General features: G+C 41.8%; 1 protein-coding gene across 1 annotated transcript; it reads left to right on the plus strand.

Annotated features, from left to right (window-relative positions):
* Positions 1 to 26,406: 26,406 nt before the first annotated feature.
* Positions 26,407 to 57,930, plus strand: LOC117519532 (probable serine/threonine-protein kinase PLK). The gene is made up of 18 exons (XM_034180836.1): positions 26,407 to 26,651; positions 37,862 to 37,935; positions 38,027 to 38,155; positions 38,432 to 38,578; positions 38,669 to 38,717; positions 38,882 to 38,996; positions 49,204 to 49,305; positions 50,971 to 51,072; positions 52,649 to 52,747; positions 53,853 to 53,954; positions 54,358 to 54,456; positions 54,856 to 54,957; positions 56,191 to 56,267; positions 56,366 to 56,413; positions 56,500 to 56,715; positions 56,956 to 57,130; positions 57,217 to 57,387; positions 57,680 to 57,930. Exons 3-18 carry the CDS (start codon positions 38,073 to 38,075, stop codon positions 57,760 to 57,762), a joined length of 1,770 nt encoding a protein of 589 aa, XP_034036727.1. The 5' UTR covers positions 26,407 to 26,651; positions 37,862 to 37,935; positions 38,027 to 38,072; the 3' UTR covers positions 57,763 to 57,930.
* Positions 57,931 to 72,089: the final 14,159 nt, after the last annotated feature.

The raw sequence follows: 72,089 nt of genomic DNA on the forward strand, positions 1-72,089 counted from the left end.
GTTTATTCTTTCTTTCTTTCGCTTAATTTTCCCCCGCTAAAACCCTAAAGAGCATACTTCTGTGAGTATTATTTACCTTTTCTATGTTAAACCGACCTCTTATGGTCTTCTGAAACAGTTGATAGATGTATTTTATAACTTAAAAACAGGAGTGACGCTAACGCGTTAACATGTCTATGGCATTTTCAATGTTAAAAGTTAGCATGAAGCAGTTCCAGCTGTCTTCACGTTTGGGTGCATTTGTTTTGTAATATTTCTTAAATTTATTTTTGTTTATATATTAATAATCTAATGATTATTATATACAATTTCAGAGAAAGAGACAAAAAGAATCTGAATAGAAACACAACAGAAAATAAAATATAAAAGCAACTAATAATGAACATACATAAATAAATACATACATACATACATACAGAAATAAATAAGTGTTTCCTGTGAACACCTAGTGATTCTTACACCTCCATTTCGTCCCTGTTTTATTTGTTTAATGACAGTTTGTTTCGGTCAAACCATATTTTCAGTTTGTTAATTTCTTCAGTGATTTCCTCCAGAACTATCTGCCAAACTAGAAAACTGCTGCATCCTAGTAAGAGCAGAATACTACTGGAATTAATTTGAATAAGGAAAGTTGTTTTTTTTTTTTCTCACTAAATGGATGCTGCACTCACTCCAGTTTATCATCTGGAATAGTCCCAGATTGCATCTCACAGCTTCTAGAATTGAAACATTTTCATGCAGGTGGTGTTGGGGGGTAATTTTGGGTTTTGGGTCTTGGGCCACATGTAGAACGAATCAGTTTTTAAATTAAGCTTTCAGTTCATATAGTGGCATCTACCTTCTTTTTTTTTAAAGGTTACTTTATACTTTTATACTTTAAGTAGGTTTTGGAGCACATACTTTTTCACTTTTACTTGAGTAAAGAGGTCAAGTTGATACTTCAACTTTTACCAGAGTGTTTTTAAACTGCAGTATCTATACTTCTACTTAAGTAACAAATGTGTGTACTTTTGACACCACTGTCCACAGGTGCTGCACATGATGTTGATGAGGGTGAAGGACTCTTCAGCCAGCACCTTCTCCACAGACAAATCAGTTTTCATACCACCTGGAGAGCAAAGAAAAGAAAAGAACACCAAAATGTCCAGCCACACCCCCCCAACACACAACAGTACCCCCCCCTTTAACGGGAAGCCTCCTGGCGACCGAACAGACCAGGCCCGAGAACAGCACCTCCCTCCGGGGTCCTCGCCAGGAAGCAGACAGCACAACGCTCCCAAGGTCCACCACAGACAGCGGGATAGGGCACCGCAGCTGGAAGGCCGGCTGGCATCAACAAAAACCCCAAAACAGTCCCTAATACAATCCAACACACAAGAAAAAACATAAAACCCACCCAAAACCTCCCCAGGGGACCGTCCCATCCAACCCCGGGAAGAAAAGAAAAACTCCCAAACGCGAAAACCCAACATAGCCCCACAAACACAATACAAACATAAATGCATAAAAGAAAAATAACAAACAACCCCCCCAGAACGGCCTGCAGAGCCCAACCCCCCCCCCAGAAGGCCTTTACCGCCGGTTCCAGGAGGAATAGCCAGAACTGGAATCCCACAAAGGTCCCCAGGTATACATGGAGCAAACGGCGCCCCCCAGAGGACCGTACCATCAAACCCCAGGAGGCACCCTTCCCACAACCCCGGAACCCCAGACCCGGCCACACCTGGCTAGTCGGCCCCACAAGCCAATTCCCCCCCAGAGGACCGTCCCATCAACCCTGGAGGTGGAATCCGGAAGGAAACAAAACAAAATCAAAGTCCAACCCCCGGAGGACTACCTAAAACAACCCCGGGGGCAAATAAAACAACCATAAACCCTGTTACCTTCCCCGGCACCCCGAAAGACCCCAGGTCCCTCCCAGAGCCCCTCGGCGGCTCAATTTTGGCGAACGGCTCAAAACATAAAGCCGGGGAAGGGAACAGGAAAAACTAACCCAGCCCCAACCCCAAAGCGCAGCGGAAAACCGGAAATACGTCCGGTGCCCCAACTCGACCATACCCCAGCCTCTCGGGAGGGGTGGAACTACCGAAATGGCGAACGGCAACAGATCGGCCCACCCCTCCGACTGAGGTATGTTCCCGCTGCACCACACCCCGGCAACACCGATGACGAACGGTACAAAGGCTCACCGAGGCTGGAGTGGAACCGGGCCCTAACCAAACCAAGAAAAACGCTGTTTTAGTTTTTACACTTTATTATGCACCAGAAGGTGATAAAATAAATTGTTTTTGTACTTGGAACCGCTTTCTGGTTATTTTAGCGCTGGGTTCCGTCAGATGCAGGTCCGCTCCTCAACCCGCGTCGACACATAACAGTAGTTCCCGGCCATTCTGCTTGAATCACACATGGCTTAAATGCAGAATGCCATCTAATTATCTGCTTCATCTGAAAGTCTTTAAGGTTGCATGTGAGCACCATCCACAGGTGCTGCACATGATGTTGATGAGGGTGAAGGACTCTTCAGCCAGCACCTTCTCCACAGACAAATCAGTTTTCATACCACCTGGAGAGCAAAGAAAAGAAAAGAACACCAAAATGTCCAGCCACATCCCCCCAACACACAACAGGCCAATCCCAATGAGTAGGTGGCATTGTGATGAAGCTACACCAATCCAAGGAAGGACTGTTACATTTTATATATATATATATATATATATATATATATATATACACACACACACAACCCCTGGCAAAAATTATGGAATCACCGGCCTCAGAGGATGTTCATTCAGTTGTTAAATTTTGTAGAAAAAAAGCAGATCACAGACATGACACAAAACTAAAGTCATTTCAAATGGCAACTTTCTGGCTTTAAGAAACACTATAAGAAATCAGGAAAAAAATTGTGGCAGTCAGTAACGGTGACTTTTTCAGACCAAGCAGAGGGAAACAAATATGGAATCACTCAATTCTTAGGAATAAATGATGGAATCATGGAAAACAAAAGAACGCTCCAACACATCATTAGTATTTTGTTGCACCACCTCTGACTTTTCTAACAGCTTGCAGTCTCTGAGGCATGGACTTAATGAGTGACAAACAGTACTCTTCATCAATCTGGCTCCAACTTTCTCTGATTGCTGTTGCCAGATCAGCTTTGCAGGTTGTAGCCTTGTCATGGACCATTTTCTTCAACTTCCACCAAAGATTTTCAATTGGATTAAGATCCAGACTATTTGCAGGCCATGACATTGACCCTATGTGTCTTTTTGCAAGGAATGTTTTCAGTTTTTGCTCTATGGCAAGATGCATTATCATCTTGAAAAATGATTTCATCATCCCCAAACATCCTTTCAATTGATGGGATAAGAAAAGTGTCCAAAATATCAACGTAAACTTGTGCATTTATTGATGATGTAATGACAGCCATCTCCCCAGTGCCTTTACCTGACATGCAGCCCCATACCATCAATGACTGTGGAAATTTACATGTTCTCTTCAGGCAGTCATCTTTATAAATCTCATTGGAACGGCACCAAACAAAAGTTCCAGCATCATCACCTTGTCCAATGCAGATTCGAGATTCATCACTGAATATGACTTTCATCCAGTCATCCACAGTCCACGATTGCTTTTCCTTAGCCCATTGTAACCTTGTTTTTTTCTGTTTAGGTGTTTAATGATGGTTTTCGTTTAGCTTTTCTGTATGTAAATCCCATTTCCTTTAGGCGGTTTCTTACAGTTCGGTCACAGACGTTGACTCCAGTTTCCTCCCATTCGTTCCTCATTTGTTTTGTTGTGCATTTTCGATTTTTGAGACATATTGCTTTAAGCTTTCTGTCTTGACGCTTTGATGTCTTCCTTGGTCTACCAGTATGTTTGCCTTTAACAACCTTCCCATATTGTATTTGGTCCAGAGTTTAGACACAGCTGACTGTGAACAACCAACATCTTTTGCAACATTGTGTGATGATTTACCCTCTTTTAAGAGTTTGATAGTCTTCTCCTTTGTTTCAATTGACATCTCTCGTGTTGGAGCCATGATTCATGTCAGTCCACTTGGTGCAACAGCTCTCCAAGGTGTGATCACTCCTTTTTAGATGCAGACTAACGAGCAGATCTGATTTGATGCAGGTGTTAGTTTTGGGGATGAAAATTTACAGGGTGATTCCATAATTTATTCCTCAGAATTGAGTGAGTCCATATTTTTTCCCTCTGCTTGGTCTAAAAAAGTAACCGTTACTGACTGCCACAATTTTTTTTTCCTGATTTCTTATCATGTTTCTTAAAGCCAGAAAGTTGCCATTTGAAATGACTTTAGTTTTGTGTCATGTCTGTGATCTGCTTTTTTTCTACAAAATTAAACAACTGAATGAACATCCTCCAAGGCCGGTGATTCCATAATTACTGCCGGGGTGTATGTGTGTATGTGTATATATGTGTATGTATATATATATATATATATATATATATATATATATGTGTGTGTGTGTGTGTGTGTGTGTATGTATATGAGGTCTGTCCAAAAAGAAACGGACCTTTTTATTTTTTTCAAAAACTATATGGATTTGAATCACGTGTGATTACATCAGCCAATATATTGGATATCGGTGAAGATTCTGTCGGCGTCACATGGATTAAGGACTGTTAAAACCTTTTTAAAGACGGCCCACAGCGACGGAGGGCGCGCCGAGCGGCCATTCGACAGGCTTGATCGACCAGATCATTTCTAAACTGAACGCTGTGTTGATCCGGGACATCATGTGACTATCACAGAAATGGCAACAGAGCTGGACATAGCACTTTTGCGGCACATTCCACTGTTACAGGAGATTTTGTAATGAAAGATGTGCAGAGGATTTCGCGCGTCGGCATGAAGCAGTTCAGGACGCGACTCTGCCGCTGTGGGCCGTCTTTAAAAAGGTTTTAACAGTCCATAATCCGCGTGACACCGACAGAATCTTCACCGATATCCAACTGAATCTATCGAATGGTTTCCAACTGCTTGTCTGTAACAGTTTCTGAAAAAAATTTCATGGAGCAAAGCGGCAGTCTCTCAGCAAGTTCTCAGACAAAAGAAATCCGACGGGAGGGGGGGACCAGTGCTCACTCAAAGCCTGCCCACAAGCGAATGACGCAACCGACAGGTGCGGAAAAACTCACGCATGCGCATGAAGGTTCAAGCTTGGCTGATGTAATGACACGTGATTCAAATCCATATAGTTTTTGAAAAAAATAAAAAGGTCCGATACTTTTTGGACAGACCTCATATGTATGTGTGTATATGTGTGTGTGTGTGTGTGTGTATATATATGTATATGTGTATATATATATATATATATATATATATATATATATAAATGGTCCTTCATGTCCATTCTGAATGTCATATTCTGTTTTGTTTGCTTGTATATCAGCACTTTTTTAAAATTAAGATTGTGACTTTTCTAAGGGCGTGTTTGTAATGAATGTAATTTGAGGTTGATTGTCACTCGCGGTACCACGGTTGATCGGATTGAGAGTGTTGTCTCGACTGCCTGCATGAGACTACTATCTCTCTGCTAACTTTATTTTGCATGCAAAATATTAGACTGACAAAGTGAAAACAAAACAGAACTGCGCAGTGTGACACAACTTTTGATCAGACCACATTATCAGTTTGCTTTCCCAGCACAAGAATCTGTGAGCAGATTTGGTTGTGGGGGGAGGGGGGGGGGTGTATTGGCTCGATGCTTGTGGTTTGTTTGATTATTTTTCTCTCTAAAAGGCAGAGAATGAATGTGCATGTAGTGAGTCATCTGGGTGTTTGCTGTTGCGTTTGTGGCATCTTAAACCTTGAGCTTTGAGTAAAAGGCAAGACAGAGACTGCTGACAGCCTCGGCAGCGAAAATGATAGTGAAAGTGCTGCTTGGTTCATTTAAGTGCAGATAAGTGTTTATCAGTAATTCTGAGAGCACTTTCTTCTGCTGGCTGTTGATAGCAAAAAAAAAAATGTGAGCGCCTGACGGGTTCTGAATACACACTGACCAACAGCAGACTTTAAAGGTGTTCTATTATTGCCTTTTTGAGGAATATCAGTCAGTAGGTGTCTTAAACATATATGATACTTTGTAGCCACAAAGAAACTGATTTTAAAAAAAAGCTAGGAATTTGGATTAAGTGGTAAGACTCGATGCTCCAAAATGAGGCACACTCGAAACTATAAAATGTTGCAGTTCGTTGGCTGCTTTAGGTTGGCTTCAACAGTTAGCAGGTTGCTATAGACGCCATAGAATAATCATAAAATGTCCAACTTTTGAGGAGAAATAAACACATTTACAAACGGGTACAAAAAAACTGGTTTCTCCCTCTCACAACTGTATGGGGGTGAATTTACTTTTTCCTAACTCCTTAGTTTAAGATCATTTAAGCCTTGAAGTTATGCGTAATTATTGTTGTGACATCTAATGGTGTCACTCAGAGCGTCACCACTGAATGCGCCAACTAGCTGTTGTGAAAGGCAAGGTCTGTCATTTTGACTATTTTATTTCAACTCACTGTGCTAATATGGTTGTTGTGTATGCGTCTCAAGTCATCGATCATCGTTGAGTGAAATTATTGTGCTGCCAAATTTTTTTTTAGCTAACGGAGTTAGTACTTTTGACAGGTATGGGCATCTTCATGATATCAAGTCCAGTAAATCCATGATTACTGAGAAAATAAGCAGGCTACAATTTTCAAACCATTTTGAGAACCATCGCCCAGTCCTCAGAAGATGCTTAAGTAAACACCGAAGCCAAGGTTACCCTGTTAGCTAAGCTAACAGGGTAACCTCAGAGACAGGTGTTCATGTTTGGGCATCATTCATCCCGTCCAGGTCCCCTTCTTTATCCATTTATGGGCTAGCAGTTACATAGGCAGGGTTTAGCTCTGTCAACGTGGCGACACTCAGAGCAGCAAATTTTGGGCTTCATATCTGTTCTTTCGTGTCTCTTTATTGGCTGCTTTCTGAGCATTTAATTCCACAATATGAGAAGATATGGCTTTCTGTGTGGTGAATTGTAGTCATGGATCATCTAAGAAGTCTGTGCTGCAATGTTTCCATGAAGTGACATTTTAGTATTATTTAATTTGTATGATAGGACCATTGGCAGTAATTACCAGCTATTGATAGCTTGGTGGAGTTAGCTTCTCTGAGGATGCGATGGTTACTGAGGATATATGCCAGTCATAGTTTTTAATATCGGCACTCAAAGCCATCCATTGTGAAAGCAACCCCCAATCTGCAAAAAATATATTTTTACCAACCACCTGAACCAACGTTAACTTGTTAGCTTAAGCATGCTTGGTAACTATGAGATTGGGCGTCTATTTCGGCTTCTTCTGCCACGCTGGTCCTGCCCATGCCCCATCTTAGTTATGTGTTGGTCGTAAATACTGCTATGGTCACATTAGCTTACAAACAACGGAGACAGTCAGTTGGTTTTGTTGCTTGATGGGTGTTCCTGGGCCATGCATGCTACAGCTCCGTAAGATGTTGTGTAAATAACTTCAGAGATGTTACCTGATTACAGTAAAGGCATATTTAGATTTAGAAGTGTTTTTGGTTTTTGTCTCTTACTTTTCCAAAATATATGAGCGATGTATTTGATTTATACAAAAACGCGGATGTTTTAGAGCGTTCTATGCCATCTTGAACAAATTTATTCAGCCGAACAGCCAGCTGACTTGACATTGCCTATTCACTTGAATGGGCAGTCGTGTTTTGTCACTCAGTATTTGCATGAAATAGACTTCAAGTCTTTTTTGGTTCTGCCTAGGCGGCGGTGGCAGAGTGACCATTGTCTCTTGCCACTGCAAAATGCACACGCTTATTGAAAATGAATGGCAAGTCGACACTTTGCCTCTGTTACTTGTAGCTAATGTGACAGTGTCAGACACGTTTGAGGCTCAAGCTGCCTATCAGCAGTGGTGGGCACAGCAAACCAAAAAGGTTAGCTTCAATAACCTTTAATCTGCTAACTGAAAAGTTAACTTTTATAAAGCTAAACCAATAAAACCCCCCAAAAAATAATAAAATAAAAATAAAAATTGCGGAAGTTACAGATAAAAGCTGAACTGATAACTTTCAGTATGGACTTCAGTACACGGCAGCTACTGACACAACAACGAGTCAGCGCTTCTGTCTCAGATTGGCCTTCTATCAGCAAAACTGACCTGGCGATCAGAGAGAAAGGAGAGAGGGAAACAAATAATAATTTCTCTTCACACCATACAGACCTGCCGGTCATTTCACTGGAGTCTTGCACAGGCAGACAGATTTGACTTATGGTTACAATTTTAAAACAAACTAATTCCAGACAAGTTATTGAAATTAACATCATCATATAACATATCATCATCATAACATCATATCTGTCATTTTACTGTGGAAGGTTATAGTGCTTAGACACACATGCCACATTGCATTATGGGTACATTTGTTTCCTGACGTCAGGGGTTGGCTGGTCGGTATAACACACAGTTATTGAAACGTGTGGTGGGTTTTATAAATAAATCTGTATTTGTAAATGGAATTTTTTTTTTATTTGTAAAAAAAGGCAATTTGAAAACTGAAAATTCTGTTTGATTCATCACTTTTAGTGAATGTGTGGCACGCTGCCATCTACTGGCAGTAGATGGCAGCGTTCATGGCCATGTGAGCAGCCAAACATTCGTTTAAAAGCTACACAACAGTTTAAAAATAAGAGTTCTTACTTTTCACTGTGTACACAACTGCACTTATTCCGACATCGCATTTTCAGGCCGCCTCCTGACCTTTCGAGTACTAACAATGCAGCAAGAAAATTACAACTCTTTGAGGCTGCTCAACTTGAACACTGAGCCTCAGTTAAATGCAAAAGTTAAATAAAAACCTTTCATTATGGAACCCCTTCCAAAGCCAGATTTAAAGTATTTCTCATTATGGTTTGTAACATATTCCTTTTGGATTTTACTTCTTTACTGAACAGGTCATAGTGTGGTCATTTTCAAACCTCTTTATTTGGTGTATTTAAACTGTCACTGTGGGGTTTGCCTCTTACGACAAACTTAACAGGATGCTGATGGATTTTCCGAGGTAGTTTTTGGTTTCCTCCCGTTTCCTCTAAATAGGACAAAGAAAATGAGTTTGTTTTGCCAGTCAGCAGTTGGGCCAGCTCGAAGAGTGAGGCCTGAGAGAGTAATATAACCCACCTTTTGTCAAAAACTGATTTATGGCCCTGTCAGCCAATCAGAATCGACTACGTCACTAAGCCCCGCCCCTTATGACATCACAGCCAATCAGAATCGATTACGTCGCTATGTCCTGCACCTAAACCCCTCCCCTAGTCCCGTCTCCAAGCCCCGCCCCTTATGACATCACAGCCAATCAGAATCGATTACATCACTATGTCCCGCCCCTAAGCCCCGCCCCCGGCTCATCCCCTAGTCCCGCCCCTGGCTCCTTCCCTAGCCCCACCCCCAAGCTCCTCCCCTAACCCCGCCCCAAGCACCGCCTCCAAGCCCTACCTCCCCTCCCACCCGGGTCTAATATTTTAATGTCATTTTATTTCATGAATTAAAGAATGATTAAAAATACCTAGATCTTTTTAATGTATTAAAGAATTAACTAATTCTGAAATAATTAAACATAAATCAGTGTCTATTATTTAATACCCCTTTAATATTTTTAATTCTTAAATTAAAGCGCCTCCTTTTATGGTTTTTAATGCCTCAATTAAAGAAGGAATAAAAAATACCGTATCTTATGCATAATTATAGGAGGTTTTCTCCAATTTAGTGATTAATCACGAATATTTTAATACGCCTTTAATATGTCTTAATTCTTAAATTATTGAGTTTCCTTTTCTGTTTTTTTTAATTCGTAAATTAAAGAAGGGGAAAAAATAGCCGTCTCTCGGCTGTAAGTCTTTGCAGCAAGACGGTCAAATACCCACGCATAGAGCTCCTCACGGAAACATGACCCCACGGCTGTAATACCTGTTGCAGACCCTAACTGCGTGTCTGTGTGTGTGTGTGTGTGTGTGTGTGTGTGTGACCTGCGGAGCGGGGGTGTCAGGCCGGATGGTCTTTTATAACATAGTAGAGAAGCTTGAATCTTTGGTTCAAGCTTGAATGTTTTATTACATCCGATTTTCCTGAAGACGGGGGTGTTCGTCGCGCTTGTTTGAAGGCTGAAAAAACAAAGCACCTTCACACTCACGCCAAATGGTGTGCACCTTCACACTCACGCCAAATGGTGTTCGTTTTAAGATATTACCCAGTCGATCAGGGGGCTGCAGGACACCTGCTGATCGGAGATGCTGCCCCGAGGTGATGAAGGCGGAAAAAAACAAAGTTTCTTCTCCGTCACTCCCGGCAGGGTGGCTGGGTGTCAGGCCAGATGGTATTTTTAGAGCAAAAGGTGCCAGTAAGTGTTTTTCACAAAAACCTCGTTTGAAAAACAATTTACCCTTTTCAACAATATTATAGGAAAGAACACAGGCTGTATAAGGTTTAGAATATGTGCTTTATTACATTCATTAAAGTCACACACAGAGAAAAAAACAATTGTTCATGTTTATTAAACACAGCATACGTGAAGGAAAACATTAAGAAAAAAGTATTTGGTCCACTTACATGAAGAAAAAAAAGTATACGTTCATGTTTATTAAACACAGCATACGTTAAGAAAAAAGGTATTTGTTCCAGTTACCTGAAGAAAAAAAGTATACGTTTATGTTTATTAAACACAACATACATGAAGGAAAACATTAAGAAAAAAGTATTTGTTCCAGTTACCTGAAGAAAAAAGTATACGTTCATGTTTATTAAACACAACATACATGAAGGAAAACATTAAGAAAAAAGGTATTTGTTCCAGTTACCTGAAGAAAAAAAGTATACGTTCATGTTTATTAAACACAGCATACGTTAAGAAAAAAGGTATTTGTTCCAGTTACCTGAAGAAAAAAAGTATACGTTCATGTTTACTAAACACAACATACATGAAGGAAAACATTAAGAAAAAGTACTTGTTCCAGTTACCTGAAGAAAAAAGCACATGTTCATGCTTATTAAACACAAATTTGGTCCACTTACATGAAGAAAAAAGTATACGTTCATGTTTATTAAACACAGCATACGTTAAGAAAAAAGGTACTTGTTCCAGTTACCTGAAGAAAAAAGCATATGTTCATGGTTATTAAACACAAATTTGGTCCACTTACATGAAGAAAAAAGCATACGTCCATGTTTATTAAAGGGTAACCATCAGGCTGTCGTGGTAAATTAGCTGATAGATGATTATTATGTCTCCAGCTGCGTATAATAAACTCAAGTCTGCTCAAAGCCACTTTTTTAAGGCAACAAGTTTGCATATTTTTTTGTAAAGTCAACTTATTATATTTTACACATTTTGGGATTCAAACATCAAATCCTTATCTCAACACTTCACGGTAACGTTCACATGCCAGCAGCTTGGATGTTAAGTCCTAAATCTAAACATTTTCTTTGCTCACTTGTATTGCTGCAAGTTCCTGCTTTACCACCTCATTCTGACCAAGAAACATCTGAAGTGGGTCAAAAAATAACTGAAACTGTTCTTGAAAGCAGCTTTCTCCTGGTTAGTTTTTAATACACCCTGAAGACATCAAGATTCTCTGATCAGATTTCTTGGGAGACTTTCCAAAAGGGAGACATCTATTGTTTTAATATGAAAATCAGCCGTCAGCATTTTATGTCAAATGTTCCCTGAAAATCACAGATAACTGAATGACGGAGAACTGAAGCAACAACTTTAAAGTTTCAAATAAAACAGGGTTCATCAGCATTTTCTGGTTTATCAGAATCTGAATCAGAACAGCTTTTAATGGCCAAGTATCCACAGAATACATGGAATTTGACTTTGGTTTGAGCCACACTCTCTCTGTACACTGTAAATGCATGCAAACATACAAATGAATTAAGTTAACCAGACTCAGTTTTCAAGCTGTAGCTTCAAGAAAATTAAGTTTACCTGAATATGATGAATGAACAAAACTATTTTGAGAATTAAGCCGTCACTTGCTGGATGCTCACAGTAAATACATTACTGTAATTTAATTTTTTCAGTACAGCAAAATAAACAAGTTGTTGGGAAGGTGTCGTAGCACGGACCCACAACAGGGGGCGCAAAAGAACGGACAATGAGTAAGCCAAAAGATAACAATTTACTGTTGTGACAATACACAACTAAATATACAGAAATTGCAAAGTCAGTTAACACCAGGTGACGTGTGGGCAGGCTCGAAGATAGAAGACCCCGACGAGAGAGAGGCCGCGTCCCACACGGCCTCCACCACCAACGGTCTGAAGAACACCGGAGCCGCCAAGTCCCGAATCCCCAGGTGACCTCTGTCTTCGGCTGTCGACCCTGGTACTGCTGGCAAAAAGCAGAGACAAGATGAATGAGTGTAAATCCTTACACTCAGTGGTCTACAGTCTGTACACAGTTAGGAGGAGGACCTCCACCTCCGAATCACACACTCGTGCAGCTCCTAGTGTAACCACTTATCTGTAGCGCAGTCGTCGTCGTCACGCTACACGCCAATTCCCAGATAAGGGCGAACACCACAGGATACCGGCTGCAACAGAAGTTCAGAATCCACTCAATGATATGAGTCAGCAGAGAAGTTACCTCTCGGTAGTCGATTTCTCGGCGGGGAGGTGGAGTTGCAGTCCGGCTTAAGTACTGGTGTAGATGAGTGACAGCTGGTGTGATGAGTGACAGCTGTCACTTCCTCTGGGTCTGGCGCCCTCTCGTGCTTGGAGCCCGCACTCCAAGCAGGGCGCCCTCTGGTGGTGGTGGGCCAGCAGTACCTCCTCTTCAGCGGCCCACACAACAAGTTTCTGTAATCTAGATTTTAAGTGTATTTGAGTACTGCACACGCGCAATAATTAAGGTAATCAAATCTGCTTCAAGACAACATAAATTACTTTGTAAGGCAGCAAGTTTGCATTTTTATTAAAGTCAACTTATTATATTTTACAGTGTAAGGCATGTAGAAATACCCTAAACAGCGAATAATCCGCAGTAAAAATTGTACGTGTTTTTAAAAACCGCTTGTAATTATGAACAAACTAGTTTAGCTAACAACTGCTACAGAAAGGTGAACATTTATTAAAATGAATGAAATACACGAGTTGACCAACATCACGAGGGTAAGAGTTCTAATGTTAAAACTCACTGTTGTTACTCCGCTGTTTTATGATTTGTAAAAAGCTGCACCAGGCACTTGAAAGTTGCACATTTCCGACCAATTCTGTCAAAAAACATTAACAGCCTGGGAGCCGACACACTGCTGTCAGTGTGACAAGAGGAAAGTGTGTCATGTAGAATCTGCATTTGTTCAGAGCGTATAATTATAAATCTCAAGTCGTTTTAACATGGATAAAGATTTAAATGCGGTTGTTTTGCAGAAGTTCCACTGAAAACACACAGAACCTGTAATTTTTACAATTCACACGCCGTATCTTTGATAGAAACAGTCGGTGGTCATTTATTGAGAAATCTAACTGGCATCTTGCAGGAGCGACGGTCACGTCTCGCCACAAACTGAAAGAAAAGATGCGACTTATTAATATTTAGCCTACACTTTAAAAAAAACGTCATGATGTGATTTTTTCTTCTTACCGTGTAACACGAGTCCGTCCCCGCGGCGCCCTGTTGACGGTTCGACAGACCTCCGTCGGTTAGAACACACCAGCTCCGCGTTATTAACCTGTATTTTTAATATAAATGAGATTTCAGAGGGTTTACTATCTCTGTTGCTGTGTCTGGGGGAAAAAACTTGATTAAACAGCGTTAAATAAACTCCTAACAGAATATCCACAAACTGTAACACAGACCATACTTATTAATGAAATATTTACACTTAAAAAAGTTATGAGCTGATTTTCTTACGTCATAAAGGAGAGTCTGTCCCTGGTGTGTCGTGTCGTCTAAATGATCCTCTGGGGTTAATTTGTCAGGCCGAATTCTTCTGCTCCATCAGAATAAACTTTTCTCACCGTGGGGCTCTATATCTAACAAAAAAAAACATCATTTAAAAAATGTTTTTACCGCCGAGGATCTTTTTTTAAAAGCAGGAGGCGGGACAGGAAAACTGGTCCAGCCTCCGGATTTAGCCTGACACCTCGGACCGAGGGACACAGCAGGACCTCATAAAAATATTGCTTCAAACGGGATCTGTGACGCTGGCCCGGTTTGTCAAAAGAGGTGCGACCTTTTGCGCTAAACACCCCAAATACACACACAGGCACACACACTTTTAAGACGCAAATATCCCCAGACCCGCGCGTGTAGTCCCATATTATGAACAAAAGTGGATGGATAGCAAAGTCATGACGGATAATACAGAAATAGTGGACCTTTTAATAGTTGCACTAAAAGAATAAAACGCTACTTACAGGAGAATTAGTTTTCCCAGCTTCAGCCTGTCTTATTCCAGACATGTCAGAAACCACATGAACAAAACATCTACATATCTTTAACACCAAAGAGATTTAAATATATCCGTACATACATATGTACATACTTATATTTTTTCCCATTTCTATTTCCATGTTTCCTTTTTGTGAATATTTACAAATAAAATAAAGGTCACTGCGTGTATTAAATATATATCAGCGCCACCGGGGTGTCGTACCAAGATGTGCTGTCTTTATACACCGAAAATACTAGCGCAAACGATGAGCTGGTTTCTGATTTTGTGAAAAGATATCGTAATTGCCTTAAGAAAAGGGGCAATACCTCCTGTATCAATCAATCAATCAATTTTTTTTATATAGCGCCAAATCACAACAAACAGTTGCCCCAAGGCGCTTTATATTGTAAGGCAAGGCCATACAATAATTATGTAAAACCCCAACGGTCAAAACGACCCCCTGTGAGCAAGCACTTGGCTACAGTGGGAAGGAAAAACTCCCTTTTAACAGGAAGAAACCTCCAGCAGAACCAGGCTCAGGGAGGGGCAGTCTTCTGCTGGGACTGGTTGGGGCTGAGGGAGAGAACCAAGAAAAAGACATGCTGTGGAGGGGAGCAGAGATCGATCACTAATGATTAAATGCAGAGTGGTGCATACAGAGCAAAAAGAGAAAGAAACAGTGCATCATGGGAACCCCCCAGCAGTCTACGTCTATAGCAGCATAACTAAGGGATGGTTCAGGGTCACCTGATCCAGCCCTAACTATAAGCTTTAGCAAAAAGGAAAGTTTTAAGCCTAATCTTAAAAGTAGAGAGGGTGTCTGTCTCCCTGATCTGAATTGGGAGCTGGTTCCACAGGAGAGGAGCCTGAAAGCTGAAGGCTCTGCCTCCCATTCTACTCTTACAAACCCTAGGAACTACAAGTAAGCCTGCAGTCTGAGAGCGAAGCGCTCTATTGGGGTGATATGGTACTACGAGGTCCCTAAGATAAGATGGGACCTGATTATTCAAAACCTTATAAGTAAGAAGAAGAATTTTAAATTCTATTCTAGAATTAACAGGAAGCCAATGAAGAGAGGCCAATATGGGTGAGATATGCTCTCTCCTTCTAGTCCCCGTCAGTACTCTAGCTGCAGCATTTTGAATTAACTGAAGGCTTTTTAGGGAACTTTTAGGACAACCTGATAATAATGAATTACAATAGTCCAGCCTAGAGGAAACAAATGCATGAATTAGTTTTTCAGCATCACTCTGAGACAAGACCTTTCTGATTTTAGAGATATTGCGTAAATGCAAAAAAGCAGTCCTACATATTTGTTTAATATGCGCTTTGAATGACATATCCTGATCAAAAATGACTCCAAGATTTCTCACAGTATTACTAGAGGTCAGGGTAATGCCATCCAGAGTAAGGATCTGGTTAGACACCATGTTTCTAAGATTTGTGGGGCCAAGTACAATAACTTCAGTTTTATCTGAGTTTAAAAGCAGGAAATTAGAGGTCATCCATGTCTTTATGTCTGTAAGACAATCCTGCAGTTTAGCTAATTGGTGTGTGTCCTCTGGCTTCATGGATAGATAAAGCTGGGTATCATCTGCGTAACAATGAAAATTTAAGCAATACCGTCTAATAATACTGCCTAAGGGAAGCATGTATAAAGTAAATAAAATTGGTCCTAGCACAGAACCTTGTGGAACTCCATAATTAACTTTAGTCTGTGAAGAAGATTCCCCATTTACATGAACAAATTGTAATCTATTAGACAAATATGATTCAAACCACCGCAGCGCAGTGCCTTTAATACCTATGGCATGCTCTAATCTCTGTAATAAAATTTTATGGTCAACAGTATCAAAAGCAGCACTGAGGTCTAACAGAACAAGCACAGAGATGAGTCCACTGTCCGAGGCCATAAGAAGATCATTTGTAACCTTCACTAATGCTGATTCTGTACTATGATGAATTCTAAAACCTGACTGAAACTCTTCAAATAGACCATTCCTCTGCAGATGATCAGTTAGCTGTTTTACAACTACCCTTTCAAGAATTTTTGAGAGAAAAGGAAGGTTGGAGATTGGCCTATAATTAGCTAAGATAGCTGGGTCAAGTGATGGCTTTTTAAGTAATGGTTTAATTACTGCCACCTTAAAAGCCTGTGGTACATAGCCAACTAACAAAGATAGATTGATCATATTTAAGATCGAAGCATTAAATAATGGTAGGGCTTCCTTGAGCAGCCTGGTAGGAATGGGGTCTAATAAACATGTTGATGGTTTGGATGAAGTAACTAATGAGAATAACTCAGACAGAACAATCGGAGAGAAAGAGTCTAACCAAATACCGGCATCACTGAAAGCAGCCAAAGATAACGATACGTCTTTGGGATACGTCTGTATCCAGCTACAAGGACCTTCGCACACTTTTAAATGCTGTGACAGCTTGTGTTAACCTTTGATCCTAATTTTTTTTTAATGTTTTTTCACGTGAAAATGTAACCCCTGTCTTAGGACAACCTCCCGATCATACCTTTTAAAGTTTTATCACGTCTGCACGCTTTAAAACATTGTTATTAAGTACAGAAAGAAGTGTTAATCTTTGATCCTAATTTTTTTTATGTTTTTTTCACCTGAAAATGGGTTGGATGTGTGAGAGCGGCCTTCCGATCATACCTTTAAAGTTTTATCGCGTTTGGATAATTTAAAACGTCGTTATTAAGCGCAGAAAGAAGCGTTGACCTTTGACCTTGAATTTTTTATGTGCGTTTTTTGTGAAAAAATGCTTCGGGTGTGTTGAGACCGCGTTTGGACGCGTTTAAAAATTGTCACGGCTCGTGTTAATCTTTGATCCTAAAATTTTTGAATGTTTTTTTTTGCATGAAAACGGACCGGATGTGTTGAGAGCGGCCTCCCGATCATACCTTTAAAGTTTTATCGCGTATGCACGCATTTAAATATTCTCCCTCACATAAAACATGTTCAAGCTAAAATATCTAAAAATATTTCTAGTACCCTCAACAAAGCAAAAATATTTGAATTACTGCGTGGAAGTTTGAGGCAACATTTACAAATCCTCACTTTGACCATTACCTTTATGATACCTTGTCAGTATTCATGACAGCCAATTAAACAGTGTCTTTACTATAACCTTGATTAGCAATTTTAATGTGTATTCTTTATTCTATACAACGTATAGCCTATTGAAATGATGTAGTTAACTAAGGTGCAGCAATACAAATTCTATGGAAAAGAAGAGACTTACATGATTAATTATAACATTTATTAAAATAAGGGATTACTTTCATCAATCAGCAACTCCGTCACTACATAAACGGAAAGTTCACCCCTTAAAAGTCAAAATTTAAACACTGCTGACAAGACGAGCGGGAGTAGAGCGTTCCTCGTCACCTATATGAAATTCCACTCAAGATCCATCAGGTTCTTGAGCAGTGTGGCTACCCGGGGATTCACCGTGGCCGACTTTTTTTGAACAAGTTTACCCGTCCTTTTGGAAGTGGTCATGCCGCGGCAGGTCTTTGTCACCCTTTCAGGATTGATCCCAATGTATCACCTGAAAAAACGGTACTCCGAGATCGGAGGTTGGACATAAATAAAATCTCCAATATAGAGCACGGCTGGGTAATAAAATCAGAACTATGTTTAACCAGATACATTGATGAGATGGCTATTGGCGCATTCCAAACATATGGACATACAGGATTGTTGATAAACAATCACTAGTAATTTGGACAGGATCTTCAGCATCTTCTTTGTCTTTCAGCCGTTCCCGTTAGGGGTCGCCACAGCAGATCAATCGTTTCCTTCTCACCCTGTCCTCTGTCACACCAACCACCCGCATGTCCTCCCTCAGCACATCCATCAACCTCCTCTCGGCCCTCCCTCGTTTCCTCCTGCCTGGTGGCTCCATCCTCAGCATCCTTCTCCCTATGGGTCCCTCCTCTGCACGTCCAAACCATCACAATCTCGCCTCTCTGACTCTGTCTCCAAACCGTCCCACCTGAGCCGTCCCTCTGATATGTTCATTCCTAATCTTGTCACTCCAAAAGAGGGTTGTTGTTTATAGAAGAAGTGAACCTTCTATCATTAATTTCATTTCAATTTATGTCATTACAGCACCACGATAGAGTTGACCATACAATTTAATGTCAAAATGACTGCTGTGAATAGGTCAATTGGAGAAGAAGAGGCTTACTTTTGAATGAATTCAAGTGTGCTGGCAGCCTCCTCTTGGTACTGTAGTACACTGAAATTACAGCGTCACAGTTACACGCTCTGTCCCATCTGAAATATGAAATTGGAGTTATTTCAGAAAGAATCTTGAAAATATCTCTAATCAGGTTAACATTCATGCTTTGCTGGAATGACTATAACTTCGGCTCATCTGATGCGAATGCGCAAATTCACCAAATACCAAGCAGTGTTATTAGATCATGGGCAGGGTGAGGGTCTTCTCGATGTCAGCCTATGGAAGATGACTATAGGGTACAGAAAATATATATATGTTGTGAGAATATTATTCAGTGCAATAAAAATGTAAGAAAGAAGAGGAACTAACTTACGTCTGCAAGAAGGACAAGTCCATCCGTGGGCTCTCTGAAATAGACCATCAGCAGCCGGACCACATGGAGTGTCACCTTAGCATCCTGCGAGAACCATCTGAACATCTTTGTCGGCAGTTTTGCTCGAAAGTATTCCACAATAGCTCTTTATATTCTTCCACGGTGAGTTCCAGGAGACGCAGCGCATGAAGGTTTGTGAGAAGCTCAAAACGAGAATAGGTTCCCCTCTTTTGGCTGAATTTTGACTTTTAAGGGGTGAACTTTCCGTTTATGTAGTGACGGAGTTGCTGATTGATGAAAGTAATCCCTTATTTTAATAAATGTTATAATTAATCATGTAAGTCTCTTCTTTTCCATAGAATTTGTATTGCTGCACCTTAGTTAACTACATCATTTCAATAGGCTATACGTTGTATAGAATAAAGAATACACATTAAAATTGCTAATCAAGGTTATAGTAAAGACACTTTAATTGGCTGTCATGAATACTGACAAGGTATCATAAAGGTAATGGTCAAAGTGAGGATTTGTAAATGTTGCCTCAAACGTCCACGCAGTAATTCAGATATGGCGAAACAAGTGAATGATATAAAATATGTAGAGCTTTGTAATTCAATAAATATTTTTGCTTTGTTGAGGGTACTAGAAATATTTTTAGATATTTTAGCTTGAACATGTTTTATGTGAGGGAGAATATTTAAACGCGTGCATACGCGATAAAACTTTAAAGGTATGATTGGGAGGCCGCTCTCAACACATCCGGTCCGTTTTCATGCAAAAAAAAACATAAAAAAATTTTAGGATCAAAGATTAACACAAGCCGTGACAATTTTTAAACGCGGTAAAACTTTAAAGGTATGATCGGGAGAGCATTCTCAACACACCCGAAGCATTTTTTCACAAAAAACGCACATAAAAATTTCAAGGTCAAAGGTCAACGCTTCTTTCTGCGCTTAATAACGACGTTTTAAATTATCCAAACGCGATAAAACTTTAAAGGTATGATCGGAAGGCCGCTCTCACACATCCAACCCATTTTCAGGTGAAAAAAACATAAAAAAAAATTAGGATCAAAGATTAACACTTCTTTCTGTACTTAATAACAATGTTTTAAAGCGTGCAAACGTGATAAAACTTTAAAAGGTATGATCGGGAGGTTGTCCTAAGACAGGGGTTACATTTTCACGTGAAAAAACATTAAAAAAAAATTAGGATCAAAGGTTAACACAAGCTGTCACAGCATTTAAAAGTGTGCGAAGGTCCTTGTAGCTGGATACAGGAGGTATTGCCCCTTTTCTTAAGGCAATTACGATATCTTTTCACAAAATCAGAAACCAGATCATCGTTTGCGCTAGTATTTTCGGTGTATAAAGACAGCACATCTTGGTACGACACCCCGGTGGCGCTGATATATATTTAATACACGCAGTGACCTTTATTTTATTTGTAAATATTCACAAAAAGGAAACATGGAAATAGAAATGGGAAAAAATATAAGTATGTACATATGTATGTACGGATATATTTAAATCTCTTTGGTGTTAAAGATATGTAGATGTTTTGTTCATGTGGTTTCTGACATGTCTGGAATAAGACAGGCTGAAGCTGGGAAAACTAATTCTCCTGTAAGTAGCGTTTTATTCTTTTAGTGCAACTATTAAAAGGTGCACTATTTCTGTATTATCCGTCATGACTTTGCTATCCATCCACTTTTGTTCATAATATGGGACTACACGCGCGGGTCTGGGGATATTTGCATCTTAAAAGTGTGTGTGCCTGTGTGTGTATTTGGGGTGTTTAGCGCAAAAGGTCGCACCTCTTTTGACAAACCGGGCCAGCGTCACAGATCCCGTTTGAAGCAATATTTTTATGAGGTCCTGCTGTGTCCCTCGGTCCGAGGTGTCAGGCTAAATCCGGAGGCTGGACCAGTTTTCCTGTCCCGCCTCCTGCTGCAGTGTTTTTCCTTCATTCCAGCCGCTGACCGGAGCAGACGTTCATTCTCTCGGGCTGAAGTTTTCTTTTTCTTCAGAGTGCGAAAGTCTTTCACGGCAAGTGAATTAAGTAATCTTTTGATAGAAATGCTTCTGTTTTTTAAAAAAAAGATCCTCGGCGGTAAAAACATTTTTTAAATGATGTTTTTTTTTGTTAGATATAGAGCCCCACGGTGAGAAAAGTTTATTCTGATGGAGCAGAAGAATTCGGCCTGACAAATTAACCCCAGAGGATCATTTAGACGACACGACACACCAGGGACAGACTCTCCTTTATGACGTAAGAAAATCAGCTCATAACTTTTTTAAGTGTAAATATTTCATTAATAAGTATGGTCTGTGTTACAGTTTGTGGATATTCTGTTAGGAGTTTATTTAACGCTGTTTAATCAAGTTTTTTCCCCCAGACACAGCAACAGAGATAGTAAACCCTCTGAAATCTCATTTATATTAAAAATACAGGTTAATAACGCGGAGCTGGTGTGTTCTAACCGACGGAGGTCTGTCGAACCGTCAACAGGGCGCCGCGGGGACGGACTCGTGTTACACGGTAAGAAGAAAAAATCACATCATGACGTTTTTTTTAAAGTGTAGGCTAAATATTTAATAAGTCGCATCTTTTCTTTCAGTTTGTGGCGAGACGTGACCGTCGCTCCTGCAAGATGCCCGGAGGTTCGAGGATATTTTGGACTGGTATTAATGAATGTTTTTGAGAGAGAATAATTGCAATGCATAAAAAGTTTATTCTGGTTTAACGAGAAGAAGAAGAAGAATTCAGGCCGACAAATTAAGCCCAGAGGGTTATTAGACGACACGGGGAGCCGGAGAGAGAGTCGCCTTCATGAGGTAAGAAAAAAGAAAAACAATGATTTAGTAATATGACTAAAGTTTTTAAAGGTCCGTAAAGTAAGAAAAAAAACATATTGGCTATATAATGTCAGACGTTTCCCCACTCAGCCAAAAATTTATGCAAACAGTCAGCATCAGCTCGAAAAGTATAAGTTTTTGTGGAGCTTTTCACAACCAAATAAGCGTTTAAAGCGTAAAACCCTCCGCCAGTTAGATTTCTCAATAAATGACCACCGACTGTTTCTATCAAAGATACGGCGTGTGAATTGTAAAAATTACAGCTTCTGTGTGTTTTCAGTGGAACTTCTGCAAAACAACCGCATTTAAATCTTTATCCACGTTAAAACAACATGAGATTTATAATTATACGCTCTGAACAAATGCAACGATTCTACATGACACACTTTCCTCTTGTCACACTGACAGCAGTGTGTCAGCTCCCAGGCTGTTAATGTTTTTTGACAGAATTGGTCGGAAATGTGCAATTTTCAAGTGCCTGGTGCAGCTTTTTACAAATCATAAAACAGCGGAGTAACAACAGTGAGTTTTAACATTAGAACTCTTACCCTCGTGATGTTGGTCAACTCGTGTATTTCAGATTCATTTTAATAAATGTTCACCTTTCTGTAGCAGTTGTTAGCTAAACTAGTTTGTTCATAATTACAAGCGGTTTTTAAAAACACGTTGTACAATTTTTACTGCGGATTATTCGCTGTTTAGGGTATTTCTACATGCCTTACACTGTAAAAAATAATAAGTTGACTTTACTAAAAATGAAAATAATCAAAAAATGCAAACTTGCTCCCTTACAAAGTAATTTATGTTGTCTTGAAGCAGATTTGATTACCTTAATTATTGCGAGTGTGCAGTACTCAAATACACTTAAAATCTAGATTACAGTAACTTGTTTATTTTGCTGTACTGAAAAAATTAAATTACAGTTGACACTTGACATAAAATGCTGACGGCTGATTTTCATATTGAAACAATAGATGTCTCCCAAGAAATCTGATCAGAGAATCTTGATGTCTTCAGGGTGTATTAAAAACTAACCAGGAGAAAGCTGCTTTCAAGAACAGATTCATTTATTTTTTGACCCACTTCAGATGTTTCTTGGTCAGAATGAGGTGGTAAAGCAGGAACTTGCAGCAATACAAGTGAGCAAAGAAAATGTTTAGATTTAGGACTTAACATCCAAGCTGCTGGCATGTGAACGTTACCGTGAAGTGTTGAGATAAGGATTTAATGCTTGAATCCCAAAATGTGTAAAATATAATAAGTTGACTTTACAAAAAAATATGCGAACTTGTTGCCTTAAAAAAGTGGCTTTGAGCAGACTTGAGTTTATTATACGCAGCTGGAGACATAATAATCATCTATCAGCTAATTTACCGCGACAGCCTGATGGTTACCCTTTAATAAACATGGACGTATGCTTTTTTCTTCATGTAAGTGGATCAAATTTGTGTTTAATAACCATGAACATATGCTTTTTTCTTCAGGTAACTGGAACAAGTACCTTTTTTCTTAACGTATGCTGTGTTTAATAAACATGAACGTATACTTTTTTTCTTCATGCAAGTGGACCAAATACTTTTTTCTTAATGTTTTCCTTCACGTATGCTGTGTTTAATAAACATGAACAATTGCTTTTTTTCTTCAGGTAACTGGACCAAATACCTTTTTTCTTAATGTTTTCCTTCACGTATGCTGTGTTTAATAAACATGAACAATTGCTTTTTTCTCTGTGTGTGACTAATGAATGTAATAAACCACATATTCTAAACCTTATACAGCCTGTGTTCTTTCCTATAATATTGTTGAAAAGGGTAAATTGTTTTTCAAACGAGGTTTTTTGTGAAAAACACTTGATCGACTGGGTAATATCTTAAAAGAAACACCATTTGGCGTGAGTGAGACCAAAGTTTGTTGATTTTTCGGGTTCATCACCTCGGGGCAGCATCTCCGATCAGCGGGTGTCCCGCGCACCATGATCGATCGGCTAATATCTTAAAAGAAACACCATTTGGCGTGAGTGAGAAGGAGGTTTGTGACGAACGCTTCTCTACTATGTTATAAAAGACCATCCGGCCTGACACACGCACGCACGCACACACAGACACAGCTAGCGTCTGCAACAGGTATTACAGCCGTGGGGTCATGTTTCCGCGAGCGGCTCTATGCGTGGGTATTTGACCGTCTTGCTGCAAAGACTTACAGCCGAGAGAGACGGCTATTTGTTTCCCTTCTTTAATTTACGAATTAAAAAACAGAAAAGGAAACGCGATAATTTAAGAATTAAGAAATATTAATGGCGTATTAAAATATTCGTGTTTAATCACTAAATTGAAGAAAACCTCCCATAATTATGCATAAGATATGGTATTTTTTATTCCTTCTTTAATTGAGGCATTAAAAACCATAAAAGGAGGCGCTTTAATTTAAGAATTAAAAATATTAAAGGGGTATTAGATAATAGACACTTATTTATGTTTAATTATTTCAGAATTAGTTAATTCTTTAATACATTAAAAAGATCTAGGTATTTTTAATCATTCTTTAATTCATGAAATAAAATGACATTAAAATATTAGACCCGGGTGGGAGGGGAGGTGGGGCTTGGAGGCGGGGCTTGGGGCGGGGTTAGGGGAGGAGCTTGGGGGTGGGGCTAGGGGAGGAGCTTGGGGTGGGGCTAGGGGAGGAACCAGGGGAGGGGGCGGGGGCTTAGGGGCAGGACATAGTGACGTAATCGATTCTGATTGGCTGTGATGTCATAAGGGGCGGGGCTTGGAGGCGGGACTAGGGGAGGGGCTTAGGGGCGGGACATAGTGATGTCATCGATTCTGATTGGCTGTGACGTCATAACGGGGGCGGGGCTTAGTGACAGTCGATTCTTATTGGTTGTGATGTCATAGGGGCGGGGCTTGGAGGCGGGGCTAGGGGAGGGGCTTAGGGGCGGGACATAGTGACATCATCGATTCTGATTGGCTGACAGGGCCATCAATCACTTTTGACATAAGGTGGGTCATTACTCTCTCTAACAGACACACCAACTGACATATGAACAAACCAACAGACATATAAACAGACAAACCAACAGATATATAAACAGACACACCCACAGACATATAAACAGACAAACCAACAGACATATAAACTGACAGACCAACAGACATATTAAGAGACATATAAACAGACACACCAACAGACATATGAACAAACCATCAGACATATAAACAGACATATAAACTGACAGACCAGCAGACATATTAAGAGACATATAAACAGACATATTAAGAGACATATAAACAGACAAACCTGTTGGGAAAGTGTAGTGACACGGACCCACAACAGGGGGCGTAAATGAACAGACAATGGAAGGAGTCAAATTATAACACTTTACTGTTGTGAATGTCACAACCAAACACAGCAGATTCAGAATGTGCAACAGTCATTTAATAAAGGTGTCGTGTGGGCAGGCTCGACAATAGGAGACGCCCGTCTGGAAACGAACCGGAACCACACGATTTCCACCGCCACCTGAACCCGAGGAATACTGGAGCCGCCAAGTCCCGGAGTCCCCAGGTGGCCACCTTCCCGGCGTGTCGGATCTGGTACTGCTTGCAGAAAGCAAAAGACAGTCAAAGGGTGGGTGTGTGAACACCCAGTAACAATGGTGGGAATGCCACCTCCACCTCTCAACACGTTGCAGCGGTCTCAGATGAAAAGGAGCGCCGTCTTGCACAGCCTCCGCAAAAACGACCGGTTCTCCTGCAAACACTCACAATAACAGATTTATAAATCACAAAAGGCTGAGAGTATTACCTCCAGATGAAGATGATATCTCGGCAGTTTGGTGGAGGTGTCTTCCTGCTTTTATACCAGATGTGATGATTAGTGACAGCTGTCACGGATGATGGGTGACAGCTGTCACCACGGCTTGTTCCTGAGGCGGCAGCGCCCTCTCGTGCCTGAAGCCCGCACTTCAGGCAGGGCGCCTTCTGGTGGTGGGCCAGCAGTACCTCCTCTTCAGCGGCCCACACAACAAAACCAACAGACATATAAAGTTACAGACCAAAAGACATATAAACAGACACACCCACTGACATATAAACAAACAAACCAGCACACATATAAACTGACAGACCAGCAGACATATTAAGAGACATATAAACAGACACACCAACAGACATATGAACAAACCAACAGACATATAAACAGGCACACCCACAGACATATAAACAGACAAACCAACTGACATATAAACTGACAGACCAGCAGACATATAAACAGACACACCAACAGACATATAAACTGACAGACCAGCAGACATATTAAGAGACATATAAACAGACACACCAACAGACATATGAACAAACCAACAGACATATAAACAGGCACACCCACAGACATATAAACAGACAAACCAACTGACATATAAACTGACAGACAAACAGTCAGACCAACAGACATATTAGCAGACAGTCTTGTCAAATGACTTTGACAAGACTAAAAAACATTCCACATTCCTCATTGTGAGCTTCACCCTGAAATCAACATTTGGTTGCTGGACGACTAAATAAAGACCTGTTGGGGAGCAGCTTTGTCATTTATGGAGCCTGTTCAAAATGTAACATCGTGCCCCCTTCAGACAGTTTTACAACAAACTGAATCATCTTTTTTTTTGTCACTGTAAACCTGTTGTCTTAATCCTGTTGTTTTTTATATTTCAGCTACTGCAAGAAGACAGAAAAGTTCAAGAAAGCAGAGGTGAGAAAACTTTGTATGACATCAACCAAACTCAACACATTCAATGATATCAGCACACATGTTCTCGAAAACAGGTGACAAAATTATGCTAGTGTTCTATGAAAGCAACACGCGATTCGATCTGATCTCCATCCGACCAAGTCTGTCCGCATTCTCTCGTCAGGGTTTGATCCCCGTGTGAGTCTCTCCTCTGGACTCCATGTTGTGTTTGCATCTATCGTCCTCTATCTCTGTTATTTCCATGTTGTTCCACTGTGGTATAAGGTCCTTATCACTCAAAAAACTGATGCATGATGAAGTCAGTTCAATTATGATCAGGATTTCCATCTAATAAATATATGTAGCCCCAACTCAAATAAAGTGCTTCCAAGTCCATTTAATTTAATTTAGTTGGGATGACATATTTATTAGCAAGGTTGGGTAGGATTACTTTGAAAGAATACATGTGGATTACATGTATGTGTGTACATACATTTGGATTACTTGCAATCTGATTACTTTTGGATTACATTTCAAAGTAATCCTACCCAACCTTGTTTATTAGAAATCCTGCGTGTAATTGAATTGAGTTCATCCAGTGAGTCATTAGTTTGAGTGATGCACTCAAACTAATGACTCATTGGATTGGATTCCATCTTAATAAATATATGTAGTCCCAACTAAATTAAATTACATTATCTTGCATGGATATGTTTTACTGGAGTTGGGGCTCAATATATATATTAGATGGAAATCCTGTCCATAACTGAATTGAGTTCATCCAAAGATCCATTTTTTGGAGTGTAGCACCTTTAAAGAATGTGGTGTTCCTGGAGTTTGTGGCTCCACCGGGTGATTTGACAACCACATTATTACCGTCCTCACTGATTACCGTCTTCTGCTCTGTAAAAAATCCTGGTTTGGAGATTTGTGGTTTGATCTGGTTTAATAATTCTTGTAAATTGATTTATTTGATGACACTGAATGTTTACAATTTTATAATAATGCTTATTATGTTTTAATTGACAGACTAATAAGCCTGTTCTCAGCACAGTTAAGACGCCTAACCCCAAGAAAAGAAAAGCTGAATTTTTGTCAATACAGTAAGTTCAGAGTCTTAGGTGGATAATTATTTATCATGAATGTGATTTGTGTCTGATCAATGTTGTAATTCTTTGTTTGGTCATTCTGTAGTGTGCATCCTAATGGAGAAGCCCTGGTGCCTCCGCTGCACATCAAGATGCCCAAATATGCAACGAAGAGGTTAGAAGACGTGGTCGCCATGGTGGAGAAGAAATTGCACCTTCGTACTGGAGCGAGAAGGTACTGTAGAACATCTGCACCTCGGTCACGTGTGAGTCAAACACAGCTGATGGACTCAACACGTCTAAACCTGTTGTCCAATTGTTGATACTATTGTGGGGCAGAATTGCATTAAATTGCATGTCACAAACAGGAAACACAAACCAACATTGGTCTGCTGCTCATTAATGGAGCTGAATCTGAATCAATAGTTTTCAGTCCTTGCAAACTGCAGTAGGAATTGGAACTGACTGTGCTGTAGTGAGTGAAACTGAAGGGGCTTCTTTGAATTCTCAGACTTTACACTCTGGATGGTCGTCCCATTGAAGATCCAAAGGACCTCAAGAGCCACGAACATTATGTTGCTGTGGGCAGGGGAGGATTTAAACCCGTCCCATACAACCCAGAAGAACCAGCAACCTGCAAGGAGAAAAGCAACGGAGGGTATGAGGCAAAAAAGAGAAAAAAATATATTTGATTTGATTTCTCACATATATAACCAGACAGACCAACAGACATATAACCAGACAGACCAAAAGACATATAACCAGACATATAAACAGACAGACCAACAGACATATTAACAAACCAATAGACATATAAACAGACACACCCACAGACATATAAACAGACAAAACAACAGACATATAAACTGACAGACCAAAAGACATATAAACAGACACACCAACAGACATATAAACTGACAGACCAACAAACATGTTAAGAGACATATAAACAGACACACCCACAGACATATGAACAAACCAACAGACATATAAACAGACATATGGACAGACAGACCAACAGACATATAAACAGACATATGAACTGACAGACCAACAGACCTATGGACAGGCAGATCAACAGACATATAAACAGACATATAAACAGAAAAACCAACATACATATGGACAGACAGACCAACAGACATATAAACAGACACACAAACAGACATATGAACTGACAGACCAACAGACATATAACCAGACAGACCAACAGACATATAAACAGACATATGAACTCACAGACCAACAGACATATGGACAGACACACCAACAGACACATGAACAAACCAACAGACATATAAACAGACACACCCACAGACATATAAACAGACAAACCAACAGACATATAAACAGACAGACCAACAGACATATGGACAGGCAGACCAACAGACATATAAACAGACACACCAACAGACATATAAACAGACAAACCAACAGACATATAGACAGACAGACCAACAGACATATGGACAGGCAGACAAACAGACATATAAACAGACACACCAACAGACATATAAACAGACAAACCAACAGACGTATGAACTCACAGACAAACCAACATATGGACAGACAGACCAACAGACATATGGACACACACACCAACAGACACATGAACAAACAACAGACATATTAACAGACACACCCACAGACATATAAACAGACAAACCAACAGACATATAAACTGACAGACCAACAGGCATATTAACAAACCAACAGACATATAAACACACACACCCACAGACATAAACAGACACACCAACAGACATATGAACAAACCAACAGACGTATAAACAGACACACCCACAGACATATAAACTGACAGACCAACAGACATATTAAGAGACATATAAACAGACACACCAACAGACATATGAACAAACCAACAGACATATAAACAGACACACCCACAGACATATAAACAGACAAACAAACTGACAGACCAACAGAAATATAAACAGACACAGCCACAGACATATAAACAGACAGACCAACAGACATATAAACAGACAGACCAACATACATATTAACAGACATATAAACAGACACACCAACAGACATATGCACAGACAGAACAACAGTCATATGAACAAACCAACAGACACATAAACAGACAAACCAACAGACATATAAAGAGACACAGCAACAGACATATGAACAAACCAACAGACATATAAACAGACACACCCACAGACATATAAACAGACAAACCAACAGACATATAAACTGACAGACCAACAGACATATAAACAGACACACCAACAGACATATAAACAGTCAAACCAACAGACATATAAACTGACAGACCAACAGACATATAAAGAGACACAGCAACAGACATATGAACAAACCAACAGACATATAAACAGACACACCCACAGACATATAAACAGACAAACCAACAGACATATAAACTGACAGACCAACAGACATATTAACATACTTATAAACAGACAGACCTACAGACATATTAATAAACCAACAGACATATAAACAGACACACCCACAGACATATAAACAAACCAACAGACATATAAACAGACACACCCACAGACATATAAACAGACAAACCAACAGACATATAAACTGACAGACCAACAGACATATGAAGAAACAGACCAACAGACATATAAACAGACACACCAACAGACATATAAACAGTCAAACCAACAGACATATAAACTGACAGACCAACAGACATATAAACAGACATATAAAGAGACACAGCAACAGACATATGAACAAACCAACAGACATATAAACAGACACACGCACAGACATATAAACAGACAAACCAACAGACATATAAACTGACAGACCAACAGACATATTAACATTCTTATAAACAGACAGACCTACAGACATATTAATAAACCAACAGACATATAAACAGACACACCCACAGACATATAAACAAACCAACAGACATATAAAGTCTGAAGCCTCAGCAGGAAACGAATAACACATCAACATTCAGTTGCTGAGCTGAGTGCTGAGTCATTGCGTGACCGAACGCCGAACTGTTTACACAGAGACTGCTACCTGCTGCTTTGGACTCAGAACTAACAGTCTTTTTCAAGACTTTTTCACTTGTGCTTTTTCACTTCACCTGTGCTGCTCCACAGCGTGTCTGGTGGATTTTTTTTATTTTATTTTATTTTTTAGCACCGTTATCGTGCGTTACCTGTGCTGTTCCATGGCCTGTCTGGTGGATTTTTATTTTATTTTTTAGCACTGTTGTCGTGCGTTACCTGTGCTGCTCCATGGCCTGTCTGGTGGATTTTTATTTTATTTTTTAGCACTGTTGCTGTGCGTTACCTGTGCTGCTCCACAGCCTGTCTGGTGGATTTTATTTTATTTTATTTTTTAGCACTCTTGCCGTGCGTTACCTGTGCTGCTTCATGGCCTGTCTGGTGGATTTTTATTTTATGTTTTAGCACTGTTGCCGTGCGTTACCTGTGCTGCTCCACAGCCTGTCTGGTGGATTTTATTTTATTTTATTTTTTAGCACTCTTGCCGTGCGTTACCTGTGCTGCTTCATGGCCTGTCTGGTGGATTTTTATTTTATTTTTTAGCACTGTTGCTGTGCGTTACCTGTGCTGCTTCTTGGCCTGTCTAGTGGATTTTTATTTTATTTTTTAGCACTGTTGCCGTGCGTTTCCTGTGCTGCTCCACAGCCTGTCTGGTGGATTTTTATTTTATTTTATTTTCTAGCACTCTTGCCGTGCGTTACCTGTGCTGCTTCATGGCCTGTCTGGTGGATTTTTATTTTATTTTTTAGCACTGTTGCCGTGCGTTTCCTGTGCTGCTCCACAGCCTGTCTGGTGGATTTTTATTTTATTTTATTTTTTAGCACTGTTGCCGTGCGTTACCTGTGCTGCTTCATGGCCTGTCTGGTGCCTTAACTAAAGCACTCCTTCTGTTGAATTACCTCTAAATTATTTACACATTATTCACTTTGCATGTTTTTAGGAATCCGCTTGGTTAGCGTAGCTACTAGCTCTTAGCCGATTTAGCATGGCGGCTTCTCCTGTCTCTCCCGCACTTTTCTGCTCTGGGTGTGAAATGTTTAGTTATTCCTCGGCCTCCTTTAGCAGTAACGGTACTTGTAATAAGTGTAGTTTATTCGTAGCTTTGGAGGCCAGGCTGGGCGAATTGGAGACTCGGCTCCGCACCGTGGAAAATTCTACAGCTAGCCAGGCCCCTGTAGTCGGTGCGGACCAAGGTAGCTTAGCCGCCATTAGTTACCCCCTGGCAGATCCCGAGCAGTCGGGAAAGCAGGCTGATTGGGTGACTGTGAGGAGGAGGCGTAGCCCTAAACAGAAGCCCCGTGTACACCGTCAACCCGTTCACATCTCTAACCGTTTTTCCCCACTCGACGATACACCCGCCGAGGATCAAACTCTGGTTATTGGCGACTCTGTTTTGAGAAATGTGAAGTTAGCGACACCAGCAACCATAGTCAATTGTCTTCCGGGGGCCAGAGCAGGCGACATTGAAGGAAATTTGAAATTGCTGGCTAAGGCTAAGCGTAAATTTGGTAAGATTGTAATTCACGTCGGCATTAATGACACTCGGTTACGCCAATCGGAGGTCACTAAAATTAACATTGAATCGGTGTGTAACTTTGCAAAAACAATGTCGGACTCTGTAGTTTTCTCTGGGCCCCTCCCCAATCGGACCGGGAGTGACATGTTTAGCCGCATGTTCTCCTTGAATTGCTGGCTGTCTGAGTGGTGTCCAAAAAATGAGGTGGGCTTCATAGATAATTGGCAAAGCTTCTGGGGAAAACCTGGTCTTGTTAGGAGAGATGGCATCCATCCCACTTTGGATGGAGCAGCTCTCATTTCTAGAAATCTGGCCAATTTTCTTGGATCCTCCAAACTGTGACTGTCCAGGGTTGGGACCAGGAGGCAGAGTTGTGGTCTTACACACCTCTCTGCAGCTTCTCTCCCCCTGCCATCCCCTCATTGCCCCATCCCCGTAGAGACGGTGCCTGCTCCCAGACCACCAATAACCAGCAAAAATCTATTTAAGCATAAAAATTCAAAAAGAAAAAATAATATAGCACCTTCAACTGCACCACAGACTAAAACAGTTAAATGTGGTCTATTAAACATTAGGTCTCTCTCTTCTAAGTCCCTGTTGGTAAATGATATAATAATTGATCAACATATTGATTTATTCTGCCTAACAGAAACCTGGTTACAGCAGGATGAATATGTTAGTTTAAATGAGTCAACACCCCCGAGTCACACTAACTGTCAGAATGCTCGTAGCACGGGCCGGGGCGGAGGATTAGCAGCAATCTTCCATTCCAGCTTATTAATTAATCAAAAACCCAGACAGAGCTTTAATTCATTTGAAAGCTTGTCTCTTAGTCTTGTCCATCCAAATTGGAAGTCCCAAAAACCAGTTTTATTTGTTATTATCTATCGTCCACCTGGTCGTTACTGTGAGTTTCTCTGTGAATTTTCAGACCTTTTGTCTGACTTAGTGCTTAGCTCAGATAAGATAATTATAGTGGGCGATTTTAACATCCACACAGATGCTGAGAATGACAGCCTCAACACTGCATTTAATCTATTATTTGACTCTATTGGCTTTGCTCAAAAAGTAAATGAGTCCACCCACCACTTTAATCATATCTTAGATCTTGTTCTGACTTATGGTATGGAAATAGAAGACTTAACAGTATTCCCTGAAAACTCCCTTCTGTCTGATCATTTCTTAATAACATTTACATTTACTCTGATGGACTACCCAGCAGTGGGGAATAAGTTTCATTACACTAGAAGTCTTTCAGAAAGCGCTGTAACTAGGTTTAAGGATATGATTCCTTCTTTATGTTCTCTAATGCCATATACCAACACAGTGCAGAGTAGCTACCTAAACTCTGTAAGGGAGATAGAGTATCTTGTCAATAGTTTTACATCCTCATTGAAGACAACTTTGGATGCTGTAGCTCCTCTGAAAAAGAGAGCTTTAAATCAGAAGTGTCTGACTCCGTGGTATAACTCACAAACTCGTAGCTTAAAGCAGATAACCCGTAAGTTGGAGAGGAAATGGCGTCTCACTAATTTAGAAGATCTTCACTTAGCCTGGAAAAAGAGTCTGTTGCTCTATAAAAAAGCCCTCCGTAAAGCTAGGACATCTTTCTACTCATCACTAATTGAAGAAAATAAGAACAACCCCAGGTTTCTTTTCAGCACTGTAGCTAGGCTGACAAAGAGTCAGAGCTCTATTGAGCTGAGTATTCCATTAACTTTAACTAGTAATGACTTCATGACTTTCTTTGCTAACAAAATTTTAACTATTAGAGAAAAAATTACTCATAACCATCCCAAAGACGTATCGTTATCTTTGGCTGCTCTCAGTGATGCCGGTATTTGGTTAGACTCTTTCTCTCCGATTGTTCTGTCTGAGTTATCTTCATTAGTTACTTCATCCAAACCATCAACATGTTTATTAGACCCCATCCCTGCCAGGCTGCTCAAGGAAGCCCTACCATTATTTAATGCTTCGATCTTAAATATGATCAATCTATCTTTGTTAGTTGGCTATGTACCACAGGCTTTTAAGGTGGCAGTAATTAAACCATTACTTAAAAAGCCATCACTTGACCCAGCTATCTTAGCTAATTATAGGCCAATCTCCAACCTTCCTTTTCTCTCAAAAATTCTTGAAAGGGTAGTTGTAAAACAGCTAACTGATCATCTGCAGAGGAATGGTCTATTTGAAGAGTTTCAGTCAGGTTTTAGAATTCATCATAGTACAGAAACAGCATTAGTGAAGGTTACAAATGATCTTCTTATGGCCTCGGACAGTGGACTCATCTCTGTGCTTGTTCTGTTAGACCTCAGTGCTGCTTTTGATACTGTTGATCATAAAATTTTATTACAGAGATTAGAGCATGCCATAGGTATTAAAGGCACTGCGCTGCGGTGGTTTGAATCATATTTGTTTAATAGATTACAGTTTGTTCATGTAAATGGGGAATCTTCTTCACAGACTAAAGTTAATTATGGAGTTCCACAAGGTTCTGTGCTAGGACCAATTTTATTCACTTTATACATGCTTCCCTTAGGCAGTATTATTAGACGGTATTGCTTAAATTTTCATTGTTACGCAGATGATACCCAGCTTTATCTATCCATGAAGCCAGAGGACACACACCAATTAGCTAAACTGCAGGATTGTCTTACAGACATAAAGACATGGATGACCTCTAATTTCCTGCTTTTAAACTCAGATAAAACTGAAGTTATTGTACTTGGCCCCACAAATCTTAGAAACATGGTGTCTAACCAGATCCTTACTCTGGATGGCATTACCCTGACCTCTAGTAATACTGTGAGAAATCTTGGAGTCATTTTTGATCAGGATATGTCATTCAAAGCGCATATTAAACAAATATGTAGGACTGCTTTTTTGCATTTACGCAATATCTCTAAAATCAGAAAGGTCTTGTCTCAGAGTGATGCTGAAAAACTAATTCATGCATTTATTTCCTCTAGGCTGGACTATTGTAATTCATTATTATCAGGTTGTCCTAAAAGTTCCCTAAAAAGCCTTCAGTTAATTCAAAATGCTGCAGCTAGAGTACTGACGGGGACTAGCAGGAGAGAGCATATCTCACCCATATTGGCCTCTCTTCATTGGCTTCCTGTTAATTCTAGAATAGAATTTAAAATTCTTCTTCTTACTTATAAGGTTTTGAATAATCAGGTCCCATCTTATCTTAGGGACCTCGTAGTACCATATCACCCCATTAGAGCGCTTCGCTCTCAGACTGCAGGCTTACTTGTAGTTCCTAGGGTTTGTAAGAGTAGAATGGGAGGCAGAGCCTTCAGCTTTCAGGCTCCTCTCCTGTGGAACCAGCTCCCAATTCAGATCAGGGAGACAGACACCCTCTCTACTTTTAAGATTAGGCTTGAAACTTTCCTTTTTGCTAAAGCTTATAGTTAGGGCTGGATCAGGTGACCCTGAACCATCCCTTAGTTATGCTGCTATAGACGTGGACTGCTGGGGGGTTCCCATGATGCACTGTTTCTTTCTCTTTTTGCTCTGTATGCACCACTCTGCATTTAATCATTAGTGATCGATCTCTGCTCCCCTCCACAGCATGTCTTTTTCCCGGTTTTCTCCCTCAGCCCCAACCAGTCCCAGCAGAAGACTGCCCCTCCCTGAGCCTGGTTCTGCTGGAGGTTTCTTCCTGTTAAAAGGGAGTTTTTCCTTCCCACTGTAGCCAAGTGCTTGCTCACAGGGGGTCGTTTTGACCGTTGGGGTTTTACATAATTGTTGTATGGCCTTGCCTTACAATATAAAGCGCCTTGGGGCAACTGTTTGTTGTGATTTGGCGCTATATAAAAAAAAATTGAATTGAATTGAATTGAATAAACAGACACACCCACAGACATATAAACAGACAAACCAACAGACATATGAAGAAACAGACCAACAGACATATAAACAGACACACCAACAGACATATAAACAGTCAAACCAACAGACATAGAAACTGACAGACCAACAGACATATAAACAGACAGACCAACAGACATATAAACAGACATATAGAGACACAGCAACAGACATATGAACAAACCAACAGACATATAAACAGACACACCCACAGACATATAAACAGACAAACCAACAGACATATAAACAGACACACCCTCAGACATATTAACATACTTATAAACAGACAGACCTACAGACATATTAATAAACCAACAGACATATAAACAGACACACCCTCAGACAAATAAACAGATAAATCAACAGACATATAAACTGACAGACCAACAGACATATAAAGAGACATATGAACTGACAGACCAACAGACCTATGGACAGGCAGACCAACAGACATATAAACAGACACACAAACAGACATATAAACAGAAAAACCAACATACATACAAACAGAAAAACCAACATACATATGGACAGACAGACCAACAGACATATAAACAGACACACAAACAGACATATAAACAGACATATTGAACTGACAGACCAACAGACATATGGACAGACACACCAACAGACACATGAACAAACCAACAGACATATAAACAGACACACCCACAGACATATAAACAGTCAAACCAACAGACATATAAACAGACACACCAACTGACATATGAACAAACCAACAGACATATAAACAGACAAACCAACAGACATATAAACAGACACACCCACGGACATATAAACAGACAAACCCACAGACATATAAACTGAAAGACCAACAGACATATTAAGAGACATATAAACAGACACACCAACAGACATATGAACAAACCATCAGACATATAAACAGACAAACCAACAGACATATAAACTGACAGACCAGCAGACATATTAAGATACATATAAACAGACACACCAACAGACATATGAACAAACCAACAGACATATAAACAGACAAACCAACTGACATAAACTGACAGACCAACAGACATATAAACAGAGAGACCAACAGACATATTAGCAGACAGTCTTGTCAAATGACTTTGACAAGACTAAAAAACATTCCACATTCCTCATTGTGAGCTTCACCCTGAAATCAACATTTGGTTGCTGAACGACTAAATAAAGACCTGTTGGGGAGCAGCTTTGTCATTTATGGAGCCTTTTCAAAATGTAACATCGTGCCCAACCTTGTTTATTAGAAATCCTGCGTGTAATTGAATTGAGTTCATTCAGTGAGTCATTAGTTTGAGTGATGCACTCAAACTAATGACTCATTGGATTGGATTCCATCTTAATAAATATATGTAGTCCCAACTAAATTAAATTACATTATCTTGCATGGATATGTTTTACTGGAGTTGGGGCTCAATATATATATTAGATGGAAATCCTGTCCATAACTGAATTGAGTTCATCCAAAGATCCATTTTTTTGGAGTGTAGCACCTTTAAAGAATGTGGTGTTCCTGGAGTTTGTGGCTCCACCGGGTGATTTGCAACCACATTATTACCGTCCTCACTGATTACCGTCTTCTGCTCTGAAAAAATTCCTGGTTTGGAGATTTGTGGTTTGATCTGGTTTAATAATTCTTGTACATTGATTTATTTGATGACACTGAATGTTTACAATTTTCTTATAATGCTTATTATGTTTAATTGACAGACTAATAAGCCTGTTCTCAGCAAAGTTAAGACGCCTAACCCCAAGAAAAGAAAAGCTGAATTTTTGTCAATACAGTAAGTTCAGAGTCTCAGGTGGATAATTATTTATCATGAATGTGATTTGTGTCTGATCAATGTTGTAATTCTTTGTTTGGTCATTCTGTAGTGTGCATCCTAATGGAGAAGCCCTGGTGCCTCCGGTGCACATCAAGATGCCCAAATATGCAACGAAGAGGTTAGAAGACGTGGTCGCCATGGTGGCGAAGAAAGTGCACCTTCGTACTGGAGTGAGAAGGTACTGTAGAACATCTGCACCTCGGTCACGTGTGAGTCAAACACAGCTGATGGACTCAACACGTCTAAACCTGTTGTCCAATTGTTGATACTTTTGTGGGGCAGAATTGCATTAAATTGCATGTCACAAACAGGAAACACAAACCAACATTGGTCTGTTGCTCATTAATGGAGCTGAATCTGAATCAATAGTTTTCAGTCCTTGCAAACTGCAGTAGGAATTGGAACTGACTGTGCTGTAGTGAGTGAAACTGAAGGGGCTTCTTTGAATTCTCAGACTTTACACTCTGGATGGTCGTCTCATTGAAGATCCAAAGGACCTCAAGAGCCACGAACATTATGTTGCTGTGGGCAGGGGAGGATTTAAACCCGTCCCATACAACCCAGAAGAACCAGCAACCTGCAAGGAGAAAAGCAACAGAGGGTATGAGGCAAAAAAGAGAAAAAAATATATTTGATTTGATTTCTCACATGGTTGATTTATTAATCTTGGGGTTAAATTTTCTCCCTGCAGTGAAGCCGCCTCGCCTGCTGTTGGAACAGCGCCTCGTGCACAAGACGTGGTGAGTTCACTTTCACACTTTGTTCAATTTACTGAAGCACGATAAAGGTGCCCCGCCCATTTCTAGGTGTATTAAATACATATTTTAAATACAGTGTAAACTTCCAGAAATATGACTAAGGACATAAACATTAATCTGTGGTCATTTCATCCTCAATTATGCAGCGTGAAGATGCACGAGATGTGAAGATCAGAGACGAGGGAGAGCTGAAAAAGATCGACCTTCAGGAGGAACCTCCAAAAAGAAGGAACACTTTCGTAGTTCCCCTCTCAGCAGTGGGTAAGCAGTGCAGCTCTTCAGAAGAAACCTGTTGGCTTTTGTGGAGTGAGACACGTGTGCACAAACATGATAGACCATCTGTGTCTGTCAAACTGTCGACTGTAGACAGAAGAAGTGTCCAACCTGTTGTTTAAAATTTCTAGTACCCTGGTTCCAAACCTGTGGTTTGAGCCCCCAAAGGGGTTCCCAAAAATCAGAGGTCCTCTAAGCTTTCAAACTGTAACTCGTCCAATATCCTAATTCAGTCCTCAAAAAGGACGTGAGACGAATCACACGAGAAAATCTGTATGTTTATGTTAACTTCTGAGTGTGAGTCCCTGAGAGGTCTGTGTGTCCAACAGCATGGACTTGGACATTATTCCACCATCCCATTTCATTGATATGTTGATATTAGACCAGACTTTCTCAAACGTCGGACCCCGGGACCCGCTTTAAAAATGGACAGTCTTATGCAGCCCACTCGAACCTTTGCACACGACTTCAGTTGCCATCTGAGACTAAGATGACATATTTCCAAATATACAAACATAAAGAGACCTCCGTCCTTCAGCATTTTAGGGGACAGTGTTATTAATTTGACTTGTTCTTGTAAATGTCCATTCAGTGCCACTTTGACGTTTCAGTTTTTGATGAACAATAATTGAAGGTTTCATTCCAATATTATTAGAAAATTATTAGGGCCCGAGTAGGCAACGTCCTACGAGGACCCTATTGTAATTGCGCTGTTTATTATTATTATTAGGGCAGAGTAGGAAAAAGTCCTACGAGGACCCTATTGTAATTGCGCTGTTTATTATTATTATTATTATTATTATTTATTATTATTATTATTAGGGCCCGAGTAGGCAACGTCATACAAGGACCCTATTGTAATTGCGCTGTTTATTATTATTACGGCCCGAGTAGGCAACGTCCTACGAGGACCCTATTGTAATTGCGCTGTTTATTATTATTATTAGGGCCCAAGTAGGCAACGTCCTACAAGGACCCTATTGTAACTGCGCTGTTTATTATTATTATTATTATTATTTGGGCCCGAGTAGGCAACGTCCTACAAGGACCCTATTGTAATTGCGCTGTTTATTATTGTTATGGCCCGAGTAGGCAACGTCCTACGAGGACCCTATTGTAATTGCGCTGTTTATTATTATTATTAGGGCCCGAGTAGGCAACGTCCTACAAGGACCCTATTGTAACTGCGCTGTTTATTATTATTATTATTATTATTATTATTATTATTGCCACTTTTGAAATCAAAATTTCGGCCTCTTCATCCGATCAAATTTGGTCAAAATCATCACAACACAATGGTGATCAAAAGTTATCAAAAGATTCTAATTAAGTCAAAAGGCGTGGCTGCTAGGGGGCGTCAAACTTTGGCGAGCTTTTCGGAGCATGCCATTTCATGCCCACATACTTCATCGTAGATCCTTCAAACTTGCTGGATATGATGAGGGCTCTGCCCTGAACGTCTACATATCTTAAGTTCCCACCTGCGCCATAGTGCCCCCCGGTGGTGGTGGGAAATGTCCTATTTTTACTTTAAGAGGTCCTGATGTCACATACTTAACCCAATCAACTTCATTCCACTTCTAAAACATGCAGAACAAATTGGTGAATGTAAGCGATGAACACCATGAAGTTACAAGTAACGGCGTCCGTGTGGCGGCGTGCTGAATATTGCCCATTCGTCATGAAATTACGTTCTTCCTTTTGACGGCTTTAATTTTGTCACATCATCATGAAAATTGATACACAGTTCGAGCACGACAACCTCTTACAATTCATAGGGGCGTTGCCCATGGGCGGGGCAAAATGCCTCAACAGCGCCCCCTTGAAACTTTCAAAACCCCCTCCCCATAGGGGTTGTTTTGGAGTAGGGAGATGAAAATTGGTAAACTTGTGTGACTTGCATAGACGTACAAAAAAGTCTCTTGCACCATGGGTCTACTCCAAACAGGAAGTCGGCCATTTTGAATTTTCTTCTCATTTTGGCGTGATTTCCACATGTTGTATTTGAACGAACTCCTCCTAGGGATTTTGTCCAATGCATTTCAAATTTCTTCCACATCACCCAGAGACGATACTGACCAAAAGTTATCAAAAGCTTTTCTCTATGTTGAAGGGTGTGGCCGCTATGGTGCCGCCATTTTGACCCTTCGCCATAGAACATCAAGTCATGATAACTCCTTCATGCTTTGCCTGATTGACTTGAAACTTCACATGTATGATGACGGTTGGCCCCTGAACACACCCAGCCCCTCTGTTTGTACACTAAGCGCCCCCTAGTGGATGAACAATCAACATGTCATAACTCCTTGATGCATTGTGTGATTTGTTTAAAATTTTAACTGTGTGATGAGTGGTTGCCCCTGCATGCACATGCCCACATGTGGTCACAAGAGAACACACCGCCCTGGGTAGGCGGTCACGCGGAATGAGGGCCCGTATATGACTGCTTGCAGTCCTAGTTATTATTATTATTATTATTATTAGGGCCCGAGTAGGTAACGTCCTACAAGGACCCTATTGTAATTGCGCTGTTTATTATTATTATTATTCTCACTCTTGAAATCGAAATTTCGGCCTCTTCCCATGCTCAAAAACTCACCAAACTTTCCAAAGTCGTCCGGCCAGATCCGAAATTCGATATTTTGGGGGCGTCGCACATGGTCACAGAAAAATCGTGAAATAGCGCCCCGTAGAAATTTTCAAAAACCCCTCCGCATTGGGCTTTTTTCGTCGTAGCCTCACAAAATTCGGTACACATATTTACCATGCCAGGACGCACGAAAAAGTCTCTTACTGTCATGGTGAAATAGCGACAGAAAGTCGGCCATTTTGATTTTAAGTTTCAATTTTGAGCAAATTTTTGCCATTTTTGGCCATTTCCACTACTTACATTTGAACGAACTCGTCCTAGGGATTTCATCCGATCGTCTTCAAATTTGGTCAAAATCATCACAACACAATGGTGATCAAAAGCTATCAAAAGATTCTAATTAAGTCAAAAGGCGTGGCTGCTAGGGGTCGTCAAACTTTGGCGAGCTTTTTGGAGCATGCCATTTCATTTCAAACGGCTGTCACGCCCACATACTTCATCGTAGATCCTTCAAACTTGCTGGACATGATGAGGGCTCCGCCCTGAACGTCTACATATCTTACGTTCCCACCTGCGCCATAGCGCCCCCCGGTGGTGGCGGGAAATGTCCTATTTTTACTTTAAGAGGTCCTGATGTCACATACTTAACCCAATCAACTTCATTCCACTTCTAAAACATGCAGAACAAATTGGTGAACGTAGGCGATGAATGCCGTGAAGTTATGAGTAACGGCGTCCGTGTGGCGGCGTGCCGAATATTGCCCATTCGCCATGAAATTCCGTTCTTCATTTTGACGGCTTTAATTTTGTCACATCATCATGAAAATTGATACACAGGTCGAGCATGACAACCTCTTACAATTCATAGGGGCGTCGCCCATGGGCGGGGAAAAATGCCTCACTAGCGCCCCCTTGAAACTTTCAAAAACCCCTCCCCATAGGGTTTTTTTTGGAGTAGGGAGATGAAAATTGGTACACGTGTGACTTGCATAGACGTACAAAAAAGTCTCTTGCACCATGGGTCTACTCCAAACAGGAAGTCGGCCATTTTGAATTTTCTTCTCATTTTGGCGTGATTTCCACATGTTGTATTTGCACGAACTCCTCCTAGGGATTTTGTCCAATGCACTTCAAATTTCTTCCACATCACCCAGAGACGATACTGACCAAAACCTATCGAAAGCTTTTCTCTATGTTGAAGGGTGTGGCCGCTATGGTGCCGCCATTTTGACCCTTCGCCATAGAACATCAAGTCATGATAACTCCTTCATGCTTTGCCTGATTGACTTGAAACTTCACATGTATGATGACGGTTGGCCCCTGAACACACCCAGCCCCTCTGTTTGTACACTGAGCGCCCCCTAGTGGATGAACAATCAACATGTCATAACTCCTTGATGCACTGTGATTTGTTTAAAATTTTAACTGTGTGATGAGTGGTTGCCCCTGCATGCACATGCCCACATGTGGTCACAAGGGAACACACCGCCCTGGGTAGGCGGTCACGCGGAAAGAGGGCCCGTATATGACTGCTTGCAGTCCTAGTTATTATTATTATTATTAGGGCCCGAGTAGGCAACGTCCTACGAGGACCCTATTGTAATTGCGCTGTTTATTATTATTATTATTTTTATTATTATTATTATTATCACTCTTGAAATCGAAATTTCGGCCTCTTCCCATGCTCAAAAACTCACCAAACTTTCCAAAGTCGTCCGGCCGGATCCGAAATTTGATATTTTGGGGGCGTCGCACATGGTCACAGAAAAATCGCGAAATAGCGCCCCGTAGAATTTTCAAAAACCCCTCCGCATTGGGCTTTTTTCGTCGTAGCCTCACAAAATTCGGTACACATATTTACCATGCCAGGATGCACGAAAAAGTCTCTTACTGTCATGGTTAAATATCGACAGGAAGTCAGCCATTTTGATTTTAAGTTTCGATTTTGAGCATATTTTTACCATTTTTGGCCATTTCCACTACTTACATTTGAACGAACGCGTGCTAGGGATTTCATCCGATCGTCTTCAAATTTGGTCAAAATCATCACAACACAATGGTGATCAAAAGTTATCAAAAGATTCTAATTAAGTCAAAAGGCGTGGCTGCTAGGGGTTGTCAAACTTTGGCAAGCTTTTTGGAGCACGCCATTTCATTTCGAACAGCTGTCACGCCCACATACTTCATCGTAGATCCTTCAGACTTGCTGGACATGATGAGGGCTCCGCCCTGAACGTCTACATATCTTAAGTTCCCACCTGCGCCATAGCGCCCCCCGGTGGTGGCGGGAAATGTCCTATTTTTACTTTAAGAGGTCCTGATGTCACATACTTAACCCAATCAACTTCATTCCACTTCTAAAACATGCAGAACAAATTGGTAAACGTAGGCGATGAATGCCGTGAAGTTACGAGTAACGGCGTCCGTGTGGCGGCGTGCCGAATATTGCCCATTCGCCATGAAATTCCGTTCTTCATTTTGACGGCTTTAATTTTGTCACATCATCATGAAAATTGATACACAGGTCGAGCATGACAACCTCTTACAATTCATAGGGCCGTCGCCCATGGGCGGGGCAAAATGCCTCAATAGCGCCCCCTTGAAACTTCAAAAACCCCTCCCCATAGGGTTTTTTTTTGGAGTAGGAAGATGAAAATTGGTACACATCTGTGACTTGTATAGACATACAAAAAAGTCTCTTGCACCATGGGTCTACTCCAAACAGGAAGTCGGCCATTTTGAATTTTCTTCTCAGTTTGGCGTGATTTCCACATGTTGTATTTGAATGAACTCCTCCGAGGGATTTTGTCCAATGCACTTCACATTTCTTCCACATCAACCCACAGACGATACTGACCAAAAGTTATCGAAAGCTTTTCTTTATGTGGAAGGGTGTGGCCGCTATGGTGCCGCCATTTTGACCCTTCGCCATAGAACATCAAGTCATGATAACTCCTTCATGCTTTGCCTGATTGACTTGAAACTTCACATGTATGATGACGGTTGGCCCCTGAACACACCCAGCCCCTCTGTTTGTACACTGAGCGCCCCCTAGTGGATGAACAATCAACATGTCATAACTCCTTGATGCACTGTGATTTGTTTAAAATTTTAACTGTGTGATGAGTGGTTGCCCCTGCATGCACATGCCCACATGTGGTCACAAGGGAACACACCGCCCTGGGTAGGCGGTCACGCGGAAAGAGGGCCCGTATATGACTGCTTGCAGTCCTAGTTATTATTATTATTATTAGGGCCCGAGTAGGCAACGTCCTACGAGGACCCTATTGTAATTGCGCTGTTTATTATTATTATTATTATTATTATTATCACTCTTGAAATCGAAATTTCGGCCTCTTCCCATGCTCAAAAACTCACCAAACTTTCCAAAGTCGTCCGGCCGGATCCGAAATTTGATATTTTGGGGGCGTCGCACATGGTCGCAGAAAAATCGCAAAATAGCGCCCCGTAGAATTTTCAAAAACCCCTCCGCATTTGCTTTTTTCGTCGTAGCCTCACAAAATTCGGTACACATATTTACCATGCCAGGATGCACGAAAAAGTCTCTTACTGTCATGGTGAAATATCGACAGGAAGTCAGCCATTTTGATTTTAAGTTTCGATTTTGAGCATATTTTTGCCATTTTTGGCCATTTCCACTACTTACATTTGAACGAACGCGTCCTAGGGATTTCATCCGATCGTCTTCAAATTTGGTCAAAATCATCACAACACAATGGTGATCAAAGGTTATCAAAAGATTCTAATTAAGTCAAAAGGCGTGGCTGCTAGGGGTCGTCAAACTTTGGCGAGCTTTTTGGAGCATGCCATTTCATTTAAAACGGCTGTCACGCCCACATACTTCATCGTAGATCCTTCAAACTTGCTGGACATGATGAGGGCTCCGCCCTGAACGTCTACATATCTTAAGTTCCCACCTGCGCCATAGCGCCCCCCGGTGGTGGCGGGAAATGTCCTATTTTTACTTTAAGAGGTCCTGATGTCACATACTTAACCCAATCAACTTCATTCCACTTCTAAAACATGCAGAACAAATTGGTAAACGTAGGCGATGAATGCCGTGAAGTTACGAGTAACGGCGTCCGTGTGGCGGCGTGCCGAATATTGCCCATTCGCCATGAAATTCCGTTCTTCATTTTGACGGCTTTAATTTTGTCACATCATCATGAAAATTGATACACAGGTCGAGCATGACAACCTCTTACAATTCATAGGGCCGTCGCCCATGGGCGGGGCAAAATGCCTCAATAGCGCCCCCTTGAAACTTCAAAAACCCCTCCCCATAGGGTTTTTTTTTGGAGTAGGAAGATGAAAATTGGTACACATCTGTGACTTGTATAGACGTACAAAAAAGTCTCTTGCACCATGGGTCTACTCCAAACAGGAAGTCGGCCATTTTGAATTTTCTTCTCAGTTTGGCGTGATTTCCACATGTTGTATTTGAATGAACTCCTCCGAGGGATTTTGTCCAATGCACTTCACATTTCTTCCACATCAACCCACAGACGATACTGACCAAAAGTTATCGAAAGCTTTTCTTTATGTGGAAGGGTGTGGCCGCTATGGCGCCTCCATTTTGACCCTTCGCCATGGAACATTATACTTAAACAGGTACTGAAGTCACATACTTAACACCATCAACTTCCTTCCACTTCTAAAACATGCAGAACAAGTTGGTGAACACAGGCGATGAACGCCGTGAAGTTACGAGTAACGGCTTCCGTGTGGCGGCGTGCCGAATATTGCCCATTCGCCATGACATTACGTTCTTCCTTTTGACGGCTTTGTCGTATCATCATGAAAATTGATACACAGGTCGAGCACGACAACCTCTTACAATTCATAGGGGCGTCGCCCATGGGCGAGGCAAAATGCCTGAAGAGCGCCCCCATGAAACTTTCAAAACCCCCTCCCCCTAGGGGAGTAGGGAGATGAAAATTGGTACACGTGTGACTTGCATAGACGTACAAAAAAGTCTCTTGCACCATGGGTCTACTCCAAACAGGAAGTCGGCCATTTTGAATTTTCTTGTCATTTTGCCATGATTTCCACAAGTTGTATTTGAACGAACTCCTCCTAGGGATTTTGTCCAATGCACTTCAAATTTCTTTAACAGCATCTACAGATGATACTAACCAAAAGTTATCGAAAGCTTTTCTCTATGTTGAAGGGTGTGGCCTCTACGGTGCCGCCATTTTGACCCTTCGCCATGGAACATCAAGTCATGATAACTCCTTCAAGCTTTGCCTGCTTGACTTGAAACTTCACATGTATGATGACGGTTGGCCCCTCAACACACCTGGCCCCTCTGTTTGTACATTGAGCGCCCCCTAGTGGATGAACCATCAACATGTCATAACTCCTTCATGCATTGTGTGATTTGCTTGAAATTTGAATTGTGGGATGAGTGGTTGCCCCTGTACGCACATGCCCGCATCTGGTCACAAGGGAACACACTGCCCTGGGTAGGCGGTCGCGTGGAACGAGGGCCCGTATATGACTGCTTGCAGTCCTAGTTATTATTATTATTCTCACTCTTGAAATCAAAATTTCGGAGTGTTCCCGTGCTCAAAAACTCACCAAACTTTCCGAAGTCATCCGGACGGATCCGAAATTCGATATTTTGGGGGCGTCGCACATGGTCGCAGCGAAAGCGCAAAATAGCGCCCCCTACAAATTTTCAAAAACCCCTCCGCTTTGGGCTTTTTTCGTCGTAGCCTCACGAAATTCGGTACACCTATTTACCATGCCAGGACGCACAAAAAAAGTCTCTTACTGTCATGGTCAAATATCGAAAGGAAGTCAGCCATTTTGATTTTAAGTTTTGATTTTGAGCAAATTTTTGCCATTTTTGGCCATTTCCACTACTTACATTTGAACGAACTCGTCCTAGGGATTTCATCCGATCGTCTTCAAATTTGGTCAACATCATCACAACACAATGGTGATCAAAAGTTATCAAAAGATTCTAATTAAGTCAAAAGGCGTGGCTGCTAGGGGTCGTCAAACTTTGGCGAGCTTTTGGGAGCACGCCATTTCACTTCGAACGGCTGTCACGCCCACATACTTCATCGTAGATCCTTCATTCTTGCTGGACATGATGAGGGCTCTGCCCTGAACGTCTACATATCTTACGCTCCCACCTCCGCCATAGCACCCCCCGGTGGTGGCGGGAAATGTCCTATTTTTACTTTAAGAGGTCCTGATGTCACATACTTAACCCAATCAACTTCATTCCACTTCTAAAACATGCAGAACAAGTTGTTGAATGTAGGCAATGAACGCCGTGAAGTTACGAGTAACTGCGTCCGTGTGGCGGCATGCCGAATATTGCCCATTCGCCATTAAATTACGTTCTTCCTTTTGACGGCTTTAATTTTGTCACACCATCATGAAAATTGATACACAGGTTGAGCACGACAACCTCTTACAATTCATAGAGGCGTTGCCCATGGGCAGGGCAAAATACCTCAATAGTGCCCCCTTGAAACTTTCAAAAACCCCTCCCCCTAGGGTTTTTTTTGGAGTAGGAAGATGAAAATTGGTACACGTGTGACTTGCATAGATGTACAAAAAAGTCTCTTTCACCATGGGTCTACTCCAAACAGGAAGTCGGCCATTTTGAATTTTCTTCTCATTTTGGCGTGATTTCCACATGTTGTATTTGAACAAACTCCTCCTAGGGATTTTGTCCAATGCAATTCAAATTTATTTAACAGCATCCAGAGATGATACTAATCAAAAGTTATCGAAAGCTTTTTTCTATGCTTTTTTCTATGTTGAAGGGTGTGGCCGCTGTGGTGCTGACATTTTGACCCTTCGCCGTAGAACATCAAGTCATGATAACTCCTTCATGCTTTGCCTGATTGACTTGAAACTTCACATGTATGATGACGGTTGGCCCCTCAACACACCTGGCCCCTCTGTTTGTACTCTGAGCGCCCCCTAGTGGATGAACCATCAACATGTCATAACTCCTTCATGCATTGTGTGATTTGCTTGAAATTTGAACTGTGTGATGAGTGGTTGCCCCTGTACGCACATGCCCACATCTGGTCACAAGAGAACACACTGCCCTGTGTAGGCGGTCGCGCCGAATGAGGGCCCGTATATGACTGCTTGCAGTCCCAGTTGTAAATTGATATTTCATCTTAAAAATACAACACAATTGTTTCACAGGAGTTCCCATGAAAGAATACAGTGACAATTAATTATCACCATTTCTGTATTATTGGTGTATTTTCCCTTCAGTGAAATCTTCTCTGTCAGACTTTTACCTTTACAGTAGAGTATTTGTAGAATGTTATTTCCATGTTTCCTTCACTAAAGGAGCTGAAGACTTGTAGAACAAACACTGGTCCTGGAGAACTCCTGTCCTGCTCTGTCCTCATCTGATTGTCTAAATCAGGTGTCTCCTCCTCTTGGCTGTTTCAGAACACCTGAACTTTACTTTTAACACAGTATTTGTAGACTGTTATTTCCATGTTTCCTTCACTAAAGGATCTGAAGACTTGTAGAACTGTGTATGTGGGATCTGAACCTGTGTTATTTTCATCATAATAAGTTTGTTTTTTTTATCTACAGAGAAGATCAGAGCTAAACCCATCATCGTCTCCAGGCATGACAGAAGAGAGAAACAAGAAGATTTCCTTGAAAAAGACACGCCCACCAAGATAACACAGCCAGGTGTGCTGATTGGTCAAACTTGAATTACAACAAGGAACTATGACTGACACCCCCCCCCCCCCCCCCCCCCCCATTATGTAATAACAGTCTCTTAGGTCTATGTGAAGACCTGAACATTACTTTTAACACAGTATTTCTAGACTGTTATTTCCACATTTCCTTCACTAGAGGCCATATTGGCCTCTCTTCATTGGCTTCCTGTTAATTCCTGAATAGAATTTAAAATTCTTCTTACTTATAAGGTTTTGAAAAATCAGGTCCCATCTTATCTTAGGGACCTCTTAGTACCATATCACCTCAATAGAGCGCTTCGCTCTCAGACTGCAGGCTTACTTGTAGTTCCTAGTGTTATGTTTCGGACGCGGTCGGAGCACCGACCCAGCGTTTGAAAGGACCCAGCATAAAATAAGCAGAGCATGGTTCAAAGGATAACAGAATTTAATAAACATAACAGTGAGATGACGTGCTAAACAACTAAAAAGTCTGCGGTCTGGTGAGGTGGAAACACGGCGCGCTCTCAACAGCGCAAACGGTCCGGAGCCACAGCAGTTCGGACCCAGGGACCCCGCTGACACCTCCCAGGTGGCTGCGACAAACCAAGTCTGTGAAGAAAGAAAACATGACATCAGCTTCTCACCCTGCAGGCACGGAACAACTCAGTTCAAATCTCCACTGCAGCAGAAGCTGATTAGACAATTAGCATAACGTGACAGCTCACTAACACAAGGTGTGAGGGACACCAAATCCACTGTCATTACTTCATAAAAGTCACCAAAACCAAATTACCTCAGGAAGTGTGCTGAAGAGCGTGAGACCTCACCCAATCCTCCTTCACAGACTGTGGCGTCAAACCTGGAGTGGTCTCTGCGTCCGTGATGGTGAGATTGTTCTCCTGACGTCGATCTCACACGTCTGCTCACAAGGTCGAGTCTCTGGCAATCACACACTGTGCATTCAAGGTTTAAATGCAGCAATCTCTGATTAAGACAAAATACACCACAGCTGTGAGTCCTGATGACCTGCACGTGATAACAAGCCTCAGGTGTTCAGGGTGAGGTCCTGATGCTCAGCCACTCAGTCCTGAATGCATACCACCTGGTGGGAGAAACAGAAAACAAAAACCAAGCCAGCCAAACACCCCAGCCCACAACACCTAGGGTTTTTTAAGATTAGAATGGGAGGCAGAGCCTTCAGGACAGAAGAGAGAAACAAGAAGATTCCCCTGAAAAAGACATGCCCACCGAGATCAGAAAACCAGGTGAGCTGATTGGTCAAACTTGAATTACAACATGGAACTAAGCTATGACTGACACCCCCCCCCCCCCCCCCCCCATTATGTAATAACACTCTCTTAAGTCTATGTGAAGTGTTTTCAGCAGATCCATCCTCATGCACCATGTAGACATCATCACAATAAAGTTGTGATGTCCAAAAACTGGTCCTGGAGAACTCCTGTCCTGCTCTGTCCACATCTGATTGTCTAAATCAGGTGTCTGCTCCTCTTGGCTGTTTCAGAACACCTGAACTTTACTTTTAACACAGTATTTGTAGACTGTTATTTCCATGTTTCCTTCACTAAAGGAGCTGAAGACTTGTAAAACTGTGTATGTGGGATCTGAACCTGTGTTATTCTCATAATAATAAGTTTGTTTTTTCCATCTACAGAGAAGATCAGAGCTAAACACATCATTGTCTCCAGGCAGGCCAGAAGAGAGAAACAAGAAGATTCCCCTGAAAAAGACACGCCCACCAAGATCACATATCCAGGTGAGCTGATTGGTCAAACTCAGTGGTGTCAAAAGTACACACATTTGTTACTTAAGTAGACGTATAGATACTGCAGTTTAAAAACACTCTGGTAAAAGCTGAAGTATCAACTTCACCTCTTTACTCAAGTAAAAGTGAAAAAGTATGTGCTCCAAAACCTACTTAAAGTATAAAAGTATAAAGTAACCTTAAAAAAAAAAAAGTAGATGCCACTATATGAATTGAAAGCTTAATTTAAAAACTGATTCATTCTACATGTGGCCCAAGACCCAAAACCCCAAATTACCCCCCAACACCACCTGCACGAAAATGTTTCAATTCTAGAAGCTCTGAAATGCAATCTGGGACTATTCCAGACAATAAACTGCAGCGAGTGCAGCATCCATTTAGTGAAGGAAGAAAAAAAAAAACCCACAACTTTCCTTATTCAAATTCATTCCAGTAGTATTCTGCTCTTACTAGGATGCAGCAGTTTTCTAGTTTGGCAGATAGTTCTGGAGTAAATCACTGAAGAAATTAACAAATTGAAAATATGGTTTGACTGAAACTGTCATTAAATAAGACAGGGATGAAGTGGAGGTGTAAGAGTCACTAGGTGTTCATAGGAAACACTTATTTATTTATTTATGTATTTATTTATGTATTTTCATTGTTAGTTAGCTTTTATATTTTCTGTTGTGTTTCTATTCAGGTTCTTTTTGCCTCTTTCTCTAAAATTGTATATAATAATCATTAGATTATTAATATATAAACAAAAATAAATTTAAGAAATATTACAATTTGAAAACAAATCTACCCGAACGTGATGAGAGCTGCAATTGCTTAATGCTAACTTTTAACATTGAAAATGCCATAGACATGCTAACGCGTTAGCGTCGCTCCCGTTTTTAAGTTATAAAATACATCTATCAACTGTTTCAGAAGACAATAACGGGTCGGTTTAACATAGAAAAGGTAAATAATACTCACATAAGTATGCTCTTTAAGGTTTTAGCGGGGGAAAATTAAGCGAAAGAAAGAAAGAATAAACAAAGCAATAGGTGGAAGCATTGCTTCAATCTGCGAACCACTGCTTTGATTGGTTCAAGGTTCAAAGCAAAGCCGTGCTGCAGAAAGTTGATTACAGGCGCACATGACGTAAAAAAAAATATATATATATATAAACATTAAACTGAAGCCAAGAGTAAGGAGGCTGTTTGTTTTAAAAATGTAAGGAATAGAAAGTACAGATACTTGTGTGAAAATGTAATGAGTAGAAGTCAGAAGTAGGCAGAAAAATAAGTAATGGAGTAAAGTATAGATACCTAAAAAGTGTACTTAAGTACAGTAACGAAGTATTTGTACTTCGTTACTTGACACCTCTGGTCAAACTTGAATTACAACAAGGAACTATGACTGACCCCCCCCCCCCCCCATTATGTAATAACAGTCTCTTAGGTCTATGTGAAGTGTTTTCAGCAGGTCCATCCTCATGCATCATGTAGACATCATCACAGTAAGACTTGTAGAACTGTGTATGTGGGATCTGAACCTGTGTTATTTTCATCATAATAAGTTTGTTTTTTTTTATCTACAGAGAAGATCAGAGCTAAACCCATCATCATCTCCAGGCATGACAGAAGAGAGAAACAAGATTCCCTTGAAAAAGACACGCCCACCAAGATCACACAGCCAGGTGAGCTGATTGGTCAAACTTGAATTACAACAAGGAACTATGACTGACACCCCCCCCACCCACCCCATTATGTAATAACAGTCTCTTAGGTCTATGTGAAGTGTTTTCAGCAGGTCCGTCCTCATGCACCATGTAGACATCATCACAATAAAGTGGTGATGTCCAAACACTGGTCCTGGAGAACTCCTGTCCTGCTCTGCCCACATCTGATTGACTAAATCAGGTGTCTGCTCCTCTTGGCTGTTTCAGAACACCTGAACATTACTTTTAACACAGTGTTTGTAGACTGTTATTTCCACGTTTCCTTCACTAGAGGCCATATTGGCCTCTCTTCATTGGCTTCCTGTTAATTCTAGAATAGAATTTAAAATTCTTCTTCTTACTTATAAGGTTTTGAATAATCAGGTCCCATCTTATCTTAGGGACCTCTTAGTACCATATCACCCCAATAGAGGGCTTCAGCTTTCAGGCTCCTCTCCTGTGGAACCAGCTCCCAATTCGGATCAGGGAGACAGACACCCTCTCTGCTTTTAAGATTAGGCTTAAAACTTTCCTTTTTGCTAAAGCTTATAGTTAGGGCTGGATCAAGTGACCCTGAACCATCCCTTAGTTATGCTGCTATAGACTTAGACTGCTAGGGGGTTCCCATGATGCACTGAGTGTTTCTTTCTCTTTTTGCTCTGTATGCACCACTCTGCATTTAATCATTAGTGATTGATCTCTGCTATCTTCCACAGCATGTATTTTTCCTGATTCTCTCCCCTCAGCCCCAACCAGTCCCAGCAGAAGACTGCCCCTCCCTGATCCTGGTTCTGCTGGAGGTTTCTTCCTGTTAAAAGGGAGTTTTTCCTTCCCACTGTCGCCAAGTGCTTGCTCATAGGGGGTCGTTTTGACTGTTGGGGTTTTTCTGTAATTATTGTATGGCTTTTGCCTTGCAATATAAAGGGCCTTGGGGCAACTGTTGTTGTGATTTGGCGCTATATAAATAAAAATTGATTGAAAATTGATTGATTGACTAAAGGATCTGAAGACTTGTAGAACTGTGTATGTGGGATCTGAACCTGTGTTATTCTCATCATAATAACTTTGTTTTTTCCATCTACAGAGAAGATCAGAGCTAAACCCATCATCGTCTCCAGGCAGGACAGAAGAGAGAAACAAGAAGATTCCCCTGAAAAAGACACGCCCACCGAGATCAGAAAACCAGGTGAGCTGATTGGTTAAACTTGAATTACAAGGAACTATGCTATGACTGACACCCCCCCCCCCCCCCCATTATGTAATAACAGTCTCTTAAGTCTATGTGAAGTGTTTTCAGCAGGTCCATCCTCATGCACCATGTAGACATCATCACAATAAAGTTGTGATGTCCAAAAACTGGTCCTGGAGAACTCCTGTCCTGCTCTGTCCACATCTGATTGACTAAATCAGGTGTCTGCTCCTCTTGGCTGTTTCAGAACACCTGAACTTTACTTTTAACACAGTATTTGTAGACTGTTATTTCCATGTTTCCTTCACTAAAGGATCTGAAGACTTGTAGAACTGTGTATGTGGGATCTGAACCTGTGTTATTTTCATCATAATAAGTTTGTTTTTTTTTTTATCTACAGAGAAGATCAGAGCTAAACCCATCATCATCTCCAGGCATGACAGAAGAGAGAAACAAGATTCCCTTGAAAAAGACACGCCCACCAAGATCACACAGCCAGGTGAGCTGATTGGTCAAACTTGAATTACAACAAGGAACTATGACTGACACCCCCCCCCACCCCCCCATTATGTAATAACAGTCTCTTAGGTCTATGTGAAGTGTTTTCAGCAGGTCCGTCCTCATGCACCATGTAGACATCATCACAATAAAGTGGTGATGTCCAAACACTGGTCCTGGAGAACTCCTGTCCTGCTCTGTCCACATCTGATTGTCTAAATCAGGTGTCTGCTCCTCTTGGCTGTTTCAGAACACCTGAACTTTACTTTTAACACAGTATTTGTAGACTGTTATTTCCACATTTCCTTCACTAAAGGAGCTGAAGACTTGTAAAACTGTGTATGTGGGATCTGAACCTGTGTTATTCTCATCATAATAAGTTTGTTTTTTCCATCTACAGAGAAGATCAGAGCTAAACCCATCATCGTCTCCAGGCATGACAGAAGAGAGAAACAAGAAGATTCCCCTGAAAAAGACACGCCCACCGAGTTCACACAGTCATGTGAGCTGATTGGTCAAACTTGATTGGTCAAAATAAGGATCTTGACTAATCATCTAAATCAGTTATCTGCAGCTTTTGATTGGTTGAGAACAGCTGACTGAGTTGATTAGCTGTGGGTAAAGCATGTAAAGAAGAAAATATACAGAGTGGGGGAGCTGTAGGTGCAGTGTTGTCAGAAAGACCCTGCAGGGTCATTCTGTCCCAAATCACCCAAAGGGTCACTCCACAAGACTCCCCTGAAAAAAAAATCACAGGGGCTCCTCCACCAAACTTATGAAGAAATTCAAATAATATCTTTGTATCTGCAATAGTTTTGAACCAACAGCCCTTTGAAATTTTCACAAATTTAATGTAACTTGACAAATGAACTTTTTAGTCTATCGTCTGACTTTAGTAACTTATTTAATTTGATACGTACTGACTGGAAACTTTGGGACTATGGCTCTTTTATGTACAAAATTCCAAAATGAACTTTCCTTCCTACAAGGCTCTGAACATGCCGTCAATTCCTCAGTCTATTTGTCCCTTAGTCTATTCGCCCCTCAGTCTATTTGTCCTTCAGTCTATTCGTCCCTCAGTCTATTTGTACCTCAGTCTATTCGTCCCTCAGTCTATTTGTCCTTCAGTCTGTTTGTACCTCAGTCTATTTGTCCCTTAGTCTATTCGTCCCTCAGTCTATTTGTACCTCAGTCTATTCATCCCATCTTCAAGTGGTGTTGCTCCGTGTTTCAGTGTAACGATTATAGATCAGACACGTGTCTGTGATTGATCATTGCAGATTTCAACAGAAGTTGAAGTTGTCAACTAACTTAAAGAAAAACAATTTATAAAAAAATGTAGCTGATGTTAGTGTTAAGGTCTTGGGGGGGAGGTTAGTCAATGATTAATATTTGTATAATTTTCAGTGATAGTTCATAAATGGCTCACTGGTGTCTTAGAAGGTGAAAATGAAGGTGAAAACAGGTTGGTAAGAAACGCATTTTGTCTTCTCTGACATTTAAAGCCGTGTGTTTGTATTAAACACATTTATTTCTGTTATCCGAGTGTCAGAAGGATTTTTTCAAATGTGCTCAATTGACAAAACTCACCAAAATTTAGACTTTTTTTGTGATTTGAAGCCTTTCTAGATTTATTTATTTATTTTTGTCATGTGCATAAACACTAAAGCTGGTAGATTTTCCATGAGTTTCGATGCCAAATGTGGTCTAACGAAGGTGTTTCTAATTGGAACAGTTAAGTGCATTGAGACGCATCTGCTGGGTAAAGGAGGCTTTGGCCGCGTCTACGCCGGCTATGTAAATGACATGAAGGTCAGTCTGAAAGCAACACATACGACCTTTTTTATTTGTCAGTCGGGTCATGAGTCATGAAAAGTGCTAACCAAAGGACTTGGGTCATGATCTTCTAGGTGGCCATCAAATACATCCCTTTGGACCGTGTGCAGTGGGTTAAAAGGGTAAGTTTCTTGGTCTGAATCCCCCGTTTCCAAATAGCTGTTATTTGCAACACAGGTTTTATTCTGACTCTGTTTTGTGTTTTTAGGTGACAGATGGTAAAACTGAACATGCTCCCCTGGAGGGCTTGCTCATGGCAGCAGCCACAGCTGGTCGTCCTGTTGGGGCCTCCACTGCTGTCTCACTGCTGGCCTGGCAAATCAAAGACAATGAGCTGCTCTTGATGATAGAGAGACCGTATCCCTGCTGTAACCTCGCCTACTATGTTTTCCAGAAGAAAGTCCTTCTGGAGAAAGAGGCCAAAGTAAGCAGCTTAATGTCATTTCAGTCTAACGACACTGTAAAAGTGCTGAAAGGTTTTAAACACAGCAACATTTGAAAATAGCGCCACCTATGGGTAAAAACACATCCAGTCAGATCATTCTGACGTAACATGAAACACAGAGTAAAGAAGAGAAAATACACACACACACATACACACACACTGGTTGTTGTGTTGTCGCTGTCTTGCTGATGTCATCAGTCTCCTGTTGCTGTCTTTCAGTACATCATGCACCAGTTGGTCTTTGCAGCCGCCGACCTCCATGCAAAGGGTCTCTTTCATCGGGACATCAAGTTAGAAAATATCCTGATTGAGAAGACACGTGAACGACGAGTGAGAATTATCGATTTTGGTGTTGGCACACATGCAAAGGAGGGATGGTACAAAAATTTTGCAGGTATACTGTTTGGCTCGTGCTCCTAATCTCTGGATTGGCACCTTTTATACCTTCTGTCTGTCTAATCTGTCTGCTCTTTATTGCAGGCACGTGGAACATTTGCCCTCCTGAATGTCAACTACAGCAGCAGTACAGGGCCGTTCCTTTCACCATGTGGCAGCTGGGGGTGGTGATGTACGAACTCCTGGGAAATGACAACTTTGAAACCAAACGGTTCCTGGCAAAGGAAGTGAACATGAATTTGAAAGCATCTAAAGGTAAGACGCCTCAAAAACTGTGGAGCTTTTCTTCTCACTCCAGAGCAGTTCCACGCTGGTTTACTCTTGATAAGTGCTGCTCAGGACGTCTAAAGTCCTTATTATGACAGCGCCCCACAGATAAACGTATTATTATTATGATTATTATTATTCTCTCACTCTAATCCAGACTGTAGGGTTTTCATCCATTTTTTCTCTGTCTACAACACAACTTGATTTTATTTTTCATTTATGGTTTTGGATAAATGTATCAGGTTCCAACATTTATCTTTGCTCTTGTGATTTTTCTCAGACTGCCAGGATTTCATGGACAAATGTCTTTGCGTCCGTCCGGAGGAGCGACCTGACTTTGAGCAGCTGATGACTCACCCCTGACTCCAGTGACGCGCCGCAGCACGTCTTCATCACTGCTACATGCACCTGTTTTCCAAATTGTATTTATTTATTATTGGGCGTAACCTGGTGCCTATTTTTATTCTTCAGCATTTTGGTCGACGGCCATCGTTTTGTGCTTCTGAAATAAAGTTTGAGTTGATATGGTGACCACTGTTAGCAGACTATGTCCTTTGGACTCGGGCTGATACAGATACGAGGGGTATGATACATAAACAGACATGCGATGAGGTCTACTCACACCAATCTCAGAAGCAGCATGTAGAGGCAGGCTGCCCTTGAGCAATGCTTTAGAGTTTTTCTCAGTTGCTAAAACACTGTAAACCCTGTTGTCTGAACCAAATGCTCAGTTGCCTAAACCCACTGATTGAATCAGTCACTCTTTTGGCAAAACCATCCGCACTTTTCACCTGTTTAGACACAACTTGCCAACACATTTTCATTGTGATGCCCCTGTGTTGCATAATGATGAGCACAGGTGGCAAAGGTCAAACACAGTTAGTTTTTCAGTGTTGCTAAAACACTAAACCCTCTTCCCTGAATCAAATTCTCAAATGCCTGAACACATTTACTGAATTAATGTCTCATTTGGCAAAACTCTAGACTTCTTTCACCTTGGTAGGTGCATTTTGCAAAACTCATTCACTCTTTTTGCAAAACTCTTAACACATTCTCATACAATAAAGCACATTGTGCATTTTGATGCACCTCTTATTTATATTGTCAACCAAACCAGGTTGAAGATAAACACAATAAGCACAATTGACACCAGGTAGACAAATCAACTCAAAATTGATAACATGTCTAATGATGTGACAACCAATATAAGCCAGTTCAGAGATGAAACAGGCTGGTTGGAGTTTCATTTCAACGATGGAGAGAAACCAGAGGCACAGGGAAGGAGGAAGAGGAAGAGTTATTGTCAATGATGAAATCCGGGAAACAATCATTGACCATGTTCTAGTTCATGGGATGTTGATGTGAGAAGGAGGACTTTGAGTACAACCTAACATCAGCCATCAGTGGTGGTCCTAGAGTGATTTACTCCCTGGGCGAAACCTCCTACATGCCCCCCCCCCCGCACACTAACATGGCCACCACCTCCGCCCCACCACCCATGAAAACACTAACTTCGTCCAGAACACCCACAATCCCACAAATTAACTCACAACAGCTATTTTCAAGAACAAATTTCTGGTTTTAATGACTACTGCAATAACAAACACAAAGAAATTGGCACAGTCTAATGTGTCATCATCCATGGACTTATCTGCAATGATCATCTCAAATGTTTGCAGGAGGGAATCATAATTGTTTGCCACAGTGCTCACTATCCGTGATGTGAAATTCCATCGAGTAGGAGCATTTCTGGGCAACCTTGAGCAGCCTGCAGACTCAAGAAAAGACATCCTCTTTGTGGATTTTGAGAAAAATGTGGCAAACCCAGAGAGTGATGCAAAAAATATTCTGCACTCAGATAAGCATTTAGCCCCCTGAGACAGAACCAGATTCAGTCTGTGAGCATAGCAATACACAAACATTGCACTGGGGGCTATTGCTTTAACTTTGGCCTGCAAACCATTGAGAGCTGAAGCCATGGCTGCTGTCATTGATTTGATTGGTTTTGAGCACAGTTAGAAGTGTTTTGAGGTGAACGTTCAGTTTGTAACAGGGTTTCAGGTGTGTAGTTTCAATAATGTGTTTTGTGTTCACAGATTTGAGAAAAAGGTAAATAGTTTCAACAAATGTGTTTTAGTGACTGTGAAAAACTGTAAAGCACTGGTGTCACCGGATGAACACAACTCAAAATTGATCACACTTGTGTCCAGTGATGTGAGGGAACAAATATAAGCCAGTTCAGAGAGCACTGACTTGTGAGGCACGACAATGGATAGAAATCTGAGAGGAGGAGTTGGTGTGAGAGGAAGTCGAGGTGGTTGAAGTGATCAGTGAAGACAAAGAACAGTAATATCTGATGAAATCAGAGCTACTGTGATTGACCATGTTCTTGTCCACGGTATGAGCATGAGGGCCCAACCAAACATCAGGAGATTCACTGTGTCCACCAGAAGATTTAGAGAAGGGAACAGGTATAGTATGTAAATGCTGACAGGAATTACTGCATGAGTATACTATATACCACAGTATACTGTAAGTAAATACATGTTTCAGTACAGAACTGTGTCACTGTACTGTAGCATTGTAGTGGAGGGTCAGTCTAACTGTTTGCAGGCCTAGTATAACATGTATATTTTTGTACTTTATTTTTACATAGGTTTTCTGTATACAAGTGCCAAATGCACAGTTTTTTTCTGTTTGTTTTTGTACTGTACAAGTGCTACGTGTAAATGCACAGGACCTGTTTTATGTACTTTTTTTTACTACGCACAAGTGCTAATAAATGCACAGGTTTTTTTAGTTTTGTTTTGCAACATGCATTTAGCCTCCAGTGAACAATAAGCTTCATGTCCTGAACATTGTAGTTTCTATTTTTCTATGTAGTGTTTAGAGACTGCTCAGTAGGGTTTTTAATTTTGATTGACTCGGGACTTGATTTGACAAGATAGTTCAGTTTTGAGAGTAGATTGAACTGTTTCGAGGTGAAAGTTTGGTTTTGCAAGAGGAGTCTGGGGTTTTGTGAATGTAGCTTGAAAATTGGGTTTTGTGTTCACAGGTTCGAGAAAAGGAGAGCAGCTTTAGAGAAATGTGTCTTAGCAACTGAGAAAAACTGTAAGACGGCAGTCAGATGTACTGAATGTGTTTGTTTCATAGGCACAGACAACCAGGAAGTCAATGTGATCAGAATGCACACAAGTTCTATTAAAAATAACAACGACCAGTAACTGCTATATTTGCTCTGACAGGACACAGCTCATAAACAGAGGCCACGACAGATCCTTTTGGGAAGACGTCTGGAGAAGATTTGCACATATTTCACATAACTGGACCAAGGGCGCAATTTAGAACTAGAAATTGGGGGGACAAAGTGCGAGGCCCACAGGGCCAAAGCCCATAGGCCGGGGGTCCGGGGGCTGCTTTAGGCCCCCAGAAGCCAACGGTTTCTAGATAAGCTCAGATGCATTCTGAGCATCCAGAACAGTAATTTTAATGTTTTGAGAAGACCATAAAGTGGACACCATTTGACTTATGCAATTTGAAACTGTGGATATAAGTACTTTATTCTGAGAATAGCCAGCTTTGATTTTATTAACATCCTGGTGTAAATAAGGTATCACCACATGTGTAGAACTCAAAAAGAATGATAGGTTGGGTTTTCATTAAAAAAAAACCAGCTGCATTGTGGTAAAATGTATTCATAAATATGAAAGAACAGGCTCTTTAATTATTAACTATCGCATCCTGTATTTTTTTTCTCAAGATTTGCTTTTGCATCAGTTTGAAAAAACAACAGATCATAAGTTTAGGATAAATTACTTATCACAAAGTTAATTTTCGAAGTGGCACTAATGACACACTCATACTGAACATAATTTTGCTTGCATAGACTGATTTTGGAGATCAAGCAATAATTGCAGATGGGCTTTCTGAGGTCCCAGATAGCTTTTCTGATTTCCTTTTCTAACTTTCAGAAGTTAGTAAATTAGCATATGGTCCATTCCTACTTATGTGTAGACACTAGTCCCTAGAGGCAACTATTTTTGGTTTCAAATCTGGGCAAATGCAGTCCCAGAAAATTCCGAATGTGACAAACAAGAAACAGGTGTTGTAAACAAGTCAATGCTGCTAAAAATACAAACTTGCAGAAACAAAGATACTATTCTGACATGGTTTGCATATAAGACTGGCATAGCATGTTTCAAGTACACACATATATGTCAGAAGGTGGGGGGGACATACCATATTCTGTCCCACCTGGTTGAAAAGGTGGGGAGGACATGTCCCCCCTATCCCCCACCAAATTTCACCCATGAACTGGACTGCATTTATATATTTATATAGTGCTTTTCCATCTGCATCAGACACTCAAAGCATGTTACAATTATGCCTCACATTCACCCTGATGTCAGGGTGCTGCCATACAAGATGCTCACTACACACCGGGAGCAATAGGGGATTAAAGGCCTTGCCCAAGGACCCTTAGTGATTTCCAGTCAGGCAGGAATTTGAACCGAGGATCTTCTGGTCTCAAGCGATAAGACCCAGAGAAACAGGAAGGGGACAAGGAAGACAAAGAGAGATGCATGGACAAGGACAAGGACAAAGAAGCGCAAGAAGGAGAATTTTTCAGATAAAATTCAAGCAAATTTGGTGGAGCATGTGATCAAACACGGTCTCACACTGAGGGAAGCTGCACTCTAAAAAAGGTGCTGTCTCAATGAGACAAATTGATGTAACAATTTGCATATATTTTTTCTTTTGTTATTCCAGTTTAGGTATTTCATAATGTTATTTGAGTTTTGTATTTTCATAATTTCAAAATAACTTTACGTAGTGAAATTACAGTAAAATAACTTAAGAAAATGCATTAGGATTTCGGCAATGCATTCGGGATTCGACGCACATTAGTGGAAATACCCTGGATCTGGTTCTCGCACGTGGTATTGCTGTCATGAATATTGACATCATGCCTCTTACATCAGTGGTCTCTGATCACCCACTTACTAAGTTTACAGTTTGGCTGCCATGTTTAGTGGAACAACAACCTTATATATCTTTACGGCGATGCATCAACTCCTCAACTAAGACTGAACTCGAAGCTAGACTGCCTAATGTCTTAGCTTCACATTTGACAAATACCCAGTCAGTAGACAGACTTGTGGATAGTTTAAACTCAGTGCTCAAAACTACACTTGACATGATTGCACCACCTGTGTTAAAACCGCGCTCCCCAAATCACATTCACCTTGGTTCAATGTATATCTTCGTGACCTCAAGCATAAAGCAAGAGGTCTAGAACAGAAATGGCGTCATTCAAAATTAGAATTATTTCACATTGCGTGGCGTGATGCTATCTTAGACTATAAGCATGCATTATTGGCTACAAAGCTGACCTATTACTCTGATTTGATCAACAAAAACAAGAATAACTCAAAGTTCTTGTTTGACACGGTGGCAACACTTATTCATGGACAACCACCTGTAGTTCGCTCTCCTTTTACAGCACAAGATTTCCTTGATTACTTTGAGAAAAAAATAGAAGAAATCAGGTTAAATATATCCTGGCATGCCTTAACCCAGCCACTACACACTGCTATTGAGGTGGGCACCACTACTGAGGTATTACCTAGATTTACAGAATTTGATAGTATCTCACGAGGCATGCTGACGAAACTCGTAATGTCAACAAAAAGCACAACCTGTTTATTTGATCCTATACCAACAAAACTGTTTAAGGACCTGTGGTCCACTCTTGTGGGCCAACTGTGCTGGAAATTATTAATCTTTCTTTAACATATGGATCTGTTCCTAAATGTTTCAAATCTGCAGTGATTAAACCATTGCTTAAGAAACCTAATCTTGACCCTAGTGTACTGAAAAACTATCGGCTGATATCAAATCTATCATTTTGCTCTAAAAGGCTGGAAAAAGTGGTGTCACGGCAGCTCGTAGACTATCTTACTGAGAATAATCTTTTTGAGCCACTGCAGTCTGCTTTTAGAAAATATCATTCCACACAGATGGCTCTCACTAAAGTGGTGAATGATCTTCTGCTTACAATGGATTCGGACACCACTACGGTTCTGTTGCTGTTAGATCTCAGTGCTGCATTTGATACAGTGGATCATCATATTCTACTTGATAGGCTGGAAAATCATTTTGGGATTACTGGGAGTGCCCTTGCATGGCTGACGTCATACTTGACCAGTTGTTCTTACTGTGTTTTGTACAGTAGCACTACCTCTAACCTTAGTGACATGAAATTTGGGGTTCCACAGGGGTCTGTCTTAGGCCCCCTGCTTTTCTCCCTTTATATATCACCCCTATATTGTGGCATTTTGGGATTACCTTTCACTGCTATGGAGATGATACTCAGTTATACATGCCGATAACTGCTGGTAATCTTGTTCACATAAAATCCTTAGAAGATTGCCTTGCAGCAGTGAGAAGATGAATGTCTACAAACTTCCTATCGTTAAACTCTGATAAAACTGAAATGATGGTTCTTGGTCCAGTGAGACATCGGCATCAATTTGAGCAGTTAACGCTCAGCCTTGGCTCGTGTGTCATATATCACACTGACAAAGTGAGGAACCTTGGGGTAATTTTTGATCCTTCGTTGTCCTTTGACCTCCACATTAGAAATATTACTAGGACTGCTTTCTTCCACCTGCGAAATATAGCGAAGATTTGTCCTATCCTGTCTATGGCTGATGCTGAGACCCTGATCCATGCATTTATCACTTCTAGATTGGACTACTGCAATGTTCTATTTTCTGGTTTACCGCAGTCTAGCATTAGGTCTCTCCAATTGGTTCAAAATGCTGCAGCCAGACTTTTGACACGAAGCAGAAAGTACAATCACATTACACCCATTTTGGCGTCTCTTCACTGGCATCCTATCAAAGTGAGATCAGATTTTAAGGTTCTGCTACTAACCTATAAAATTATTCATGGACTGGCACCCCCCTGCTGACCTAATTAAACCTTACGTACCTTACGTTCTCAGGGTGCAGGACTACTTTGTGTCCCTAAGGTGAATAAGAAGTCTGCGGGTCACAGAGCTTTCTCTTATCATGCCCCTGTTCTGTGGGATGATCTCCCTGCATCAATAAAACAGTCAGATTCTGTAGAGACTTTCAAGTCCAGACTTAAGACGCACTTATTTTCCCTTTTGTATGGCTAGCATACTGGCATAGTATAGTGCTATGCTTTTTATTCTTTTAATTCATTTTATCAGTAAACAGAGTGTGCCGTGGCCTCAACTTTATCTAAATTCTGGGTCTGTTAGTGAAGCTTAGGGCTCGTGGCCAGTGATCACCTTAGTATTTCTTCTGTTTTTCTTGATTTGCTTCTGATGAATTGTACCTTAGGTGTAGTTTTTCTGGCTGACTGATTCTTTTTCTCTGTCTGAGGTACATATGATGTCATGTGCTGGATTTGACGACTGCATAATTTCTGAAATGGAGATGGAACAGAACCTCCATGACCAGTAAAAGATCAAGGACCGAGACGTCGCCTGGTATGGCGGAGCTGGGGCCCCACCCTGGAGCCAGGCCTGGGGTTGGGGCTCGTGCGCAAGCGCCTGGTGGTCGGGCCTTAGCCCACGGGGCCCGGCCGGGCTCAGCCCGAAAAAGCGACGTGGGCCCGCACTCCTGTGGGTTCACCACCTGCAGAGGGGGCCATGGGGGTCGGGTGCAGAGAGGATTGGGTGGCGGTCGAGGGCGGGTGGCCCGGCAGCCCGGTCCATGCTCACAGCCCCTGACGAGGGCGGTCGCATCTCCTCCACTCTCCCTTATCTCTCTGCCTCTGCCTTTAACCCTCAAGTCCCTACTCACCAGATGGTGAATTCCTCAAAACTATATTGGATTCTGGATCTATTGGACTACTATTGGATTAACCATGGAATTGATCAACTGGTCTCTGAACACTATTGACACCATTTTTTCTACAAGAAGGTCAGGACCGGGGGATCCTACCTGCCCAGATGGAACGTATCCTGCGGGCTATGTCTTCGGGGGTCTTGGCGTGTTGCATGCTTGGCGCCTTTCTCCATGCAGGACGTTGAGGACTTATTCATATTTGGTTTCATGGTCGTGGGGCTGGCACTTTTTGGCTTATGTGCTGCCCTGATCTACCGGAAAATTGGCAAGATGGCGGCATCAAGAACCACGGGTCGTCGCTTGGCCGTCATGATTAACAAGGTTGGCAAGGCAGTGCATTCTCAGACTGCGATGACTATTGAACTCAGACGCAAAGTGGATGACACCTTGGAGCTGATGCGTGCCTTGCAGTTAAAGCTGAAGGCTTCGGAGGCCGGCGAATATTCTTAATTCATAATTGGAAATATTCCTAATTTACAATTGGTTTTGGTTTTGAGTGAAGCTTCGGAAAGTGCTTTTCACTGCTGTGAGCCATAATCAAGGTCAAATTGCCCACTGTTTTTCTCCTGAGGAATGTGGCCTTGGTGAGATATTTGGCGCTTCATATCTCAACCCACAGACAATATCAACATCAGACTTTACAGACTTCTGAAGCATGATTCCACTCCCATCCCCCTACCCCCTCCCTTCCCTGATCAACACCTCCCCTCTCCGGCGCCGTCAACATCACTTTCCCAAGCTGGCCGACTGGTGTCGCGACTCAAGGTTGCAGCTGCTGTAACACACCACATTGCCTCAATTGGGAAAATGGACTGTTCAAGTTTTAGTGCACATAACAATGTCAAATGTATATGTGTTGTCTTAATTTCTGATGTGTGCCATTATTACAGTGAACAAGTAATAATTGTGGTTTAATTGCGGTTTGTCTGTGGTATGTGAGTGTGCAAATGTTGTTGTCATGACAATGATAAATAAAGCTATCTATCTATCTATCTATCTATCTATCTATCTATCTATCTATCTATCTATCATCTATCTATCTATCTATCTGTTGGGACGTGGAATGTCATCTCGCTAGGGGGGAAGGAGCCTGAGCTTGAGCGGGAGGTTGAGAGATACCGACTAGAGATAGTCAGGCTCACCTCCATGCACAGCATGGGCTCTGGTACCCAACTCCCGGAGAGGGGCTGGATGCTTCATTTTTCTGGCATTGCCCACGGGGAGAGGCGGAGAGCTGGGGTCGCATTGCTTATTGCTCCCCAGCTCAGTTGCCATGTGTTGAAGTTCACTCCGGTGAACAAGAGGGTCATGTCCCTACGCCTTCGGGTCGGGGACAGGTCTCTCACCGTTGTCTCGGCCTACGGGCCGAGCAGCAGTGCAGAGTACCCGACCTTTCTGGAGTCCCTGGGAGGGGTACTAGATAGCGCTCCAACTGGGGACTCCATTGTTCTCCTGGGGGATTTCAACGCCCACGTGGGCGGTGACAGTGAGACCTGGAGGGGGGGGTGATCGGGAAGCACAGCCTCCCCGATCTGAACCCGAGTGGTGTTTTAGTTGTTGGACTTCTGTGCTAGTCACAGTTTGTCCATCACGAACACCATGCTCGAGCACAAGGGTGTCCATAAGTGCATGTGGCACCAGGACACCCTGAGCCGGAGGTCGATGATCGACTTTGTAGTCGTATCATCTGACCTTCGGCCACATGTGTGGGACACTGGAGTGAAGAGAGGGGCAGAGCTGTCGACCGATCACCACCTGGTGGTGAGTTGGATCCGCTGGGAGGGGAGGAAGCCGGTCAGACCTGGCAGGCCCAAACGTATCGTGAGGGTCTGCTGGGAATGACTGGCGGAACCCTCTGTCAGCAAGGTCTCTGGTGCCTGTCGCAGCGGCAATCCCCGAATCCGGTGGTGGACACCGGAAGTAAGGGATGCCGTCAAGCTGAAGAAGGAGTCCTACTTATCTTTGTTGGTAGGTGGGACCCCTGAGGCAGCTGACAGGTACCGGCAGGCCAAGCGTGCCGCAGCCTGTGCGGTCGCAGAGGCAAAAACTCGGGTCTGGGAGAAGTTCGGGGAGGCTATGGAGGAGGACTATCGGTCGGCCTCGAAGAGATTCTGGCAAACTGTCCGACGCCTGAGGAGTCGGAAGCAGCTCTCCACTAGCACTGTTTACGGTGCGGGTGGGGAGCTGTTGACCCTGACTGGGGATGTTGTCGGGCAGTGGAAGAAGTACTTCGAGGATCTCCTCAATCCCATTGTCACGTCTTCCGACAGAGACTGAGGACTCAGAGGCGGACTCATCCATTACCCAGGCTGAAGTCACCGAGGTGGTTAGAAAGCTCCTCGGTGGCAAGGCTCCTGGGGTTGATGAAATCCGTCCTGAGTACTGTAAGTCTCTGGCTGTTGTGGGACTGTCTCGGCTGACACGCCTCTGCACCTAGCGTGGCAATCGGGGACAGTGCCTCTGGATTGGCAGACCGGGGTGGTTGTCCCTCTGTTTAAGAAGGGGGACCGGAGGGTGTGTTCCAACTATAGGGGGATCATACTCCTCAGCCTCCCCGGTAAGGTCTATTCCAGAGTACTGGAGAGGATAATTCAACCGATGGTCGAACCTCGGATTCAGGAGCAGCAGTGTGGTTTTCATCCTGGTTGCAGCACACTGGACCAGCTCTACATGCTCCATCGTGTGCTCGAGGGTTCATGGGAGTTCGCCCAACCAGTCCACATGTGTTTTGTGGATCTGGAGAAAGCGTTTGACCGTGTCCCTTGGGGCACCCTGTGGGGAGTGCTCCGGGAGTACGCGGTCCAGGGTCCTTTGCTAAAGGCTATCCGGTCCCTCTTCAGGTCGGTGGAGTGTCCTTGCCTCAAGTGGTGGAGTTTAAGTATCTCGGGGTCTTGTTCACGAGTGAGGGACGGATGGAGCGTGAGATTGATAGATGGATCGGTGCAGCATCTGCGGTGATGTGGTCGCCGTATCGGACCGTCGTGGTGAAGAGAGAGCTGAGTAGGGGGCAAAGCTCTCAATTTACCTATGTTCCGATCCTCACCTATGGTCATGAGATTTGGCTCGTGAACGAAAGAACGAGATCGCGAGTACAAGCGGCCGAGATGAGTTTCCTCCGCAGGGTGGCTGGGCGCTCCCTTAGAGATAAAGTGAGGAGCTCGGTCACTCGGGAGGAGCTCGGAGTCAAGCCGCTGCTCCTCCACGTCGAAAGGAGTCAGTTGAAGTGGCTCCGGCATCTTTTCCGGATGCCCCCTGGACGCCTCGCTGGAGAGGTGTTCCGGGCACGTCCCATTGGGAGAAGGCCCCGGGAAAGACCCAGGACACGCTGGAGGGACTACATCTCTCGGCTGGCTTGGGAACGCCTTGGGGTTCCTCTGGAGGAGCTGGGGGAGGTGTGTGTGGATCGGGAGGTCTGGGCGGCTTTGCTTGAGCTGCTGCCCCCGCGACCCGACTCCGGATAAAGCGGAAGAAAATGGATGGATGGATGGATGGATGGATGGATGGATGGATGGATGGATGGATGGATGGATGGATGGAACAGACTGTTGCGTGATGTCCCCTGCCTGTGACTGGATCCTGCATGGACTTCTCATCAAATACATCTTTTGTTATGTTGTGTTCTGTTTTGTAAAACTTTGCAAAAACCTTGTACCTTTTAGAATGGCCTAAGCAGAGGGTCGCCCCTTTGAGTGTGGTCTGCTTGAGGTTTCTTCCTCAAGAGCATCAGAGGGAGTTTTTCCTTCCCACTGTCACCTGTGGGTTTGCTCTGGGGGTTCGTCAGGTCTGATTTTACTTGTTGTGATTTGGCACTATATAAACTAAATAAATTGAAGAAGTGTGTGAGGACTCCACTCGAAATGACCCAAACCCAAATAAATACCCTGAAACACTTTTCTGCACTTCTCCTTCACTTTATTTCGTTCCCTGTCAAAATGTAATTATGACTGTTGTGTTGTTAGTGTGGTTTAAGTACCCCACTACGAGTTCCTGTGAGGGTTACACCCCGTCTGAAGTGACCCGACACCACACAAATCAAGTGAAATACGAGGTCTATTAGAAAAGAACCCGACTTTTTTATTTTTTTCAAAAACTATATGGATTTGAATCACGTGTGATTGTGTCAGACAAGCTTGAACCCTTGTGCGCATGCGTGAGTTTTTTCACACCTGTCGGTTGCGTCATTCGCTTGTGGGCAGGCTTTGAGTAAGCACTGGTCCACAGCAAAACACCTCCGTGTTGATAACCATTCGTAAGATTCAGGCGGTTTTCGATGGCTTTCAGTCGAGTGAGTATCCGAGAAATTGTTTAACAGCTGGGCATGTTCAAACTTGTCCTGTAATGCTTCCAACGGAGGTGTTTTGCTGTGGCGCCACGCGATGAGCGGCTGGGTGGCGACGCGCGAATCCGTCCGCACGTCTTTCATTACAAAATCTCCTTTAACAGTGGAATGTCCGGATAAACTGCTGATCCCGACCTCTTCTGAAACTTCTCTGTTCTCTCACGACGTCCTGGGTCAACAGAGGCTTAAATTTGGAAGTTTTCAGCTCGAAACAGGCTGACGACCGCGGCTCGGGGCGTGGCGCGCCATCCGGCGCCGTGGGCTGTCCTTAAAGCGATAGTAACACTCCTTAATCTCTCATCAGCGGTTAAAATTTTCACCGAAAACCATCTGAATTTCTCGAATGGTGTCCACTTGGATGTGCGTTACAGTTTCTGAAAAAATTTTGATCAAGCAAAATGCCAGTCTCTCAGGAAAAAGTCAGACAAAGGAATTCCGACGAGGGGGGTGGACCAGTGCTCACTCAAAGCCTGCCCACAGGTGAATGACGCAACCGACAGGCGTGAAAAAACTCACGCATGCGCACAAGGGTTCAAGCTTGTCTGACGCAATCACACGTGATTCAAATCCATATAGTTTTTGAAAAAATAAAAAGGTGGGTTTCTTTTCTAATAGACCTCGTATATATTAAGCAGAGACAACATCACCTCCTGATATTAAAGCTTTAAATTTCTGTTCAGTATGTAACTTACATGTTCCCTTTTGTTTAACTGCTGTGTTACTGTTCATGTGTGTTAGAAAAACCCAGATATTGAACCTGATGTTAGAGTCAGGTGTGTGTCGACGGAGCTCATCTTACAGTTTCAGATCATCAAACCGCTAATATCCACCTGGTCCCCGTCTGGGACTCATTCAGACACATAATCACAATAAATACATCCATTAAAGCTAAAACAAGTCATTTAATTTCATTTTTGCTCGCCTAAAGGGCCGCACAGTGTGGTTAGAGCGCCTGCATGATTTTGTGGGATTTGACCGCTTCACCGGACATCATCCGGTTGTGCAACACAAACACAGCATTGCTTCACACAGAAAAATGGTGGACTGCTTTGTTTTCTGCTGCAAAAGGTGCAGTTGTTTTATTTTTTCCTTCCAGTTCCCAGTGGAGAAGTGACGACGAGGCGAACGTGAGACGTCGTGTCGGTAACCTGAGAGGAGCTGCGTTCTCTCGCCTGCAAAACCGCTTCGACACGTTTGAACTCCGGGTCAGAAACAAACTGCAACACATGTCCACTTTCCACCACATCCTCACCTTTTCTTTGCATTTTCATTTTGTGTGCAATTTACCCCAAAACAGACGGCTGTCCCCAGACTTAGGATTGTTGTGTCATATTTTAACCCTTTAGCGCCCGCCCTCAAACGAGACCGCGCTGTCCAATAACCAGGATCAGAAATTGATTGATTGATTGATACACAAAAGACACCTTTGGAAAAGTTCATTTAATCAACTGCTTAACGCCACAGTGGTACCAGTTTCTGTGACAAACTCCACACTCTTGGGTTCTAACTCTTTCTTTTCGGACTTTGGGTCCGTCAGTTCAATCTTGAGCTCTGGTTCAGAGTCTGCGGGAACCGACGGGATTCCCGTTGGGTCGGGATCTCTCACTGGTTCTTCACGCTGCTGGTCATCAGCAGTCAGGCCGCTGAGCTCGGCGCGGACGTCGAACAGCAGAGGGGGCGTCCCTGACTCTTGCTCAGGGAAGCACAAAGTCCAGAGGTTCCAGAACCGCAGCCAGGTCGACGGAGCCTAAACTGCCGTACTTGTGCAGCTGATTTGGAGAACACCTGTACGGAAAATAAACTCCGTGGTTCATATTTGTTACCTGAACAATAATATTTAGTTGAAGGATTTGTATGAGTCACAGAATTTGATTTTTATCAAACTATTGTATGACTAATTACTTGCAATAACTACTTTTATTTTTGGGCAGTTTTTGTCACTTTAAAGGTCAACCTGGGACCGGGAGGAGTCAGTTGACCGTACACAATCCCTTAACATCTGTAAAACAGATCCACGCCTTCTGCAGCCCACGGCCGTGCACTGCCCACGTGCACATTTTGCTGGGTTTTCTGTAATTCAGGTTTATTAAGATTTGCAGTCATGCACTTTGTGCACCCGAGTTCATCGTACGTCGAGTCCTCTGCTGGGAGACAGACGCCTGAGGAACATCAGGACACGTTTCTCTGTAGAACTGGAGTCGTGTTAATAAGGGACTCCCCCTGCAGATCTCTACTTTTAGACTGAACAGACATGCATGAGCACAGTGCACGCAACACACTTCAGTCTGTGTTGTGACACCCAGTGGTGGGCACAGTTCCGCTAATTATTAAAACTTTCACTATCAGATAACTTTGAAAACCATCAGCGGGTTAATTAGCTTCCGATAAATTTTGGTCAGATAATTTTTAGACTGCTAACGTATTTTTACAGGCATAGCGAATAAAGCTTAACAGTTAAAAACCTTTGT

This window comes from Thalassophryne amazonica, chromosome 10 (genome assembly GCF_902500255.1).
Source record: "Thalassophryne amazonica chromosome 10, fThaAma1.1, whole genome shotgun sequence".
Classification (NCBI taxonomy): Eukaryota; Metazoa; Chordata; class Actinopteri; order Batrachoidiformes; family Batrachoididae; genus Thalassophryne; species Thalassophryne amazonica.

Bases quoted from the DNA above. Each gene is read 5' to 3' on its own strand.
- LOC117519532 (XM_034180836.1), top strand. From the start codon at position 38,073: ATGCCCAAATATGCAACGAAGAGGTTAGAAGACGTGGTCGCCATGGTG. The intron at 54,457-54,855 runs GTGAGCTGATTG...TTCCATCTACAG, and splicing joins CACCAAGATCACACAGCCAG to AGAAGATCAGAGCTAAACCC. The intron at 56,414-56,499 runs GTAAGTTTCTTG...TTGTGTTTTTAG, and splicing joins GTGTGCAGTGGGTTAAAAGG to GTGACAGATGGTAAAACTGA.